We start from the raw sequence: 63940 nt of genomic DNA, 5'->3' as shown, positions 1-63940 counted from the left end.
GTTCATTTACAGCATGTCTGATTCAGTTCCTCTAAAGCTGGGTGTGATTAGCCGATAGATGATAATGGAACCAAAAACAGACTGAGCTATTAATCACTTTCCACTCAGCAAAAATCACCATGATTAAAATGCTGAATTTGTTGAAGGCTTTTAATTCCCATCCAAGGTCTCATCACTTTTTTTTATAGTTCCTTTCCTCATAAATGCTGAAAATGTGATTCTTAATCAGCAGAAACAGGAAGTTCATTCTAAAATCTGCAACTTTATAATTTCACTTCACACACATACTACTACATACATTTAAATATGATCATAATCTACATAGTATGGTAACTGGATATATTTATGAGTGCCTGTGTGTATGCAAAAACAGCATATGTCCTGTTCAAATTGTATTTTAAATGTTAAAAATATAAATTTGAATAGTTTAACTTAAATAAAAAACATAACATAAAGATTTTTTCATTGAATTGTAACAGAATTGAATTGTTAAAGTGTGCTATCAGTGTAGAGTATGTGAAGTGTGTCCATTTCCTCTGTAATTGCCACTGTTGTTCTAGGATGACCTTCCTGTACTCATATTCTGGGTTGTAGGGGTCTCGGCACAATTCATCCACTGTCCCTCCTTTAGAATAGATTACTATGGGCTTCAGAACGGACTCATACTAGTCATACTCTCTATGATCATAGCAGGTGCACAGACACTGTATGGTAAACACAGGCAGCCCTAATAGTCAGGAATGGAAAACCTGCAGTCACACATCAAAGCCTTTCTCCAGAATTTTTTCAAGGCTGATTGATTGAGTTAAGCTTATAATATAATAATTTGCAGTGTTTAAGGACAGAGGACTTTAGTTGGATAGAACGGTGGTAAGGACACGTGGACTTGTCAAATGTTATATTTCCAGCAAAAACAGAGAAAGAGGCTTGATGTTTTTTAGCTTTCAGGGTACAAATAATAACACATGGGCTGACAGAAATGCCAGCTTTTGTGCTCCCTGCAGGCACATAGCCAGACAGGAATACAGAGAGACAGAGAGACAGAGAGACAGAGCGAGGGAGTGTAAAAGACAGAGAGTGAGGAGAGATACAGGTTTGTGTGTATACACATAAGAATAAAGAGAGATGATGCAGAAGGAAATAGAAGGATAACAATGAGATATAGTCATTCACAATAGCAAGCCAACAGAGCTGTTTTGATAGCCTTTGGACCTAATGTCGTCTTCAGATGGAAACCAGAAAATCAGTCAGGAAGGGTGTTATCTGTCCAAACACACAGACACCATCTAGCAGTTTTAATTGTGGATATTTTAGTTTGTTAATTGCTTTTGATGCCTTCTTCTCGCTTGACTTAGGAGTCTAACTATGTGAAACCTGATATAAGACATAATTTGTACAATAATAATATCTCAAACTTTAACCATAGGGGAACTAGGGGAAGCAGATTGTCTTTAAAATTATTCCAATAGTTCCAACAACTCAGTCAGTTAGCTTCTCTGGGTGGCTGCACTGAACCGTTAGATAGGATGTCTCAACTTATTTTCATTACTCTCGTGCCAGCCCTCTTCAGAAGCTCTCCCACACAGAGGAAGAAAGGAGAAAATAGAGGAAATTCCCATATCAAGAAAGGGGACTTTTCTGAGGAAATGGAATTGAACAAGCTATATAGTTCCTACTGATTCAATGCCTGAGGTTTTTTTGGTTTGTATATTTGTGGAAACATACAGATGGACCCAACATCTGTGTGGCTGTTTGGTTTGATTCTAGGACCGGACCAAATGGATAACGTTGCACAAACGTGCTTCACAATAATGCTGGATGTCTCTGATGGAGAAAGACGTGAGACCAAAATGCATCTCACTCGTTTTAGGTTTGTGGATGTCTGATACCACACACATTGTTTCACAACTGCAGGTAGAAAATGGCAGCAGCCTCTGTTGAAGGCAGCAGGTAATGAGGACAGAGCAGGGTGTACAAAGGTGCCATTTACCCCCCACATATCAGAACCACAGCCAGCCACTAAATGTGTTTTTAATCTACTTAATCACATGGCCAGATGACAGTGACATTACCTTATCAGCCTTATGTGTGTCTGTGTGTGTGTGTGTGTGTGTGTGTTCAATGTTCAAGTGAGTGTGTATGCTTGTGCACCTTAATGGATTTTTCTCAGCTGATAAGCTATACCTGGAGTGCAAAACACTTTTAAAGCAGATTCTAATAGCAAGTAATAAGGCAAAGATAACCTTAAAACCACATTTACTAAAGCGAAGAGTGAGTCAACTTGTTATTGCAGTACACAAAGGAGAATGATGGCTATCCGACGATATTTTAAAAAGTGAAATATATCCATATTTAATTTGATGAATTTTGACAAAGTAATTTATAAATTGCAGTTCAAAGCGAGGCAGTGACTTTTTGCTCTGGGTGTGAATGGGTTTGAAGTTGAGATGAAAAGGTGAAGCACAGTTGTGGCAAACAGGTGTTGGCTGACCTTCCCCCAACATATAATCTATTCTTTTTAACGGTCTTTGATCAATTAAAATCCGTGCTAGAGATCCTGCTAAGGGTGTGGTGCACCACAATAACAGAACAAAGGCTTCTGTCTCTCTCCATCCATCTCCCTGAAGCCATCTTAAAAAAGGTTACTGGGTTGGGGTTGAAGTTCCAAAATATGAGACAGTAAGACAAATGTGTGCAGGAGAGAGAGGTAATTACAACGACAGAAGCACAACATAGTTGTCATAGTGGGCTGTCTGAAAAAGTGTTAAATCCTCCTCCTCAAAACCTGAAAATGAAGGAAAAGTATATGGGATTCAGCCAATGACTAACAGTCTGTAATTAGGAGCTGGATGCTCTAATTTGAGGGCCAACCTCCATGAGCCAGAAGTTGTTTTTATTCCTGAGCAGGTTTTGGATATTTTATTATTACTATGATGTCCATGCCAAATAGAGTCGATGTAACATGTTTTTCTTTTTAACATCAACTTTAAAGTGTAATTCAGTCAAAAAAGATAGTAGGTTACATAATGATTGCTGACGTCTGAATTCTGTGGCGAGAAGTTGTTAGTGAACTTACAATGTGCTGGTAGCTAGATTGTTAAAACTGCACAGAGCCAGGGAGTCTGTTTTTCCTGTTTCCACTCACTGCAGTTATGCTAAGTTAAGCTAAGCGACTGCTGGCTGCTGCCTCTATTTCTCATCTTTCCTTTGGAGAATGGTACCAGTCTTCTCATCCAATGCTTGGCAGGAAAGCTAACAGGTGGATTTCCCCACACGGCAAATTGCAGCATAAAACCTGTATCAACCTGCATTGTGTACTGGATGTATTAGTACCTGTGCACCAAAAGAGTCCCATGCAGACCACATGCATACAGATGACCTGGGAGACATTGCTTAGTTAAAATTCATCCTCTCAGATGTCATTGTTGAGCTTCACTCCCCAGGCTTGTAAGCAAGAAACAAACAGAAAAGAGAGCCATTACACACTACTGCTAAATTTGAAAGAAACTTTCACCTCTGCCAAGCTTTTGACATTGTGTTTCCACCAGCCTATAGACTCTGAATCATTTACCAACTTGACTTAATCCATGGAGCCTCACCCGATTGCCCCAGGCCATGTTTTTTTATGAATTATTTAAAAACAGAAGCATTGCACATGAAATTAATATTCAGACATCTTCTATCATCTGCTATCAGCTCTCCCTCTCATTCTCTCCCTCCTGTTATTTTGGTGATGATCTGTATTCCTGTGGCATTAGGTTGGTCAGGTCTTGTGCCCATTGATGGAACGTGCCAGGCATGCTGAGTGAACTCAGACTGGGCCGCTCTGTTTTGTTACTTTATTCCTACAGTGGTTTACTGGCAGGTGATTTCTCTCTCTCTTTCCTCTTTCCCTCGCCCAATCTGGCTTCAAATTCTGAAGGTAACATCTGCTTTTTTCATCACTCACTATATCAACAGAGTAGCTTTTAAAATGCTGCTCTTGCATTGGTCCAAAGCGATTTGGTTATTTGATATTTTCATAGCACACTCCAGACCATTAAACGTTTAAAGAAGGCAGAGCTCAGCAGTGAGCACAGTTCACTGACTCAATAAATTATGCATCAAAAAACATCTCTAGGCATTTCAGTTGTTATAATGCAGTGGAAGTTATGTGTCCTTTGAATTTCAAACGGAATAGCTCCCCCTGGTGCCAAGGAAAGTCGTAAAGCCAGGAAGTTAGGCATCGTCAAGCAATTTTTGTTTTCTTTTTTTCACTGGAAATGTGTCAGTCTGAATCAAGTATTGACTCCAGCTGGATAATTTCTTTTTTAATTATTCAAACCAACAGCTTGTTTTGGTCACATGCAATGATGCAGAACCATTTTACATTCCTCAGTGTGATATGCACTGCATCCACTCTCAATGTTTACCACAAGATACACTTGCTGATTTTTCCTTTAATGTCCAGTTCACATTTGAGATTAAAAATCCCAGCAGTTCCTGTGATATTTTGGCATTTTGAAGCATTATTTAACACCAAGAAAAGAAATCCAGGCAGTTTAAACATTTGTTATAATATTTAAACAATACTTGTTATCACTTATGGATTGTGTTAACCTCACACTATGTATTATGCTGTTCACTTAACACAAACCAACTACAAACATAATGTATTATTCAAGCTATGTGCTGCAAACGGACTAGCAGTTCTGTCCATGCCCTGTGCCCCTAAGGGCTATGTGGTCATCTTGAGGGTAAAAAGTGCTTGTCATCTCAAATATTCAAGGCAGCAAGTCCACAAAGGACAAAACAAGATCATATTTTCTGACACATACCTTTCTGCTATATATGTGTTTTGTTGGCCTGCAAAGTAGGATTTTTTTCAAGTCTGTTGATCATCTTTGCATTTATAGAGTTTTTTATCCACAGGTTTGTAAAGATTCAAGCTCCACTGTTTCAAACACTCTTACATGTCATTCTGAAGGATTTGATGGCAGAATAAATAAGGAGCTGTCTGTGCTTTGTTTAGTCAAGACTTCATGTGCTGTGATCTGTCGTGCTGCTATTGGCTGTTGTCTGCTGAAGTGATTAAGCAGATAGTCTATGTAAATGTGAATTTATTTGTTTGCTAATTTTGTACAATGCTGTTTTTGATGGTCTGGAACATGTATGTTTGTTTGATTTTACCATCTATACAGAACACTCTGTAAAATCTCAAGAACTATTTGAGAAGGCTAAAAAAACTAACGAAGAATATGTTTCTGTGCCCACACGTTCACAACTTATAAGTACTTGCGAGTATGCAAAAGAAAATACAAAATAATAGAAAGCAACTTTATTAATTTACTAAAAGACAAAACTTAAAGAACACAAACAGTGTGTTGGTGAATGTGTATGTAAGAAAAGTAGCTCTGGAAACCTCCCAGTAGTCCAGCACAAGGTGAATTAAAAAAATCCATCAGCTTTGAATTCTGCAAGCCTGTATTCTGATGTTTGTCAGGTCTGAGCTGGCAAGATTACTGTTGACAGTTGGACCGTGGGAATGGCATCTAGGAGGCTGCATCTGTGAAATGTTCCACTTGTGCAAGAAAAAAATTAACTATTTTTATCACGGCAAACAAAAAACCAGAGTGACAATAGAGCCAGAAAAGACAATTAACTCGAATGAGTCAATCTAAACTCTCAGTGGTCTCTCATCATCTAATAGTCGGTGGCCTTCTAAGGTGAAAAACTAACAAAAAAGATTTGCTGGATTTGGCTACATCATGCATTTTGTGTTCTGTTATACAATCTCAGTATACATAGCAAACCATAACAGGGATGAACAAAATACTAGGAATATCTTACTTTCTGTTTCAAAAATGCAATCCAAACTAATTTAAAACATGCTACCTGCAGGAAAAGACACATCTACACATTGAATTTTACTGTCCAGGAAACTAATATGTCATTAATCCACTGAGGAAATGCACCATTTCCCGTCCGAACTGCAGAACTAAGATCAAATGCACCAACAAACCCTCAGTGAAACATAAAACATGCTTGGATACAAAATTGTGAATTAAACAATAGTTTAATTTTTGTATAGGTATCATAGAAGGGGATGCTTCCTCAGAGAGGAGGCATTTTCCATTAAACAGTCAGAATTATATGAGAGATGAATGACTAAGCAAGTTGGCGAAATTAGACTTAAAACTCTGTATCTTTGTTGTCAAGTTGATACAATGCATTAATTCATGAAATCCACTGTTGGCTGAAGTTGCCACTGACTGCAGTAGCAGTTGCGCCTTGAATTGATTCTGTCTTGCTGTGTTAATCTGGGAGCAATTCTTGCACCTCTGTAAATAAAGCACCAACTCTGCAGGCAATTTATTATTGCTTTCTTCTTAAAAACCAAATCTGGAATTAGTTTAAAATCCTTGCTGAAAATAATGTTACACTTCCTCTTATTCACACCCCAATAAAAAAGAAAATCTTTAGGCAGGAGACATTTACTTATACCATTTATGGACAACTCTCACTAATTGCTGTAATATCGGGGAACAGACTGAGCCAAAAACCTGATTGTTTTACCACAATGATCATATAGTGTAAGCACTAGAGTGACAAGAATTACTCTGAGCAATTTGTCCCTCCCCTGTATGCTGCAATTTGTTTTTTAGCTTAGTGCGCCTAATTTATATAAAGGTCTCTATTTTCATAGGTAAAATGAAAAGACTTTTACCTACACCACTATGATTATTACTAGAAGATGTAAGAACATGTGCATGGATTTTGGCATAATCAGCATTATCTGAGACTTCGGTGTTCACTGCATTGCAGATTCATATATTTTAAAGGATTGCAGTATTAATCCCATAGCAGATGCATGACTAGCGTCAACTGCATCACAGAGCCCAGGAATCACACTGTATAATGATATTATAGTGGAATATGTCATAATCATGTTTTATCTACTTATTAAATTATTTCCAATACTCCTAAAACAATTGCCTAAAAGTTATATAATTTGGATGATGTGCTTGGTAAACACCTGTTTGCTATAGCGTTTTTTTAAATAAAAGATACATATGAATTAATTCTCATAATTTTTACTTCCATAAAGTTATGGTGGCCATAATCGCATGCAGATACACGCTGGACCAAAATAACCAAAATATCTTTCTGGTCATTGCATCACGCGCGAACACACGCGATGCTTGTTCTTTTTCCCGGATTGGCCAGAGATACCGGGAAACCTCCTCGTGACATGTCTGCCGCTATAAATTTTCTGAGCCTCGCGCTCTCGTCACACAGCGCTGGTTGATGAGGGAAAATGTATCGTTGCGGCCAACAGTCTATCTCCAAGATTGCTTTAAATTGCTTTCTATCCACTGTGCCAAGGGAATATTTTCATTTTACGAGACAATACAATAAAAGCTGGTCGTGTATTGGCTGATTATTGTAGAAATTATACATCTGCGCGAAAATGCCAAGAACTAAGAAGAGGAATACTAGGGGTAAGTCACAACGCGACCGCATCGCTTGGGCCTTGCTTATTTGAGTTCTCTTTACCGACGGTAGTTGTAGTTCTGAAACTGTTGCCATGCAATTGAGTTGAATCGGACGTGTTTTCGTTATGGACTACAAACGTTGGAGAAAGGCCTGAACTAAAGCTAATAGACGTGGTGAGACAACGCATCGCTGCTACTGACAAAACCTGCAGTCATACGTGGCCATACTTCTCTTCTATGTTTACTGGCACACTTTTGTAATTGTCATAAATGAATTTATATGTCACGCAAGTATTTAAAAATCATCCGATTTTACAAGACTAACTCGGCTAGCTAACGTTAGCTTAACGTCAACTCCCCACTAGCAAGCGCAGCATTAGCGATTATAAGTGAAGTGAGTTTAAAAATAAATAATTATTTGACAACTTCAAAGCTTCTTTCCACGATTATAGGCTCGATAGACCACAAAATAAGCTTTTTTTGTGGGTATACATAACAAAGACGTAACGTTTGCCCGAACAGTGAGCAAATACTAGAGCTAATGTGAGGCCGTCTTGTCTGCACATTGATCTAAATGAAACTTCAGTCTAAAGTTAGCTTGCTTTAAACTAGCATGTAGTTACGGCAGATAAAGTTAATCATTCTGTTTTATTGATTGTTACTGTTCAGCGACAGGAGGAAGACATTTTGGAGAGCGGGGTGGGAAACAGGCGGCGCCCGGTTCTCTGAAACAGCTGTCGGGTGGGGGTGGGGGTGTGGGGGGGGGGGAAGAGTCCACGTCAACGAGTTAACATAGAAATGTCCTCAGTTAGGTTAATGAAATGGCCTTTTAAATGACTGTTACTGTTTAATATACTGTTCATCATAAAACATCAAGTATATTACACCACCTAGCACTTCTTCAAGAAGTCAACTCAGGTCAAGACAGACGGGCTTTATTTTGTTAGATTCTGGTAAAGCTGCACAACAATTTGCCTACACTTTGTCAATTTTGTTTTTTTAAAGTTCATGATGAGCAAGACCTTTACATTTTTACTTTTGTAAAATGAATAGAGTCCAGGCTTCCACAGCATTTAGCTGTGAATTCTCACAACTCTCCCACACTCATCTGCTTTTCAGAAGGACATTAAAAATAATACACCTAGATCGCCAACCATGCTAGTGTGTTTGTATGTGCTGTGAAGTGCCTTTTGTCTGTAGGTTTGCAGTACAGTTAACACTATTGCACAACTATTTGGTGTGGAGAAGTGACCACCTCCTGTATTTCGATGACACTGCTTATTTACCTTAGTCCTGTGTTTTCAGGTTGTTCTAAAAGTGCTCTTGCCTATTTAGAACACTGGCTTCGTAGCGGACGCAGTAATTTTTGTGGATTTGCTAGATACTATCATGTCACGACAGTTAACTTGTGCTGACCCATGTCCCTCCAGCCTGAACATTTTATCATTTTTACACAGCAGTACATTAGATTAACCTTGACTTGACCAGGGTACATGTTATCATGTTGGTGTCAGTACCAGCAGGGTAAGACATGCTAAGCATATAAAACAGATAACACTATTTGCTACAGTACCTGTCTGAAAGTTGCACACACAAATACTTGCAGTGTATTAGGCTTAGACTTATTTTTCCTTGTTGTGTGGTGTGTGTGTGTTTTTTTTATTTATATTTTTTTTGTTGTTTTTTTTTTAAAAGGGGGGCAGCATGGAAATGTGCAGCCTTTCAGTGATGAGGATGCCTCCATTGAAACCCTCAGCCATTGCAGCAGCTTTAGCGACACCACCAGTGTAGCAGATGATGGTAGGTTTGTGTACTTTGGAATGCATTTCTTTACAATGAGTGATGCAGTTTAACTTTAGAGTACACATGTTGTAAGTGTGTGTATTTGTGTTAAATTATCATACAAGAGTGTACTAATTGCTTAGCTTATCTGTTGCTACTTATTGGCCATTTGAGTAAAACTGCTAAATTACTAGTCTAGTTTGTCATAGAATTAAATATTTCCTAAAGGTTAAAAGACCTTATTAAACAATTCTTTTTGTCCAGGTAGTTGTATCATAACTTTTAAACTCTAATTACCAAATGTGCCTACTTATCACATCTTCTTGTCTCTAGGTGGAGAGGCAAGTGAGGACACTGCCCAGGAGGATTTTCAGTATAAGCTGAAGGGATTCATAGACAGCACAGTGGATAAGAGGTGGAAACCTTCTAAAATCACATCATCTTATCTTGGTTTGCAGGTTATGACAAGTCTGCAGTTTTTCCTTTTTTACGTGTGGTACAGCAGGGGAAAAAACAAGACATTCTGCAAAGTATTGCATAAAAAGAGAGACAAAAAAATGTACTTTTAGGAATTGTATAAAGCCTTTGGCCACTAAGAATCTTAATATTGAATATATATGCATTATTTAAATTGCTGTCAATTACAGTAAGGTATAATTTGGAGGTTTGCAGCACAGTAAGTTAAAAATAGACTTGGTCGCCAAAAAGGCTAGTCCCATTGATTTGCTGAATGTGGTGATATTAAAGCACAACAGACCAGGGCTATGTGGGTAGTACATTTTAAGCCCAAGATTAGTTCAACGTTATAATGAACGAAATGTACTTTATAAGAATATAGGTCATTTAGCTAGAATGAGTGAAATAAAATGCATAGGCCAGTGGCTTTTTAATTTTCTTTTTTAAAATGACTTCATTGACAGAGTACTTTTCACTGAGGTTTATATTGAAGGAGCGATTGTGCACATTTTTATATATAATTTATTTTTTGCAGTGCTAAGACCAGACAGGGAGCACTCGATGGGCTTAAGGCAGCAATGGCCACACGGATCCTGTACGAGTTTATCTCAGAGAGAAGAATGACCATCACAGACAGCATTGAACGCTGCCTCAAGAAAGGTAGTTTCACTTGTTTCAGTTCTCCAGTATTGAAATTACTATTAAATGATTGTAATTACTATTAAATGAATACTAATAAATGAATGTATAATCAATGAAATACTACTATTGTCATTTACTATTTTATTTAAGTTTTTAATTATATGGTTTGTAAATGGTAATCACCTCACTTTTAAGCTGTTTCAAATGTGCTCATGGCAAACTTGCACTGGATTAAAGGGAAAAGTTAATGCCCACCCCTATTACTGTTAGGCAAAGGTGAGGAGCAGCGAGCAGCAGCTTCTTTAGCTTGCCTGTTGTGTATCCAGCTGGGCTCAGGCATCGAGAGTGAAGAGGTGTTAAAAACCTTGAAACCTATTTTCAAAAACATTCTGGCCGATGGATCAGCAAACATACAAGCCCGACAGGCTGTGAGTACCAGATATTGTTGGTGGCGGAGTAATGTATTTTATTTGATTGTTAGAATACACTATGGACAGTGTCAAAATACCAGCCAACTGAGCAAATGTTTCTGTTTCTCTGATAGGTGGCAACAAGTCTGGGCCTTTGTACTTTAGTTGCCGAAGATGACATTTTGGTAAGTTCTTGATCATATCTGGTCCCTTTTCTGTGGTTTGATCTGGTTAAATCGGACCTCGAGGACAGTGCAGTCGTGCATTTGCCAGTTGTGTATTTGCACTTGTTATCATTGCTGATATTGTGCCTCATCTTCTAACATTCACAATATGAACAGCTGAACTCTTAACTCTTTAAGTGATTAAGTTTAATTTGCCTCAACTAAACTCTTGAAATTGTTTGACTGGTGCTGCTTTTGAAAACTTCAGACCTTTTTTTTTTTTTATTTTTTTTTTTGGGCCCCAAACTCCAATCTTAATATGGATCCTGCTGCTTCCATCTCTAGGACGTGCATGCCACCATGGAATGCTTTGAGAACCTGTTCACCCGGTCGTACGCAAAAGCGGATGGTACCTGTTCTTCTATTAGTCCCCAGACAAGCCAGCTCCACACAAATGCCTTGCTGTCTTGGGCGCTGCTGCTGACCATCTGCACAGCCAACCAGCTCAAAGATGTCCTGCACAAGTAAGACTCACTCTTTAACACATTTTTATGACTAATGACTTTCTTTTAACTGCAACTAAGTGTAAAAAGAGAAATTGTAAAAATGCAGAAAAGTCCAATTCCTCTTGTTTTGTTGTATGCAGACATCTGCCCAAACTGCCAAGGTTGCTGGAGAGTGAGGATGTCAACATGAGAATTGCTGCAGGGGAGACCATTGCCCTGCTTTTTGAGCTGGCCAGAGACATGGACTCTGTAAGTTTACAACCATGCCATTAATTTCCCAGCACATGTAGTACTGTAACACCAGATGGACTAGATGTTTTTGCCTGTCTACTTGTTATGGTTTCTAACTTTTCAGCTTTTTTCCCCCTATGATCATGCTCTAAGAATTTCTTTTGTTTGTGCCCATACAGGACTTTGAGTTTGATGACTGGGATACACTGTGCAACAAACTTAATGCACTGGCCACAGACTGCAACAAGCACAGAGCCAAGACTGACAAGAGGAAGCAGCGGTCCGTGTTCAGGGATGTACTTAAGGCTGTGGAGGTTAGTGTTAAGTATCAGTTGTTTTGCTAGTCATGTTTTAGTTGCCTGTTTGTGTTTTTGCTTCCTATTCTTATGTTTCTGGCTAATTTTTTTTTTTTTTTTTACCTTATTGCAGGAGGGTGACTTCCAATCTGAAGCCATTCGGTTTGGGACAGAGCGCATGACCATAGATTCCTGGGTTAGAAAGAGGACATACGATGCCTTTAGAGAGTTTGTTGGTTCTGGGATGAACTACCATCTTCAGGTATAGTTTTAAGAAATGGTAGCGTATGGCATAAATATACAGTGTGCACTAAAACATATTAAAGAAACTAGTCCTGTTTGATGCAGGAAGGAAAGATTATGTTGAGCATTGTCTGTCAGTTGTTATAACTTCTTTTCTTTTTCTTTTTTTATTTCCTCCTGCCAGGCAAATGAATTCATCAGAGATGTGTTTGAACTGGGACCACCCATGTTAGTGGATTCAGCCACAATGAAGACCATGAAAATCTCTCGCTTTGAAAGGGTATGGGTAAAGTCAGATATATTTAATATTTTTCTTCCAAAAGAATGACTCCATTGTTTTTAAACTATGGTGTAGGTTGCATGAAATTTTCCCTTTTCTATTCCAGCATCTCCACAATTCGGCTGCATTCAAGGCTCGGACCAAGGCCAGAAACAAGTTCAGGGACAAGAGGGTAGATGTAGGAGAATTTTAAACTTCTCTTTTTTTTACTTTAATATCCTATTTATCAAGCTTTTGGTGAATTGTTCAGATTTAATCCATAGTGCTCCCTGAAATTTATATTTTAAATATCAAACACTCACTTTCTGTTGACTTCAAATGCGGCTGTGTCACAGGTGCAATGCCCTGTAGTGGAAAAACATCTTTTCTGTTATCGATGCCTTTTAAATCTTCAGGAGGCAAGTATTTGATAAGAAAACAGTGAGGTTTGAAGTATAACTTTAATATATTCACACAGTGGTGTTGTACATATAGTGTATTTATTTCTCCATACTAATCACTTTTTTTTTTTTTTTTTTTTTTTTTTTTTTTTTTTTTAAACCTTGTAATAAGTTGTATAATTACCAGCATTTGTTTTGCACCATGTAGTTCAAAATAGTAATGTGAAGACACATGTTGTAGCTGACCTAACCCTTTGATGGATGTGTTTAGTTAACTCTGTAAAATGTCTTAATATTATGTTGTATTTTTGTCCTGGTTATGTAAAGCGCAAAGATGATAGGATGGTGAAATAAAAACTGAAAAGTTACACACCAAAGAAAATCTTGCTTATTTTTTATGTTAGTCTGTGTGTATACTGAGCATAATTGATATTGGTCACTCAAAGCACAATTTTGCTAGAAATAAAAATGCCAGGTTTTGGAGATGTGACAGGAAGTCATCAGGTTGTCCCTTATATAAAGTTAGGGGGGACATTGTACAATAATTTCATGCAAAGAGGGTATTACAAATCATAACCTTGAAGCCTGGAACAAAGCTATTATAGCACAGGAAATGATTTACTTAATCATATCCTTACATACAGTATATTAAGTTGCTCTCTTTCTTTGAGAGTTGTTGAACTTTCAGATCAGATGTGTTAATCATCTTTTTATCACAGCACAACTGTATTTGTATTCAGAATGAGATTTTAATTTGTTATACAGTTGATGAAAATAGAATTAAAAGGCTTTATCACCTTGTAACCTGCAAGTGGTTATTATATTTGGAGCTATAAAAGGTTTATGCAATCATTGCAAGGAGCCTTGCCACAGCTCCCCTTGATGACTGGACTTCTGAATATTTTATAGCTGCTTTTAAATACAACCATTTGTATGAATGATTTGTATTTTACTTGTCTGTGTTCTGTCACCAAAGTTATCCTGTAGAAATTTAAATGTCCATGTGTCAGAGGGGATTCCCAGCAAAAGGGGCATGCTGTGAAAACTAAGCACTTTTATTTCGCTTGTTATTTTGGAGGACGCCGTTGTCAACAGCTTCAAAACAAAGTTGCGAGTGACCTGTCTACAGCTGCCTGACACCAGTGGTCTGCTTTCCAATCTGGCCTCTTCGTCAAAACATAGCTGGCCCCCACATTTCTCAAAACCACTACATTGCCAACAATTAATGAATGTAGTCCAGTGTGTCAGACTAGTCTTAACTAAGTGGCCTCAAGCTTAAATGAACACATCTAGAAAGTTCATTGCTTTTGCTTGTGGCTGTTCAAATCACATTTTGTGCAGCTCTCTCTGAAGCCCCAGAGGGCTTTAAACAAATGTTCTCACACATGGAGAATTACTCCAACACCTGGAAACACACTTTGAACAATCTGGGGAGTTTTTCTTTTAAGACGGATTGGTTGCCCACTTGGTGGCAGCAGAAACAACCTGTCCAAACACTGCTATGACTGTTAAGTAATGACTTATTGGTAAAGAGCTCAGCTGGTAAAGGCAGTCATCCACGGACCACAGGTTCAGTAGTTTGATCCCCGGGCCCGGCTATATGTCGAAGTGTATCTGGGATAGACATGGAACCCTTAACAAAAAAATTCCCCTCCCCAGCAGTGCAGTGCCGGTCCAAGCCCGGTAGAAATTGGGGAGTGTTGCTTCAGGAAGGGCATCCAGCGTAAAACTTGTGCCAAATCAACATGTGGACAATGATCCGCTGTGGCGACCCTGAATTCACGGGATAAGCCGAAAGGACAAAAAAATAAATACATAAATTTTCCTGGTAAGTTGGCAAGAATAATAGTCTAGTTTTCAGCCTCCTGCTTCAACAAAATGTGGCATTTTAGTTGGTAAATGTCTGTCTACTATTAGGTGCAGGGCAGGTGGTATGCAGTGGGTTTAGCAATGTTTTTTGTTAACACTTTTCTGTATCTGAAATTGATGTTTGATCAGTGGGAGAATGATGTGAAAATTGTGACTATGGAATCAAAGCACTCAAGTCAATTTGATTTATATAGCACTTCTTATAAACTAACAAATTCAAGGTGCTTCACATCAGCATAAAAGCAAATTGATTTATATTATCCATCCATTATCTGTCGCTGCTAATCCTATTTGGGTTGTGGTGGGGCTGGAGCCTATCCCAGCTCTCATCAGGCGAGAGGCGGGGTCCACCCTGAACAGGGTCACACAGAGAGACATACAGTACACAGACACACAACCATTCGCATTTACATTCACACCTACAGGCAATTTTTGAGTTTGATTTATATTATAAAATCCCAAAATGTCGAGGTAAAAGTTTGCTTTAATGGGCTTCCTCCACATTCAAATCCTCTTTTATTATTTCAAATCAAATAAAGCAAAAAAAACAAGAAAAAAATCTTTTTTTAGACACACTAGTGACTGACTGGATCAATTCTTTTTACACATCACTTTGTGTTTTTAATGGGTGTGTTCAAGGAAGACACACAAGATCATGACTATTGAGTTTTTTATCAGCTAAGAAATTCATATTGCATATTATAAAGAAGTTCATATTTTTCACTTTGGTGAAAATCAAATCACAGACAGAAAAAATAGGATAAGGCAAACAGTGTTGTTACTTGTACAAGTACACTCAGTGGTCATTCTGTTAGGTGCACCTGTACGATCTAATGCAATCCATTCATTTTAAATAGTGTAGCCAAAACATTAGAACCACCTCATCTTATTATGCACTCTAATGCAACTCCACTCACTACTTTGACCTCAAAAATATACAGAGAGTAGAATTATCACCTTTCTGACAGTTTCAACTTAAAACTGAGAAATTAGAACTTATGGCAGAGCTGCTGTATTGGATTGCATAAGATTGTACCGATGCACCTAATAAAGTAGCCAGTGAGTGTATAATAGTTGTAGCAGCTTTAAATCTATTTAATCAATATTGACTAGAATTTAAAACTTGGCACATTATTTGTTCCAGTACTTTCAAACCATAAGCTGCATGGGTTGTCTGTAAAGAATCATCATACTGTATCTTGGTGGGTGAAGTTGGGCTGCTAGTAAGTAAGAAAGAGAATGCAGAGGAACCATATGAATTATTCATGCCAGTCTGTTAAATACAAAGGAAAAAAAGGCTATGCAATTACGAGCGATAAATGAGGATCAAATGAGTAAGAGGTGCGATATGGTATCTTCAGTTTAATCAATAATTAGTTTCGTTTGTGTGTCATTATGCACTCCACACAATTTACGAGCCCAAATACTCTCTTTCATTGGCTTACTGGCTCGGCAATTACTTGTTTAGTGTCTTGCTGTGTGCAAGTGGAGAAAAGCTGTGGAATATGCATTGTGGTTAAGGAGATGGGAAATGCAGCAGAATAGAATATTGTGGTGTGTGGAGGAGCAAAACAGTGAGTCCTTATTTAAGGAAAAACAAATCCACTCGTGGTCTCGTCTTTTCTGTCGTAAACCGCCGCTGTTTGTTCCAACTCACTGTTTCACGTAACTGATCTTGGAAGGTCACTGATTTTAACTTGGGTGCATTCTTAGTTTTTTTATTTACTGTGTCATACATTGGCAGCAAGAAAGTGAAGCCCAACCACTGAGCATGTGCGGTAGTAACACCCACACCCACACACACAGACACACACACGCACCACAGATGGGCCTGCTTGCACACACCCCCTCCAGATGGATGCTTTTCAACAGCTAATCAGGTTAATGTATTTATTCCAATTGTGTTTTTTCTGGCATCTCTGCAGCTGTTACTGTGGCACCTACTTTAGATGAGCCTATTTCGTTTTGAATGCCTGACGCTGACATTAGTGTGCCACCCACATATACTTTCCTCTTTACTGCTGCCTCATCCTCCTCCTACTCTTCCCTCCATTATCTCCCTTTCCTGGCCTTAGTTGCACCCTGGAGCAAGACATATACAGTAGCTATCATTATGAAATATGTAGAGAGAGATTAGCAGCACTTTGTCACCTACTGAATGTTGTGTGTTCTCATCCTAAGATCCCAGGGGGCTTGTTGTTGTGACTGATAAAATGGCTGCTGCCTCCGATGACTGCAATTATGCAGCATACATTTATCAAGAGGATGATTTATCCCACTCTGTCACCTTCTGGGACATAATGTGCCATCAATGCGATAAGCTGCAAATTCCTCAAAGTGATTTGTGCTTTAAATTCATATAGTGTAAAACTTGTAGTTTGGATCGGGTTGTGTGACAGATTTTTTACTCTAAATAAAAACTAATTCGACATCCCTGTCTACCCAGCTTTTCTGGTTGGTTTCTAGATTGAACATCCTGCATAACATCAGCTGGAATAATCAGGTAGCTGTACAGGTGGAGAGATAGCACATGCATTCTAAGGACAATTGCCACAGCATGAACATGATAACTCAGGTGAAAACCACAGTTTATACTGACTGTCTGGATGTATTTCACAACCCCAAACAAAGTGTAAACAGAAATAAAAACAGAATGCAATGATTTGCAAATCTCATCAACTTAACTATTTTATTCCCAATAGAACATAAACAACATATCAGATGTTGAAACTGAGACATTGTCAGCATTGTCTTGCTGAAATATGCAAGAAAGAGACTGAAAGACATGTTGTCTGGATGGGGGCATACGTTGGTTTAAAACCAGATTTCCAGATGTGTAAGTTGCCCACACCATAGGCACTAATGCACCCCCATACCATCAGAGATGCAGGCTTTTGCACTATAGGCTGATAACAGGCTGGATGGTCCCTCTCCTCTTTAGTCCACAGGACACAGTATCCATAGTTTCCAAAAAGAATTTCAAATTTTGATTCAACTGCCCACAGAACAGTTTTCCATTTTGCCTCAGACTGTTTTAAATGAGATTTGACCCGAAGAACACAGCAGCGTTTCCAGATCGTGTTCACACATGGCTTCTTCTTTGTTCACAGACGGATTTCTGGAAGTGTTCCTGAGCCAATGCAGTGATTGTGAGTTGAGAATCATGCCTGTTTTTAATGCAGTGCCATCTAAAGGTCTGATGATCACTTGCATACAGTTTTGTCCTTCCGCCTTGGCCCTTGCGCACAGAGATTCCTTCTGATTCTCCGAATCTTTTATTGATATTATACACTGTAGATCGTGGGATCAGTCTTCAGTCTTTGCAATTTTACATTGAGGAACATTTTTCAGAAATTGTTCAACAATTTTAGATTTGTCACAGATTGGTGAACCTCTGCCCACCTTTACATTCGATAGGCTCTGCCTCTGTGAAATGTTCCTTTTATACCCACTCATGTTACTGACCTGTTCCCAAAAACCTAATTATTTGTCAAATGCTCCTCCATTTGTTTTTGATTTGCAGCACTTACTTTTCTAGCCTTTTGTTGACCCTCTTCAATCTTTTTTGAGATGTGTTGCTGCCATCAAATTCAAAATGAGCTAATATTTTTCATGAAATGTTAAAATGTGTATTTCAAAATCTGATATGTTATTGAAGTTCTATTGTGAACAAAATATGGGTTGATGAGATTTCCAAATTACTGCATTCTGTTTTTATTTAGTTTAACGCATCCTCCCAACTTTTTTTGAATTGCCGTTGTATTTCTCCCGGTTTCTGTATCGATATTAAGTATTGAGCTGCAGCATCACCATAGAGACAGAGAATAGATGGGTTTTCTTTGTTCAGCATATTGCACCTATCACAATGTCACCATCAGAATAAATTGTTTGCTCTGAACTTATTTACAAATTCACACACAAGTTAAGTGAGAAGAGTGTGAATAGAAAGTGAGAAATGTTAATGGGTCTACTTATGAAGTGAGACGTGGAGAATATTGGCAGACTCCCAGAGGCAGCATATTAACTGTTTTTCCAAGTGGAGCACTCTGAGCCATAAATCACTGGTCATACTGTTGGAGTGTATTGGGCCTAGTTCTTACTATCAGTGTATATTTTGTAAAGTCCCACACATGGCACACACTAATTCAAACAAACGGGACTATGGCAGGAGCCCTTGTAAAAGGTACTGTATATTAGTTCTGCAAATTTGCCAGATTAAATAGCTAATATCACAGTGTGTGTCTTTGCAGTTCATATTTTGTTATACAGACAAAACAATATGTGAGGCAATCAGAAATCCTATCATAGTGAAACTAAATAGTTCACTTAATTTCAGCCACATCTGTATGTGACCCAACAGCATCCTTAAAATGTACTGTACAAGGTTTTCATTTGATATGAGGTATGTGAAACAGAGAGCTCCCAAGTGCAGGAGATGATGTTGGGCCACAGGTCAAAAGGTCACAATGCTGTAGAACTACTAAACACTGGATGCTACTGGATGTCACTGTATTTTAATGTTTCCATCTTCTCTGTAGTACTATCCTATACTAATATTATATTAATAATAGTAAATTACTGTTTAGAATGATAATTATTAATTTCAGTTAAAAATTTAATCAGTTTACCTGATGCTGAAGATTCTATATTCTATTATAGTCCCAAATCACAAGCACCTAGCACCTGACCACCATCTAGCCCCACCCCTGGTTATGGTAGAGGCAGTGATAAGTAGTATGTGCACACCAACACAGTATGTATCAACACAGGAGTTGAAAGGATCCGTGAGCATACACTGCTCTCAAACAAGACCGAGATGATATTACCACAACAATCACACACACATTAATTATCTGGTGTATCAACCAACTCAATACTATTTCCAAGATTCCCCAGAAGTGTCGTTTCCCACATTTTCATAAGTTGTTAAAAAGTTTATTATCATAAGGCTGTGTAGTCTCTAAGCTTCACTATTACTTCTTGACAAATTGTTTCACACTGGATTCCATATCTTCCCACAGCAGAAAATGGTCAAATGCACTGTTACTGCATTACTACACCATAAACAGAAAATTCAGACTTACCACTTGCTGTTCAGTACAGTGGGATTTTACTTCAGGTTATTGATATTCTTTTAGTGCTGCTGCAGTAAAATATTTTTTAGCTGAAGTTGGTCAAGTTAATTTATTGCACCTTTCTAGAGCATAAGAGAAATAAAAACACAAGTTATGAATCATCTCAACAGTGGTAAAGTGCAGTTAGGTCTTGCATTAATTTTTGCTTACATTGCTGTTGACCTTACTGAGCTGTACACGTTGTCAGAGTAATAATGAGGTCAACATGGGTGTAATTGTACACTTCACCAGGTGGTGGCAGTCCTTCACTATTAGGCTGTCTGTTGCATCAACATTTAAATCCATTGTGATCACCTCTGCTCTTGCAACTGAGCATTACTGAGGATACTAAGTGTGGATTTTGACTTGAAAACACGAAACATTTTGTGAAGTGAATGAGTTCATTTTTCACTTAAACCCACTTGATAAAAATGTACAAGTCTTGATAAATAACCCCCAAAATTTCACACTAACCCTTTGTGTGAACTGAGTCATTCAGTCATTGTTTCTGTTTATACTCTGAACCATTTGGAATAGACAAACCTGACTCCAGGTCACAGGTCACAAAACAAAAGAAAACAATAATCATTGAAACATCTAATTGCTGAATTCTTCACATCTCATTCATCCCTCAGCGAAACAGAGCAGACTTTATTTCATAGTGTGCAAAGCTGACACCATATGGAACGTGATCATAGGCTTGAAATAGAGTCAAGTGGTACACATTTGTCGTGCTGGGCGCAGATGCATTGTTGCCCACACACTGTGTGACTCATAGCTACTGTACACTCACACACAAACAAACTCATTTAAAGCCATGTATGCACAAGTGCACATGTGCAGATGAACAGTGTCACACTTCCCTCCTTCTCCTCCTCCGTCCCAGCAATCTACGTCCTCCTCCTCCTCTCTCTCTCTCTCTCTCTTTCGCTCTCTCTCTCATAATATGGGCCAGTGAGAAGCACAGACCCCTGTCTGGGCTGACAACTGTTCACCGGATGATGCCACAGAGTGGAGGCAAGAGGCCATAGTTAAGGGGATGACAGTCTGTGTGCAGCCACATCAGTCCCACATATACATGCAGCAGATGTGCACAGTCAACAACTTTTTGACAGAATAGATTTATAGGTGGTAAATAAATCTCTTATAAATCTGTAGCTCTGTTGGTGAGGCAGTCATCCACGGACCACAGGGTCAGTGGTTCGATCCCCAGTCTCGGCTTTATGTGAAAGTGTCTCTGGGCAAGACACTGAACCAAAGTGTCTCTTGGCAAGACACTGAGCCCCCAATAGCCCTTTCCCATCCCCAGTTGTGCAGTGCCAGTCCAAGCCTGGTAGGAGGGTGGCATCAGGAAGGGCCATCCACTTTAAAAACTGCCAAATCAACATGCAAACAATGATCCGCTGTTGGACCCTGAACTCACGGGACAAGCAGAGAGGACAAAAAATAAATAAAATAAAATGTATCCTAGTCTTTTTGATCTCCCACCAAGTCTCCCAGTAGTTAATACAAACTTAAAATTCTGAAGCTAAATTCGATGGGGGGCCTTGGGAGGCCGAGGCTTTATCTCCTCAGCTGGAACCACATCCAGCACCTTGTTGACAAGGGGGAGAGATACAGGGTTTCCCTCCTTGTCAAGTCCTATTATCAGCTGCTTAGAACCAAACTAGAGCTTATAGATTTTTTAAATAAGTCAGAAACTGATGAACATTTTGTCCTTTAAACCCTGACATATATCTTTATTAGGGGACAGTACAGCACATTAGAGAAGTAAAGTAATGGTTTGACATTTGTGGAAACCGGCTAATTTCCTTTCTTGCCAAGCTTTTGATGAAAAGATCAATGCTACTCTTGTATTTGCATGCTAAATCTGAAGCTACAGCAGCCACGACCTTTAAAGCCCCACAACAACGTGTTGTTTTTAACTTTGGTGTTTGTATGAATTAAACCGAAAAGATTCAATGTGCTAATTAGTGAAATCCGATTGGTGTTGTTTTCTTTAGGTGTCTTAAAGGTACAGTATTTTTCCGATCACATAATTGCAAATGTAAATAATTTGAATCCGAATCTCCATCACTCCTAATTTCTTTAGATTTTGTATGTTTGTATTATATAAGGTGCATTTACTCCTAGGTGTGTTGACACAATCTGTAACTCAGGATGAAGGTTATATTTAGGTGAGGTAGAGACCAAACATTGTGTTATTGTAAAGTGGATATTACCTGTGCATAGTGTCTCAGGTGGAGCTCCCTCTACAGCTGCAAACTTAAGTTTGAAGCAGTCTGAATGGTCTATGCATATTATTTTTTCATGACCCAGTGTTGTGGCCTGCAGTGCTAGTCTCACAGTGTATCCACTTTGAACATGGCCACTGTGTGCATGCCGTATCTTATTCACACAACAAAGCAGGTTTTCTCCAAAACTGGAGATAATTGATCACACAGACAGAGAAATGTCTGTTCTGGCTGGATGAAATAATCTATCGGACACTGATCTTCGCCCCTTCAGAAAACCTATAAGTTTCCATCAGCCATATACTGAACTCATATTGCCAGAGGGACCTTTATCTGCACATCAGCTGTTGTAAAATCAATTTCTGCCTCACCCAACAAATTTTCTGTTCAATTGTAATTATCCAGGCACAGATTGTGTGTATTAGACCAGCATGTGTCTCCTGTGTTTGTAGGATATCGTAATAATGAATTCATTAAGTCATCTATTAATCTCAAACTCATGGGATGAAGTAGCTCAGCTCAGTTTTCAATGTACACAGTAGATTAGAACAGGCGTGGCAGTCTGTGACATGCCAGCTCCCACACAAGACATGAATACAGAGGAGACTAGACACATTTTAAAGATGTTACAAGCCAAACACACTCACTCTGGAGCAAGACAGCACAAACAAATACTTTTCCCCTCACCCAGATGCAAAGACGACCCCCCAACCACACACTCATGTATCACACTACAGTTTCGCTTTGCCAGGGAGGTTGTTGCCAAGGCTCAGGATGAGCAAGTTGATTGGCTGACCCTGCTCATCACCGCAGGAACTCACCAGTTGGATTGGCTGGGTCCATAAAGGGAGCTTTTCAAGATGGTTTTCCCATCTTGTCCTGCACCAACCACTGGATCCTTCATTACTCTCCATTATTGCCACACACTGCTCAGCCAATTTAATTAGCTCAGCTTCACAGTAGTGTTTTTTCTTTTATTGCTTTTAAGGTAGTGTGAGGTGAATAAAGGGGGTACATTATTTTTCTAGTGAATATCTATCTGTATTCTAATATGAATGATGATTCTAGTAAGAAATGGTTAGAGCAGTATATTTATTCCCACTAGTATTTGATAAGGAGCACGTGCACGAGGAGTGTTATATTCTACTGTACTGTATACGCAGTGATAATGTATGAGCCAATGCAGCACAAGAACATAATTATGGAAACAAATCTGAATAAAAATCCTCTGTAAAGCAACCAGCAGGAGCAGCACACACAGGCACTTTTTTTGTCCGGGGTTTATATCTGTTGATAAGCAACAATGACAAAATATGTCCTCGGCCTCAGGGTGCGTGTGTCTGTGTGCATGATTGTAAACATGTGTGTGCATGACAGTGTGTTTGTATGCTTAGTGCCTCTGGCTGTATGTGGCTGTGCACATGTGGGAGCTCTACAATGTATGTGCTGAATTATACAAGGTCACTCAGTACAAGGCTGATTGCTTGGACTGCACCCCCCCCACACCAGCAACAAAAAAAAAAAAAGAGCAAATTTCTTTCTTTGCAAAGAGCTAAACAACTGATAACACCCTCATGTCCGTAAGGCCGCGTCTACACAGAAATTGTATCTTTAAAGAAATTGGTGTGGGTCAGTGCATTACATACTAATGCATTGTTCTTGTTTGTCCATTTATTACTGAATAAATCCAATTAATTATAGTTATACAGATGATTAGAAAAAACAAAGACCAAATTTGCTTGTGGCAGAAATATTATTCTTATATTAGATTTATTTTATAACCCACTTCTATAACCCACAAAAATATAATATAAAAAATATAAAAATAAACACAGTTTAAAGCGATAAATGTACTATCTGGGTGTTCTAGTGCCAAATCGTTTTAAGTTTTAACTATATTTCTTATTTGTGAATATACAGCAAATTGAAATGATATGGTTTAAACGTAAAAGACTGGATGTCTTTTCAACTCCAGATCACCAAACCTGTGCTTACTGGTTTATTTCAGCGTGATGCATGTGGCACTTAATGGAACATCATTCTCCTCCTCCTTAACAGGCAACCTTATCTTTATCACTTTCTTCAGTAAAGCGTGATCCGGAGAGCACGAGCTAAGAAGAAACCAATTATTGTCAGTTAGCTGTACACCGTATACCTGTCACGCTTTTTACTAGGCATCCAGAGTTCAAATGTACTCCAGCATCACTTTTTACAAGGGCCGCTGAATGTGTTGATGTTATTTATAGGCAGCTGTTTTCCCTCGCAGCAGTGCTGTCACCCCTCACGTGTTTACAGCACCCCCTTGTTCACCTCTCTGGTGACAGGAAGTTGGGTTTAATAATAGGAAACTTGCCACTTTTCACTCAAGTGCTTGTATTGTCAGTGTCTGTAGATCTACTTTTTTTTGTCATTGTCAGCATGGGTGGAAAGAGATCTCAGAGAAGCTTTCTCATGAAGCAGCCATACTGTCTTAATTGTGTTATTGAGAAGATGAATTACGCTGACAATGTGTCACATCTGTCTGATGGTTAAATTTGAGAAGCACATGCAGTGTTCTTTCTATTTACAACCTTGGAGACTCAAGCAATTAGTAAATCTTGCACCTGCACCTCGTGGTGGAACAGGCATAAAAATCATTATGCAAACCGGCGTTTATGGGCATTTCTACACACTTATTGCAGAATTGTGGAACTGGAAATGAGCCTTGTGCACGTGAACTCATTTTCACGATCATTAGGGTTTATAAAGCAGAACAAGGCAATTGTATCTTTATAAATCTGATGAAAAGAATGAATATGCATATCTGTTTCTGTGCATGCTTACAGTTTTAGTCATGAATCTACAGTGTTGTGGCTCTGACTCCTTGACTTATGTATCAATAGCCACTTCATGCCGACTTTCTCAGCACTATGTCAACGCCTTTAAGCTGCTAACACAAATGCTGCACTAAGGATAACTGTGACAGTCCGAATGTGCTATTTTATAAGGTAATTGGAATCTCTTACTAAACTGAAACCACACTCCAACTGTGAGAGTGAAGGTGTTTTTCTTCACAAAGGATGGTTGAATTAGTAGAGCAGCTCAAGACAGTGATGTTTTTCAGCTGTGATGCAAACACACCCGGAGAAGCTTCCTATCAGATGTAGTTAGGTGGTGTTCACATACATTACTGTTTTGTAATTTTATAATGAAGGCTCTGTGAATGATATTAGCATACTGTCATCTAGTCATTCATCCGCTATACCACTTATCCTGTTTAGGGTCCTGAGGTGGGGTGCACCCTAAACAAGTCACCAGTCTATCCCAGTGCCAACACAGACACATGTGTATGTGTTTGGACTGTGGGAGGAAAGCACAGGGAGAACATGCAAATTATGCACGGAAAGGCCATCGCTGGCGAGGAGACTCGAACAGGGGATCTTCTAGCTTTGAGGCTTCAGCGCTAACCACTCCACCACTGTGCTGCCTGAACATCGTTATATATAAACTGTTGGAGTTTGTTATATTTTCTATTATATTTTCTATTATATTCTATATTATATTCTTTGTGTTATTATCATTATGTGAAGAGTGGTAGGTCACAGGACTCACATGGTCAACTTGGTGTGAAGTATGTATTCTATGCTACATTCCTTCTTAAGTTAGTTTACCCTTGGGACAGAGTAGGAGGTGCATGCTGTTCTGTCAGTCTTCTAGTTTAGGACCCGTAGAGCAGGACATACATCATGTGTCCACATTCCTTCTTGGGTGAGAATATCTGGTTGTTCAGTAACCAGATGGTTTGACTTAAAGAGAAGTAATGTACACATGAAATGTCCAATCACGTAAAGGTATACCCTTCTCTGTTCTGTCCTGTTTACAATAAAAAGAGCTTGCAAGGGGATACTCTTTGGAGTGGCTGTGTTCGGGTGAGTGCAACTGTCACTGAGACCCGCCGGCTCCCCTTGCAGCAAGTAAAAGACAAAGTCGACTTCTGTGTTTATTTCACTGTTTTAGAACTGTACTTTCTGGTGTAATCAGCGCTGTTGTGGTTATTAGAACCCAACATAAACAATATGAGATTAATTGTAATTGAGATCTGACCTAGTTCAAAAACAGTAAAACCTGTTCTCTCCTACAGAGCACTCATAACCGATTTACATGGACATACAGACTTACAACTTGAGGTATATCACTATGCCAACAGATGGACCAGATGACCTCCCATCACTCCTTACAGCTCCACAGTCATCAGTGTAGACTTAGGTAATGAATATCGTGTCCATGCTCCGTGGAAACAAGCCCCTAGAAACAGTGAACGGAAGGACACCAAGAATGATTCATGTTCCCATTATGTTTTGTCTGAACTACCCCAAAAAGCTGAGCTACTCCAAAAATTTCCAAGTAGCCTGTGGCAACTGCTGCAGTATATACCCTGTGGGCTACATTCATCCCAGGCTGGGAATTACTGTTGTAAACAGCTGATGCTGTCATTTTTCTTGGGAGAACAAGCTCCCCAACCCCTGCCCCCAAACCAACACTTTTGAAATGAGTGGCACACATGACTGTATAGTTAAATTCTTCAGCTCTGTTCATTTTCCTCTGGTAATGGTGTTTAATTGCCTTAAGTATATCCGCTGACTCACCCCTGTTCATGAATGTTCTATTAAAGGGTCAGTGTAGAGGATTTATTCCTAAATGACAACTGTACACATATGTCACTTCCACTTTGGCTCACTTTCTTTGGTACTTGTCTCATAGATGCTCACTGTCTCTGTGAAACTGCTCATGTTCCGTGTGAAATAATGTGCAGGATGTCTAGGCTTAAGTGGTCATAGGGTGTGTGTCACTGGTTTCCTGAGCACTGGTTTTTTGTTTTCAGTGAGAAAATTGCACCAGCTCTTGTCACAAAGCCTCTGTTTCTGCACATATGACTCTTGTCTATGTATGTTTCTCCATCTCTGAATTACAACATGTCTTTGTCCAGACAGTCAGATTGATAAAAGTGTAAGAATTGTATCTTTAGTGAGCATTTGCAAGCCTATGGTAAACAACATGATATTTCTGATATTATTACGCAACAACTCTAATGTCACCTGGCTTGCTAGGCTTTGCTTTCAGTCACAGTCCTCAGAGTAAAGAACATTTGCTCTTAACCAAAGACAAAGAAGTGGGAGTTGTGGTGACTATAACCAAAATCCAAAGCACAAAAGAGGGTTCCTCCTCATTACACTGCTGTTCAGGGCTGTAAATAAGATGGTACGATACAAAAGAAAAGGAAGATGAAGAAGACTGCTGGAATGATTTCAGATCTATTACACTGCTTGAGTTACAGCTCTGCATGGAGGCAAAACCCTACACACAATGTCACTGTATTGATTCATCAGGACCAGAGCCCAGACCCTGTCAAAAGGAAAGGTTAAGTAGTTTTTTACTAAAAGCTACTTGAGTAGGAAATGGGGCAGAATAGCAAAAGCCAGGGTTTTTGTTCAAAATACATAAAAGAGTACTTTATTTAAAAAAATGTCAGTTCCAATTTTCAGGCAATGTAATAAGGAACAGGTAACTGAACTCACAGTTTTGAATGAAAACATAAAATGAATTAGTGTCTGAAGCACAGCATAGAATTAAAAGGTTATTGATATTTTTGCTTTGAAGGAGAATCTGGTATGACCAGTAGCATATGGTACGCTTGTTTTGCATCATTGCTATAAACTTAAGAATGAAATTGTTTTGCAGCCGACGCTAAAGAGTGATTTATGACTTTGCTTGCTGTTTTCTTATTTTACAGTCACTTTTCTTTTTAGCATTTACATACGACCTGTCAGCTGTCGCCCCAAAGTGCACAACAAGTGTTACAAAGACCTGCTTTCAAACTTTCAAAAGTAATTTAATGTGAAGCTGAGTGGGAGTCTAATGCAACACAGGAGAAGCAGCTTGAAAATGTATATGCTTACATTATTTGAAACTTTAGAGACAGATGAAAAAATAATAATGAAAGATGTGCAAAAATGTAACTAGAGATTTACTAAAATAAAGCACCTTGACAGCTGAGGAAGAAGATGCAACCACCTCCAGTCTCCCAGAAATAACCGGAATATATGTGTTACTAGATGGATGTCGGGGCACATTGGGTGCTATGCAATGCAATATTATATGCCAATTTTGCGACTTTATAAAATAAGGGAAAATAAATCTAATGCATTCATGCCAGATTTTGCTAACTGGAGGCCAATAAACACAGTGTTTTATTTTGATGCTCAGCAAATAATACATACCAGGGTAAGCACTGTGTCAGTCTTAAAGATGCCAAGTAAAATACTATTTTTTAAGAATACTCTTTGATGGTGGGAAAATAGCTGAAATAACCGATTCCAGATGATTGCATAAACCAACCCAAACAGACACAGGAACAAAAACAAAATATATTTTTATACATTAAAAAAAAAGCCCCAGCAACTGGCATTGTCATAAGTAATAACCAGAGTAATCTTCTTCCTGTTTCAATCTGCTACAGTTTGGGCGTAATTACCAAAAAAGGATGCATTTCACTTGCAAATAAAGCCAGAAAGAAAAATGAAATATGCTAAAAGACAGTAGCTCATCGCTGCTGAGCCAATACTCATTCACAGGTAATTAGATAATGATACTGAGGAAATCATGTGTAGTGCACCAGTAAGCAGTGGCATGTGTGTCACATGACTATCACACTAACTACATCTATAAATCATATGATGATGGTCAAAGGTCTGTACTAATGAAACTGAGCACTGGCTTTTGTCGACTGCAGAAGGACTTTTAAGTATTTTACAGTATGCCTCAAATAACGAGGCTGTCTGAAGATATCATTAGACTGTTGAGTTACAGAAATATATGGATCAGCCAGTGGTGGATAGGGGTCAACATGGGGAAAATGTAATGCCGGGTGTCACACAGTGCATCACAACATCTAAAACCAGCAGGCGGATTTTAATGTTGCGGCTGATCGATGTGCTGTATGTCTCTAAATTCTATGTTTTGAATAGTTGTGCAAAAATGCAAAAGAGTTACCATGGTGACGAGGCCTGCGTAACTGTAACTGTCTTAAGAGTAAAGCTCCCAATTAGTCACAAAAACTATTGATAAAATACCTGAAATACAAATTCATTTTAAAATTAGGTGAAGTCATGTTTCTCTTATTGTTAATGAAGCAATCTGTGGAATTTTCTTTTCAAGCAAGGGTTTAGAATTTGAAAAGCTACAAAGTACAAAGACGTCACCATTAATGGCCATAAAATTAACCACAAGAACATCTACTATAGCTATAAACATACACCAATCACGCACAAAGTTACGATCATTTTGACTAATGTTCTGGCCCCCTCACCTATTTTAAATAGCGTGACCAAAATATTAGAACCACCTCTTCTTATAATGCACTTCAGTACGACTCCACTAACCACTTTGACCTCAACAATAAATAGAGTCTAGAATTATCACCTTTCTGACAGTTTCAAGCTGAACACTGAGAAATTATAACTTCCTAAAAGTAGAATTCATGGCTGATCCACTGTATTGGATTGAATTAAAATTGCACAGGTGGTCATAATGTTATGCCTGATCGGTGTATATCCCGATTTGGACTGGTCAAAAACACGCTTCAACAGACATCAGTGTGATGGGTAAAAAAGTGAAATTTGGTGTGTTCCCAGCATTCACTTTACAATGTGTTTAAAAAAAGAGAAACACACTGATCTGTACTCATCTCTCATGATGTGAAATATTGCTTTTAAATTGTCTGAAATAGACTAGTGTATGGTTCATACAGAGAGAAATAGAGGTTGAAACTAAGTTGCAAAACTCAATTGCACATCAAATTGATTAACATTTCCCCAACTAATAAACAAACCGAACTGCAGATCTTGCGTCTTACGCATAAATCATCAAGGATAATCACATTATGAAAATCAGGCTGATGAGGCCAAAGCACCCAGGAGAATGTGCTTCAGTCAGACAAATTTGCCCCCCGACAAAATAAAAACTCAGCTGATGTGCTATATCAGGTGCTGGGAAATGTCGGTCGCAGAATATAATGAACTGAATCATAACTCTCTGCTGTCACATCGCCTCATTCACTCAGTCATGAGATGTTAACCACATCCAATGAGAGCGAGCACTCCTCTCAGCCAATGAGTCGCTATGACAACAGCACTTGACAAGGGAAATCGGGTTTGATGTCTTGGAAAAACAACTCTTGGCATCAGAAGGGGCTGCTTACTGACTGAGCCCCTCGTGGAGATGACTGCGAAGAAGCCTGTCCACTCCACTGGATGATGGAGCTTGTAAATGTAATTCAGATCATCTGTTTCGATTTTGTTGAAGACAGAGAGCTTATGAATAACTAGTTTTATTGCATCTTCGCAGACAATGAGCATCAGTGTCAATGGGATGTCAGTGGGATGAGTTTCCCTTCATCTATTAACCTCTGGATGGGTGGCCATGAACCTGAGACCCCCACAACTCATTACCGATGCTTTCTAATTACTCTTTTGGTTCTCTTTGATCCTGTATCTTGTTATTCACCATTGTGGCTCCTTTGCCCTTTGGAAATAGCAAAATCATTTATTCTCATGCTGTGATTTACAGTTATTGCGTGCCAAGGCCAGGGTAGGTAATTTGGAGATGAAAATGAGCAGGGACAGGAGGAGAGATCAAGTGTGTAACTCATTTCCACCTTCACATCCTCCTCCTCTTTCTCCTCCCACATATAAAAGTAATAACTCAAGCCTTTGTGTCCTCAAATAACTATGTGGCCTTTGTTAGGGCACCACGTCTCCAGCCATTTTGGTCTCAAGGTTGTCCTCAGCTCTGAAAGTGAACCATGGTGAAACTGATCCGCATGCAACTCAGTCAAAGACAGATGGCTTTTGGATAACAGTTGAGCTCTCACCATGCCAAACTGAGAAATTTCCACATCAAAAAAGAAAAAAAAAAAACAGTTCAGGTGAAATTAGTCTTCACACTGTGGCTAAAGGTACGTAATGCTGCTTTGAAAGACCAAGACTAATAAAGAAATCATATTGAGAGCAACCTGGAGCTCAAATATAACTGAACCGGGTAATGTGTACAAACTGTGCAGAATGACCAAAAAAGCCATGTAGGTGGTGGATTTGTGTGCATGTCTTTGCATATTTGGCTCCATAAATTCTAAATGTAACTAGTGACACATGCCTCTTTTCTGTCAGAGGCTCAATCCTCTCAGGACATCAGCCTCAGGACCTCTAAGTAAGGCCTTAGACCTGGTGCAAAGGGGGTAGTAAACATGGATGATTTGCTCCCAAACACCTTGAAACCACCCGACCTCATCCCTGAGGCTGGACACAAGAGTGTGTATAGGCAGGGAGGAAAAGAAAAGGTGAGCAAAGGAGGACAAGGAGACTTGTAGGCTGCACTGGGAAAATTTAAACATTTATCCATGAGTGTGTTTCTAAGGAAAAGAGATGCATTCATTTATTTTTTGGGAATAAAAAGGGGCAAAAGTGGGGTAAATAAAGACGTCTACTAAACTGATAGCTCAGCTGGTGTAAGTTAAGCATGTGTGTGCAAGTGTGTGTGTGTGTGTTATGTATGGTTTGATTACACAGCCAGTGAATAGAGAAAAACACCTGATCCTCTGTAACTGCATTAAATCGTGACTGGACGTAGCATAGACACACACAAAGCTTCACGGGTCTCCCCCAAAACAACAGCTGACATTTACTGAGTGACTCTGGATTGATTATAGCAACGGACAGCATGGCCTCAGACGACCTACATCAGTGGTTACTAGTCTTTTCTTTTTCTTTCTGATGTACCCTGTCAGCTGTAAAGAGGTATTCGATTACCGCTTACCTCTCACCTTTGGATACTATAATTAATTTAGTTGGATGTTTAGCTCTGTTTGGCCGGTGTTAGTACTTTCAACCTTTTCATAATGAACACATTACAGTAACTATTACAAATGTAGTGTTCAGGTGTTATAGCAGACTGTGAAGCTGAATGAACCCGCATTGCTCTGAGAATAATCAAAATAAGAGAAAACAGCCTTTCTAGATCCAGGATAGTCGTCTTATTTAAAACACTGACTAAATGTGGTGTGTGTGCGCGTGTGTGTGAATTCATGTGTGTATTGGAGATGAGCCACCTGCCAATACTGCCATCAATATCTGTTCATCTAATAAATGCACAATCTTGCAAAATAAAATTGAGTATCATTCACAGTTGCCAGCAGGACCATATTGAGATCTATTGATTGCCTGTGTTTCCACTTGCCTGCAGCAGCGGCAGCCAAGGGCCCATTGGTTTTGAGATGAGATTGTGATCAGTGTGGCTGCCAAACAAGTGCAGCGACACTGGGTGCAACTCAGCAGAGTTTTCAGTAGTACACTTGCTGGCACTTAACCTTGAAGCTGTGTTCAACCCCATAATGAATAATGCCCTTGGGAGGGAAATGGGAGAGGGAGTGTGGCGGGCAGGACAGGAAGAGGTGTAGTGGCAGGAGAGGCAAGGTGAGAGGGAAAGACAGCAAGAAAGACACTGCTGGAAGGGGAAGAGACTGTGGGAAGGTTGTATAGTAGGAGAGTGTGTGCGTGTGTGTGTGTGTGTGTGTGTGTGTGAAGGAGGAGGGGGGAGATGGGAGGAGTTGAGCAGGAAAGGATGCCAGAAAGGTCACTAGGCAAAAATGATGAAGTCATCTGTATTAGATTTTCTGTGTCTGCAGCCTGGATGAAAGCTGACTGTATGGCAGAGCGCTGAGCTGCATATACCTGCAGCCAGAGCTCCTCAGGCGTGAGCAGCTCATCACTGTTATGGTTTCATGGAGAAAGTTAATCAATATCAAGGGTTATATCAATTTACATCGCTCTTCCTACATCTTGGTTAGAATGTTTTAGTCAGATAATGTTAAGAAACTAAATTGTGACATTCTGATAAGGATCTGTGAAAATCTGATAAAACAGCAGGAGGTAATGTTTATGGTACAGTTACAGCAATCTGAAACATATATCTTGCAAACCACTTAAATTTGTGATTCCTAAGATTTATATAAAAGGAAAACTATATCATACTGTTTGTGGTTGGCATTTTTTCTGGAAAATCCATTTACTGTGCTGACAGTCAGTAATTATTTCTCCATATAGTTGTTTTTACAAGTAGCTGGAGCCTGGCTGCCTACCTAACACAGAGGAATAACAGGATGATGATGATGCATGCATGCAAGTTATCTTGCTTTACGCTGTGTCAAAGCTATGGTAATGCAAATTGAACAAGCTACTTCAACCAGTGACATATGTCAACCAGTGGCTTGTACTGTGGAACAGCCAGAGGAAACGTAAAATTTCTTGCACTGCAGGTACCACTGACTGCCATTGGTTGTCAAAAACGCATCAACATAACAAGGCACAATCATTGTTGCAGAGACTTTACAAGTGTTTGCTGTAATATTACAGGGCACTTGCTGTTACCATGGCAACAAGTTTAATAAACCATCTGAATTGGACTTTTTAAAGAGTAAAGTTTTTTTTTTAACCCAACAAATGCCCATGATTTCTGTGTGGCTGTCTTTTTGCACGTCTGTCTCATATTTTTCCCCCAAAGCTGCTGTGTATAGATCCAATAATTGTTCCCCCAAAGTTTGGAGCCATTCTCCGGGGCACTGCGTCCCTCTCTCTACCCACCTCTGCGACTGCTAAACCAGTGATGCAACAAATAAGCAATCCACTCCCTGTGGCCCAGGACGGCTCTAACTCTGTAGCCTCTGCAGTATGGGCCGTTCCTGGCGCTCACAGAAACGTCCTCATTGATAAAAAATATAAAATACTGACTCTGACATTAAACAGCATTTGGATATTAAAACAGTTGAAATACTTCTTCTCTATTCTGCATATAGGATAATACAGATATATTCAGAGATCTTTAGTCAGAAGCTGTTTGATGGTTTGCAGTATTCAAAGGAAAGGTTTATAACAATAGTGAAGAATTGAGCCTTTATTTGTTTAGTGGTTTAGTTTTCTTATTGACTTTCCAAATGTAGACAAATGACCTAAAATAATGTGTTGCAGTGCTGCTGCAATCACTGTTAGTGAAAAGAAAAACGCCACGATGCCAAACAAACTATTTCACTCTGGCTCTCAACAAACCTGCTGAGGCTAATGCCTTGTTAAAAGAGAAAGAAAACAAGGATTTCCAGTCCAAAGGTTAAAAACCACATTGCTCTTAAGCTCTACCTTCCTATATACTGGAGCTGACAACTACCAGGAAACAGGTGTGCAGCAAGAGATGTGTTGAGAACAGTTGGTCAGGTGACAAATACAAACTTCTGGATCTACAGAAAAGAGTTTGTAATAAACAAAAAGAAAAGGAAAAGAAAGGAGAGGTTGAATCAGGTAAACGCATGGGTGCTTCTTATTACCTTATATTTCATGTCTCTTCCTCTGTAGGTTGTCCCACTCGTTAAAGTGAAGCAACACTTGGATCAGGCTCTGCTGCGAACAGTCTCCCCATTTTTCTTTCACCTCACTCCTAGACTGTGTGACTGACAAACTCAAGGATGAGTTTCCTGTTTAGGTGCGACATGATATTCACACCATCAGCCATTACCAACAGTGTTTTATTTGGTGGTTCGTGTTTGTAAAAGTGTATAAACTAGACTAATATGTAACGTGTCATTATTCCCTCTGCTTCGAGCCCTGTGCTAAGCTGTAGCATATGTGACATACAGATGTCAGAGTATTATCTATTTTCTAACTCTGAGAAAAAATGTTAATTTATGTATTTGGCCCAGGAGATTTGGCCTCCGTTCTCATCTGCCAATGTCAGTATCGGTGACGAGTAAAGTGCAGTGTAAGGGCAGTTTTGTTCTAATTATAAAATGGATGTTGATGACAATGCTGTTGTAGGAGCTGATACAGCATATAACATCTCTATACATATTTCAAAAGACACAGGACAATCAGCTTCTGCTTAATCACCCATTTTAACAGTTGCCCTTAGCTGTGGTCAGAAAGCACTATAAAAGGTGTGAGCAAGAACTGCAAGTGCACTGCATCCATCAGTGAGCTCGTTTCTCAAAATCAATTCAGTCATTCCTCAAGTCTTAATAATTGGGATTCAGCAGATACAGAGCTGCCGCCACTACAGTTTCGACTCTTCACATCTCTAAGAGCTCTTTGCATGATTGGTTGTGATTTCTCAAGCAGAACCCTGAGCGGCTGACAAGCCGATGCGACATCATTGGAAATGTCAAGGCGGGTCGATCAGCACGCTGTCAAATGAAAACTACCAATTATCTTATAAGCAACCATGCAGAGCACAGGTTTGTATGCAGAATAGCCAGCGTGCATTTTTTAGATACCAAATGTTTGGTATTTTTACCATTCATAGCCATCACAGAAGCTGTATGGGTTCTTGTTAAATGATGCATCCCTGCTGTCAATGGAGGGAGCGAAGGGTTCATTTGTCTCACTCCCATATCTAAACATAAGTGTTTGGCTACTCAGACAGAAAGGGAGAAAAATATTTGGCTGTGTCATGCTGTTTCTCCCAAATGAAAGCACAGTGGGAAAAAATATGACAGAGTGCATTATTCATAGCATCGCACCACTAATAAATTCAGTACTTTGTGTGTGCAGAAGCAGAGTGTAACTGGAAAAAAAAAAAGGTTAAATGTGAAAAAGCAAAAATGTGGAAATTCACTGCACCAGGAGGCCAATCTGTCATGCTGTTGTAAACCTCTATTACAAGGAATACCCAAGTATTTCTGCACATATAAATCACTTCACTAATATGACCGTAGCATGGTGGTTGACCGCAGGCCCCAGGTGCCAACTATTATAAAAAAAGCAGCAGAAAACACTTACACAGAAACAACACCATCCCGTATCCTTCGGTTGGGTTGTATTGACCCGAAAGGCAAAAAGCAATTTCAGCTGCGAGTACAAGCGTTATTACTGATCTTGATGGAAATGAATCGTGGGGTGGGGAGCTCAACGGGGTGAAGCCTCACATTCCTGCTCTTGGGGTCACGCGTTTCCTAAGGTTTTGTGCTGCCTGTGGCATAGGTCGACACGCACACGAAATCCCAGAAAGACTCGCAGTCACAGTTGGTAGCCACTGATGCATTTGTATCCACTGAGAAAGGTCATTTGGTCAGCAAATCACGCAAAGTCGAAATTCATCATTGACTGATAATAAGACTTTCTGGCAATGTCTTGCCTCCTCACCATATTATACAGGAATATAATTTAGCCTCGGAATTAATTAACTAGCACTGTGGGAGTATAGGAAATATGTCTTACAGGCCTTTAAAAAATGCCACTGGTGATGGTTATGAGAGATATGTTACAATTTCTGCCTATGAAAAATACGTCATTAATAAACACAGTCTGTCTGAGCAAAAGGACAATAAACACTGAGCCTGCAGTGGTATGGACTGTTCTAAAAATTAATTGGCATTTCAGTCAAAATTAATTAATCACTTTTCAAAATGGTACTTTATTCAAACTATAGAGGCTGATCGTCAGCGGGAGGCCTCAGAACATCCTTGCGTCCATTCACAAATTAATTACTGTCTTGCCATAGCTGCACCATCAGTGTGAGTGAAAGCTTTTTTAATTAGCCCAGTGAGAGCTCAAGTTATCCAGTCAGTTAATTCTCAGTAATGCAACACCAGCCAATAAAGGTGCAAGAGCATTTGTGCAAACACACACTGGTCTATACCCATTATACTTCCTGCAGACACACACGTAGGGTATGTTGTACACATAGGGGATATTGCACCGGCACAGCTGCAAGGGACAAGGTCAGGCACAAAAAAAAGGGGAGTAATGACACAAGCAGGAACAAAAGAGGAGGAAAACTTTGATCAATTAAACCATTTTCTGCATTGTTAATGCAGAGCGCAAAGAGGCTGAAAGCACAGCCATGTCTTTTCAGTGCCTGTTGCATGTTTCCAGATCCCCTTCTGTGCTCTGAAACAATCAATAGAAAGCTTTTTTGTCGTGGACAGCCAGGAATACTAAAGACCCCGGGTAATAAAAGCCAGTCCCTGATGTCGCAACTTCAATCTCTCAGCCGCTGGTAAACATCATTGATGAGTAAATAAAGAAAACATGCAGGGGCCCTGGCAGCCACTTCTCTCTGTAGGTCAGGACTCAACTTGCATTCATCCTCTCCTGTTTATTAAAAAAAACAAACAATAAAAAGATGCCTGTGTTACCCTAGTCGACATTAAATGGATGCCACAGGCAACAAATGTGCACCTTATCATGACAAGCTGAGGGCAGTATGATAAAACCACAACAATATTAAAAACATAAACTCTGGATTTGTGTCACACGAGGTAGAGTACAGCGCCATTTTTCTTCCAGGCAAGCGTTTCGTCATTCACATTAAAATGAAATACAGACCACTGCACATTCGGTAGCACAGAGACATTTGTTTTTCATTGGTTACTTTGTCTTTGGGAGGCAAAGACACATCCACCATGTGTTATTGCGCTCGTATCTGGTGAATATGTGACTTTCCAGTGCTGCTTGAAGAAAAGCCTCCTTCAGACTCTACTGGGGTTATATATGATACGCATACCGTAAAGTTACACTATATAGTACAAACCTGAATTATTTATTGCAGCTTTATCCAGCTTTAACATCAACTGAGTTACACATAGCATAAGAAGTATAGTATCTCAGCATGCATTGGCCTTCCCTCACTGATAACTTCTGTTTTCTGCAAGTGCGAAAGGTGACATGTGAAGGTCAGCCCTGCATGAATTCTCAGTGCACAGATGAATATGTATCATCGGGAAGCCATTTCCAGTGGCTGTTTCCGTCACTTTATTGAATATGCATCAGGTCATGATTTCTAACGCTCTTGCAGTCCACGCAGAAGTAATTAAAGCGAAATATAATCAACGGCGGGGTGTTAAAACAGCTCAACCTGAAACAGTAGCACGGCAACAGGAAGGGAAGCAGCAGTTATTAAAAAAGAGGAGAGGAAGGCTATGAGTGCAGATTAATGGTCAAGAAAGAAGGTCATTTAAGAGCCCTGTTAAGGAAATAATAAAAAAATAAACTGTTCGCGTAACAGTTTGGACTTGACGGTGTCCTTGAAAGCATTGTTAAAGCACTGCCAAGAGGGTTGTTTTCTCTGCGTTCTGAATAAGAAATCATTCAGACAAACTTGGTTTGAGCAGCACATTTTGTAGATTAAAATGCAACAAACCTTCAGCTGATGAGACACGCTTCATTCATGATAATCAATGGGGCTAATAATTTTCTCATTTTCTAGATGTGTGTTATTTTTATATGAAAGATTTAGTGTTTTTCACAGATTCTTTTGAAATCTGGGAAAGAGATATTACTACAGGCAGCTAATAGTTAATTAGGGCTTAAATTGTCACATTACAGCTCATTATATTTAATATTTTTCTTTACGGTGTATAGTTATTAACTGTCTCAACAATTCAGACGGCTGCAAATGCAGCATTAGTCTAAAGTGATAGTTGAGGGGAAAAACAAAAGTTTCACGTTTCTTGGGGGAAATATGCACTAGGCTAAGTCAATAATCTTTAACATTAGCGTACAAGCGTGAAAGTGGTCATCTACAGAAATTCTCACACTAGGTTTTAAAATATGTCTATACATTTTTTTTTTTTTTGGTTTCTATTTTTTCACTGGGGCTGTGTGATAAATATGTCACATTGACACAGCGGCAGTAGCGTAACAGAAAAGCTGGCTGATGCTACATTGTGTGCAAAAATAACAGACTCATTTGAGCAGTCGGCTGCTTGTGAGGACAAGGAAAGCACAGAAATGGCTGTGAATATAGCAATCTTCACATGAATTAGCTGCAGTGTGAATTTAGTTTCTGTTAATATAGAATGCTTTGTTTGGGTAAAGTGTTTTCCTCTGAATATACACATAGTGTGAATAAATAGCAGGGAAAAAAAGGTATATAATGAAAGCAGGTGTTTAAGTCATACTAGGTGTCAGGTCACCATTTTTTTCTTTCTGCACAAACAAATATTAAGCGGAACAGTCCAACGCAACTGGACACCAGCCTTGGGTTTTGTTAAATAATTGCTTAATCGTTGATTGATTAACTTGTTGTGACTGTTTCTTTTTTCTAGTGTCTTATTAAGGCAGTTTGACAAGAAATGTATTTGTTGCCCATTCGTCCCCTGCGAGTGAGCCCGTCTCTTTTTCATCCATATTGAACAGATGGATGAGACTTTAAGCAACAGGTTCTTCTTCGCCCCAGTAAAACATGACCTGACAGCCAAACTACCTACACTGTCTACTTTTCCCGCTCTTTGTTTCCTGCTCTGTCTGTCTGTTTGTCTTGCCTGTGTTCCCTTACCGTCTGATCCCTTCTCCTGCTGCTCCACCTCTTTAAACCCCCTTCTCTTCTCCCTTTTTTCCCTCTCTCTCTAAGCAGACACACTCCAGCCAAAACAGATGAGTCTGGGATGCTCCCACACTGAACACAGCGATGGAGAACAGCTGTCCTCAATGGGATTGTGTGTGTATTTTCTCCTGTCTTTCATTCTCTCAATTTCCTTTCCTCTTTTTATGCCTACACACACACATAACGCCCTCATGGTCTCTACAGTGTCTCCTTGCCTCTTTTAGTCTATTTTCCCTGTGTTCAGGGACATTCAGTCATCTGCCTCTAAATTAGGCTATTCTATGCTGTTGCCCAATTGCCCAGTAGCACAAGGCTCTGACTGCAGAAGTGAAACTGGGCAAGGGTGTCAGCCAGCCTTTAAATCCTACAGTAAATGCAGGCACTACCATCTGTGTGGACAAATACTATGCGTCCTGTGCATGTGTGTGCCTATATGTGAGAGGTCCACAGTGAAGGAGCGTGACGCCCGGCCCCCCCGCCCGCCATGGGGACACCTACCCAGGTCCATACCCTACATCTATCTTAACCATTATTAATCCTCTCAGTTTTATAAACTCATTGCTCTCCTTTTTGTGGCTGAAGTAAAACCTGAGCTGTCTTTTCTTTTTGCCACCATTTATCAGCTCATCTTTCATTCCCATTCCTCAAATGTTTCCTTCTCTCTCTGTCTGTCTTTATTTCTCTCAGAGCTGGCTGACTAACATCATGAGCCAGCTGTGAGGCTGCAATCAAACAAGCTCCTGCTAGACCCCCTGGGGTTCTGCTTATATTAACTAACACACACACACACGGAGAAGCATACATGCACAGCAATAATAAACCCTTAGCTAAAAATTGTGCATAATTTTGCTTTTGATTTGGCTTTTCTTTTCACAAAAGGAATCCCTTATTAGTTAAGACAGATATTCCACATAAATGTTTTTTAGGATTTTCTCTGCCTATGGGAAAAGGTCATCGTATAAATTCTAAATGTTTCTGAAGCTGAATGGATATGAAGTAAATGTGCAAAAGGCTGTGGTTACACACGAGCGCACCTGTACATGAGAAGCAACTACCTATGAATGCAGAAGTGAACACACGTGAGAGCAAAACACCTCTTGTAAATCTCCATCAGCCATCCCTCAATCCCCCCCTCAACACCTGAGCTACACTTAAAGCAACCTGACTGCTTGTTACAGGTAGTAAACAGTTACATCTCCATTCTGTGCCTGAGTATGTTGTTATGTCATGGTTGAGAAGAACCCCCCAGTGCAGCTCCATAACCCACTTAGCAGCAGTCAGACAGACTGAATATTGGAGGAGCAGGCTTAGGTGAGTCATGCATCAGTACTGCATTAGCCAGAGGAAGCATTTCAAGGCAAGATGGGAGACAGCAGTGTTAGTACAGCTTGCTTTATGTCTGTCTTCAAATTGTATTTAATCAAGGATTTTATAAGGACAGTCCTGAACAGCCCAGTCCAGGGAGTCTACCACAACCCAGAGTCATATGCTCCATAGACCATATGAATGAGAGTAATATCAGCAACTCTTCTTCTAATTTTTTGGACTTCTCTAAAGAAACTGCTGTAATCTTAAAAACAGCAGTAGTAATGTTTAAATGACAGTAATTGACTTGATTGCAAAATTAAATGAGAAGTTGCTAAACAAATAAATCACACACACAAAGTGTGTGTTCAGACCTGTTCTTCAGAACACATCCATGTATTTAACTATAGCGTTTTTGTGAAATTCCATCCAAATCCAACTCCTGAGTGAAACAAAAACATATTTTCAATGTGCAGCAGAAGCCTGTTTTGGCTGACTTTGGAAATTGTGTGGCCTCCCAGATGTGAGATCCCAATAGGAAACTCATCTGTTTCACTAGCCTAGCTCAATCTAGGCCTGTCCCATCTCAACCCAACTGTGACAACAAAGCTAATTACCGAACCTCCGATCCCACAGTGCTGACAGTCTTGTTAGCCTCCGATTTGCACTTTTAATTGAATCAAGCGTATCAGCATCATCTGGCTCATGCTAAATATATTTGGCTGCTTGCAAGAGCCAGTATCCAGAGCAGTAGCATTTGATTAAGGGTCTATTCAAAATTAGGACTCTATACTAATGATACACTTGGAAAAGGCCTCATTCACCCCTCATATTAAATAACCAGATGTCAGGGTCTTTGAGTTTCCACCACATCTGTTCACATTCTGTTTACAGCGCATGCTGTGTGCATTTACTGCTCTTATTTTCTTATCCAGGAAAAACTGTATACAATAAAACTGGGGACCCACACAATACTCAGAAAAATACAAAATACACTTAATTGCTTTGTCCTGCAATAGTCTTGACCTTCATTTAACAAGAATATGTAGAATTACTAAAGCTACAAGGTCTGCTTCACCCCACCTCCCTTCTGCATCAGCTTCTAAATCCTTGCCCAGAGTAACTCCAAACCTTGTAACATGAAATATCTCTTCAGATCTGTGCCTTGAATGTAATCCATACACTTTAGCTCATATTCTTATATGGGTGATGAATGTTGAGACGATCAAACTTTTGCCTTTGTGTTGAAACTGTTTAAATCTCCTGCTCAGACCAGACATGGTAAATAAATTGGTTTGGGAATAACACACACACACACACACACACACACACACACACACACACACACACACACACACACACACACACACACACACACACACACACACACACACACACTTATTGAGTTAGATGAGAAGATTAAGACCAATCCTCTGTTCATTAAAAACTGTATCTGTCCAGAGGTGCAGGCTTCCAGTTTTTCAGTCTAGCTAAGTCATTTTCTCATCTTGCACAAAAAAGTTAGGAGGAATTACACATTTCCTAAAAGGGGGGCTATAATTTAAACTCTACAATGTTCTCCTTAGGCCCATACTTCAAGTAAGATAGAAGACCAAAATAGCTGAAATTTCTCCCCCCCAAACATCCCAGTAAGACATTTATCATATTTATTCTGAATACTATATCTGAAAAAAAAAAAAAAAAAAAAAGTATGATGTTAAAATGACCATATGGTTTTTATAGACAGTGCGATTTTGAGAGAGCAGGCTGAAAGCAGGGATGTTTTGGCAGCCTCTTGCAAATGATTGTCTGCATAGTAGGGAGCACGGTTAAACGGCTACTAAACGCATCCTCAGCCCTTGTAATTTGAGATAATGGCTTTGACATTTCAATGTCGGACCTACTGCGATCCTCAGCGAGCAGGCATCTGGAAAAGCAGGGGAAAGAAATGGTAACAGTTTTGCTGCTGAATCTGTCTGTCATAGAATCGCACCTTCTGTTCCCTGAGAAGCAAAGAAAAGAGGGGAATCAGCATTTATGTATATATCTTGTTCTGGTACATTCAGTTTCAAACCACCGCCTATACTGGAGTGAGAGAGAATGCCTAGGTTATTAAAGTGTCAGCACATCAAGCTTTTGTTACCTTTAAAGTAATAGAAATCATATAATTATTAATAAAGTTCTGCAGAGTAGAGATGTCATTTAGATAATAATGGATAAACTAGTTCTTAAACACAAAGCAATTGGCTTAAAACACGTTTAAACGCAGTTAAAACTTTCAGAGAAATGGAATAAAATAGCCAGCCCCCACTGTGCTTTCAGAAGAATTTGAACAAACACTAAAAAAGGAACAGCTCATGTATTTGCTTTTCCAGTCGCTGTGCTAAGAAGTAACTCAGGCTATAAAAGCACTTTTCTTCCCCCAAATAAACTGCAGGCAAGCATCAGGCACATCACTTTGCCTGTATTAGAAGGTAATGCCCCGTGACAGGCTGTAATTACCCATAGACGAGACACTTAGCTGTAGAGGAACAAGAATAGAGAAAGGCAGCACAGAACTGGTGTGTGCGGTTGTATCTACGTATATATCTGTGATGGTGCGTGTGTGTGTGTGTTTGTGTGTCAGAGAGTGTGTGCGACAGGCGCTGACTCAGCACATCCACACATGCCTCAGATGCGGATGGTTCTTTTATTATCTAATCCAGTTTAGGAGGTGAATCTGGCCCGTAATCTAATATTCCCATAAATGATTCCAACCACATACACGAATTCCTGACCTTAGCTAAAACCACAGCTGACAGGCTGCACCAATGGAAACAAACACCTACACAAAAGCAGAATTTGTACTCGTCTCTTTTTAAGTAATAGCCAATATGAATACTTGTATTATTCCAACTGCATGCCGATAGTTAGATATTCTATCTAAGCACCGATAGAACTCTGTGGCTTTAGGGCCGCGAAAGGTTGTGCAGGTTACTGCCACTCTTCTCCTCTGCTCCCCTTGTTGAGCATTATGGATAAAAGCTGATATGAAACGTTGCTTCTAATGTCAGCTTTCATCTTTCTAAGGTCCCAAGAAACCTTCTCTCTGCCTAATGGCACCATGTTCTCCAAGGCCAGTAAAATACCCGGCAGCACCTTGGACACATGTCCAATCACTGGCAATAACTTTGGTGAAAGCTCAGTGAGCAAATCCCTCTGAGATACTGTGTCATGTATTGTTTCATTTTTCCCTTAACACGCTCTCTCATTTTTCTCCAGCTCACAATCCTAATATTTGCCAACCAGTACTACTGTTTCCACTGAGCAGAGTCAGTATTTACACAGTGCCTGTAAAGCCAGCCATGAGAAAGGAGCCAATTGTTCTTTTGCGAATGCACACACAGCGAGGCGCAGACCAGTGTGGGTCTCGAAGCAAATCCATCAAAATTAAAACACATCGCACAGCTCTTCTCCAATGAACCAAACTTTATTCACAACCCGGCTCTCACAAAGTTTTATTTTCTCATTCCTATTCCCAACTACCCATGTAACTCTTATACACTACATCACAGTCACTCACATCACAATAGTTTATTACCCAAGTTTAATGCAGCGATTTTAAGAAAGACTCAATTGAGGCACATGGGAAAATGCATATGAAAAAATACCATTTGACCTCTTTGGACACATCACAGTGAAACACATTTTAAGGCAGCAACCCACTCTGTATAGTTTAAGGATTTGTCCGGTAGAGGTCACACCCGCAGAAACAAAGGAAGAAATGCAGAATGGTCAATACGAGTTCATAAGCTCAGTGCACCAATAAAAAGCTTCTTGTTGATTCATCACTATTTCACAGCATGGCACAGACAACAGCTGGAAGACTTGTATGCAGTGTTTGCGACGAGCAAACAACTTCTTCCAGATGAATTGATTCATGTAAATAAACAAGACAAGGAACAATACCGGGCCATTGTCTAGTGATGATATGCTGTCTCACAGCTACCGCATCTTTCTTTGTTCAGTGCTGAATTACACGCATACTTAAACAGTTTGAAAGTGATAAGGAAAGGATGTGAAAGTGCCAGGTTGGCCTTGGCTTGACTTTCCTGTAACTAATGTAAAAGCTCGCTAGGACTTTTTGTCCATCTCGCAGAAAGTAATTAGGAAGAAACTGAGCCACACCACGCTCATAGTTTAAACTAAATCCTCTGAAAATAAATAAATATCACGGTAAGGATAAATAAGCAAATCAAATAAGAGCCAGAACCCTTCTTTAAGGCACTTTTAAGGCACAGTATTAATAACAAAATGGCTTATGGTAACAAAAATACATTTCCCCAACATAGTTGAACACACTAAATCTAGTATTTCTCACCATTACAAAATGTAGAGCTGGAAGTGTACTCAATTTGTTTTTTTCTGCCTCATTAATAAGTAAATATGATGCGAAAAGAAATTAGCACATTGAACGTCGCTCTGACTGAAATTTTTTAACAGTTCTACAAATGGGGTAAAAATCTCTTTTAGTATTTACATCTTTGTGACAATTCTTTAATGAATTTGTTCTTATTATTTTTCCTATATACTGCATAAACATCTAGACTCCAACTGTTAAACCAGTTCCAGAGCCCACCTTGCATGTTACCTATGAATGCACCAATTTAATGCCCTGCCCAGTGTCCAGTACAGCTGGTGGGAACCAGGCTAGTTTACACCTCCTGAAACAGCGCAGACAAACGCTACATAACCAGAACAGGTTCAGACCACAGCACCAGTTGGACAGGTGCACCATGGGATATGTAGCCTTGGGAAAGTGCGTCTTCCAGTGCTTGGCTACGTCACTTCCAGTGGGTAGGTGAAGTGTGTAGTCGCTCCAGCGTTTAGATACGCCATAGATGGCTGTGACACTCCTTCCCTTTTCTGACCAATGGTTGTCACTGCTTGGGTTGCAGTTGAATTCCACCCATTCCGAAGTAAAGTCCCCTAAGAAGGGAATATCTCCAGCCTCTAGGTCCACTCTTATGGTAGACAGTTCAGCCCCCTGCACAGCTACATAAATGCCCTCTACCCTGCGCACCTCCTTCACCCAGGGGAGGGAGCTCTCTGTATCTAGGACAAGGATGAGACGGGAGCAGTGATCGGCGTTCTTCTCCTTCCACAACTCTAGCAACTGGGCCAGGTGAAGACTCTCACCTCCTACAATAGAGAAGGTCAGATGGTGAGATGGAGAGGAGAGAGAGCGTTTTGAGAAAGGTGAGGAAGTGTTGATATGAAATGATGGAAAAGGTAGGAGCACAATGAGAGAATAATCCACCAGTGTTCAAGAACTCGTTCCTAGCTTTGTAATTCTCACTGGCACTACATATGGCATGGTGGATATACACTGGTGTTTATACTAATACTCATTCAGTGATGTTCAAGGACATTATAAGAAGACATCCAGCCAGTGATGGACGCAGTGGTTTTGTAGGGATCAAACCAAGTTTCACTTGCAGCACTGTGTTTCTGTCTAACAGCTATCATTACAATGGCATACACTGCACAAAGATGAAGTTTTCCATTTACTGTAATAAAGTATTAGGAGTGGAGAAAGATGACTTATTCTGCTGCTGGCCACCGTGTATTTGGGTAAGGAATCATCCTCCCTTCACATGTCTGAAGCACTACGACACGTGCATTTAGAGACACTGGTCTTACATTACAGACACAATTAGCAAGCATTTCTCCACAAACTACCTATTTCATTTAATACTGGATATTACTGCTGCACAAAGTTGTTACAAGATTAGAAAAAATATATGTGCCAAAACAACCTTCAACAATGTGAGCAATCATCCTCTGAACACTGAAAGTGTCTTTCAGGATGGTAACAGAAATTATTACCTATTCAAGAGGGAATTTATTATTCCTCTCTGAACAGAATTGCTGGACCTGACATGGTGTGATGATTGTGTCACAGAAGACTCTCCACAACTCTCAGAATCGTCTCTACTGGAACTGAACTTTTGTGTCTAGTCCTCACAGTAATTTTAACACTTTTGGTTACATTGTCTGTGGTCTGGAAAAACCAGCCTCTTGCTAACCAAGGAGCAGACTGTACTGTAAATAAGACTGTAATGAAGTTGTCACTGAGAATATAATGTCTACCTAATGCTGCCCAATGCAAAAGCTCTGCTGTAAATACTGAGCAAATCTGTGCTTGATTCCTCTTGTATTCAGTGTTTATAAGTGATAACGACTAGCCAACTTTGAAGAGCACAGCGGATATATAATTTACTGTGCATTTATGAAACGCGTGTTTGTGATGATGATGATGATCTCCTTTCGGCTTATCCCGTGAGTTCGGGGTCGCCACAGCGGATCATTGTCCGCATGTTGATTTGGCACAGGTTTTACGCCGGATGCCCTTCCTGACGCAACCCTCCCCAATTTCTACCGGGCTTGGACCGGCACTGCATCGCTGGGGAGGGGGAATGGGCTGTTAGGGGTTCAGGGTCTTGCCCAGGGACACTTCGACATATAGCCAGGCGTGTTTGTGATGATAAATATGACAAAATATATTTTACATTTTTGGGTTTTCTAGTTTATGTAGAAGTAACTTAAGATAATTCTGGTATTCTGAAATGCATATAAATCACAGAATCAACAAAGCTCTGTGTGTTTTTCAGAGATCTGCACTAAATATCACTATTGTTGTATAACAATACCAGTGGAGCTCCACCTTTTTTGTTGTTGTACATTCACAGCCCTGTGACAGAACACCAACCCCAGCCCTCATTGTCCTAATGTGTGCATTTGAACTGTGTGCAATTTAACTGTGATTAATTACCACAGTTTATGATAGAACAGAAGATACAGTATATTATAGTTCCATACAGCTGAATATTAAGGTCAGTGTAGGTCACTTGGAATGACAGAAGCTGGACGTTCAGCCATTTTTGGGTTAAAGATAACTTATCTTAGTACTAGCTAACAATGTCACCTTCATTACCATCTATCAATTTTAAGAATTTACGCCTTTATTTCACATATCCATTTACACATGTTTATTATTTTGGTGTAATTATTTAAACGGCTATTACTGTCACCTAACGGAAATCCATCTGGAGCAAAAGCACGAATATGTGTATGTGTGTCTCTCACCTGCCAGAGCCCAGGCACCGGTGCCTTTGTATGTGGGCCCACTGTAGAAAATTAGATAGGTGTCATGACGTGGCCCGTCTGCAGTACGACGCTCTAGAAAGTCACGCAGCTTTGTCTGCATGGCCTCCAGCGTAACACCACTGGTTGAATAGTCACAGCCAAAGCTCTGGATCATGTGGTGGGAGAAGAGACGCTGCACACTGTTCAGCATACCCGTAGAGCGCAGATTCAACTGCTGTTCCTGCTCAGGTGGTAGGAGAGTGGGCTGGCCATCAGCGCTAGAAATAGATGAGAGATGAGAGGGTGTGAAGAAACTATTTATCTACTTTAAGGAAGACTCAAGTTAGAAGCCTTGTCAAGTGGGGGTGGAGGTGAGAGGAATGGGGTGCAAGCAAATGAGAGATGAATGAGTGAGAGGTTGATGGGTTGACACATTGGGATGGAGTAGCAAAATGCATCTCTATGGAAAGAGGAGGCAAGGAAATGGGGAAGGGGAGATAGAAGGAGTTGGAGAGGTGGAGCACTTCTGCCGTTAATGATATTAGCCTCAGGGAGATGAAGAGTGTCACGAATAAAAGCAAAGTAAGAAAACAACAAAGGAAAAAAAGTGGGAATTGAAAAAGGTGAAAAGTGCTGAGAGTTGGAACTGAGGTTAAAGCCAGCACACACACACACACCAACAGCCAGCCAGCAGGTATTCAGTGTAACCATACACATTTCTTTTTGTCCTTGGAAGTGATGTTATTCATGGCCAAGCTGATGACAAACTTATACTTCATCTCTAAAGACATCGTGTGCCCCGTTCCACCATTATCACCTTCGACCTCATGCTGACAAGGACAGGTCAAAGGTTATCTAATGTGGACGAGATAGCATTGATTTTCTTTGGCCAGTGGAAAGATGCTGTACAGTAAGTGGCTGTTATTTGCTGACAGCCATAGATGAAGTTCTCCTCAGGCATGTGATGTGATCACAGTTATTGATGTTGACACATGTTGTTCAAAGCTAGCTTTAGATTTTATATTCTTCTCTGTCCTTTTGGGCAGACAGACAAACCATTTTCTTCACATTTTGAAGTAAAGAAAACAAACATTTTAGCATGATATTAAAGCCCGCTGTAAAGATCCACAACACATGGCCAGAAAATGCCATTCTCTTCCTGGCTAGGGAAGCTCACCATTCACCTAAACCCATCTAATCTTTTCAGATCTCATGGCACCCTGGGGAGAGAAGGCTTGTAGTTTGCGATTCAGACCGCATCTTCCCCTGTTACATTGTCTCTTTCATCCTTATAAAAAAATTCTGTCCTTTTCTCTACAGCTCAAAGCTCCAGCGCTCCTTCTCTTTCACAATCCTCCCCCCTTCCTTTGCTCTGTCGGTCCCTTTTCGCTTTTACCACCACCCTCCCTCATGGTTTATAACCTCAGTCCTCTCCTTGTGTTTTCTTTCCCTCGTCTCAGCTTGCCTGTCTTACCCTGCGTGTCTCCCCTCCTCACCCCTATCTCTCTAATCTCCCTGTGGGGCTCTTGTCATTGTGAAAACAGGATCTGCAGCCATCAAACAGCCGATTATACACTGCTGCATTCTCATCATGCTCTCAGTCCTCCCTATGGACCTTGCACATGCAGCCTCGCATACAGATGTCCACAGCTCCAACAGGACATGGACCTGCATCCGTAATACCTGGAGAACACCATTAACCCTGGCATTCCAGTTAACACAAAACCAGCTAAAAGGTTTAATATACATAAAGTGATCATATACTGTATATGCCAGCACAAAACCTTTGAATGTTGCATTTTTACGCTCCAGAGGGACTATCAAAAATGTAAACAATGATTTATAATTGTAGCTAGCTTCTGCTGTCTAGGAGGACATGTGTGGGCATCATCAAAACTAAGTACTCTATCCCAATATTGCTTCAACAACCAACAGAGCACTGGGAGAGGCATCATCAAGCTTTGCTGGCTAAATGCTTGGGTGAGGGGGAACACTGGGATGATCCCTTAAGGGCCCAAACATTAGTAGCATGTTTATTCATAGTTATTGGTCTATTTATCCAGTTGGTTTTGTGTTAACTGAGAAGGGATTCAGAATGAGTGATCATATTTGGAGCATGGAGCGAATGCAGTTCTGTATCCATTTGTGTGTGTTGTAATACGGTATTTATATATCTTTTGGAAAAAAATTGTTCTTAACTGTCATATTATTAGCTGTAACTTTAGTAAGTGGTACATTAAGTGGATAGTTAAAGTTATTACCTTAATAACAATTTAATCAAATGAGAGCAGTATTAGAGACCGTAACGAATTGGTACAAATGAAATGCAATGGATTTGATTACTCACTGATCAGGTAGAGCTGATGTTCACTAGAAAAACTAATTAAATACATTCTCCTTTTCAAGACTGCAAGCTCAGACTTGCACCATGCTTGTTGTGGTCCTCCTGAGAGATGCTGCCGTTAACATGCAAACTATCAATATCATGAGTCAAACTATCAATATCATGAGTAACAATTTTGTGATGAGTGAAAGATGAGTTAAAGTCATTCAGGTGATATTTTTTGGGGTGGGTCAGGTGAGCACCTTGCATGACAGCCACCCCCATCAGTGTGTTAGTGTGTGTGTGAATGGGAATCAACATTGTAAAGTGCTTTAGATAAAAGCACTACATAAGTGGCCATTTACCATTTACCATTTAAACAAAACAGTTCGAGTTCTCTCTTAAGTACCTGCAGTATGTGTTAGGTATGACCAGGGCATAGCCAATACAGGTTCCCCCCAGGCAGCTGCCCAACTCGTGAAACAAGCCATGGGCCAGCGATTCCAACGGCAGCACCACTAGCAGAGCACTGAGAAAGAGGCCGTTGGAGGGCTGCAAAAAGCAAGAGAATCAAAGTCACATTCATTCATGACTTACATCCTGTGCTGAGGCAATCAGACTTAGTTAATTGGTGTTGACATTTTGGACAGTGAAACATTGCGGGACTGACACAGTGTTATTATACAGGACAAAACATGACACAACTTAACTAAATGGAGACACAAAGCGCTGTATGACAGCACAATAAACATGCATCCTTAGTATCCATTATAAGAGTCTTATGGAGGGGCAGCACATAAAGGCCACCATCAACACTGCCTTCTTTCACGTATGCACTCTGACATGGTTAGGTTTGGTTGTCTGTTTACAGCAAATGTAGAGACATTAACCAATTTGTTTCTGTCATTAAGTTAAAAATTATGGTAATGTTTTGTTTTGAGGTCTGCTACATGCTAGTACTATATATACTATATAGTCTTTGAATGCTGCACTTAGGATTGTAACAGAATTCTAAAAATTCAACCACATTATACAGTTGGGTGCAAAAGTGTGGATCCCATTTCCCATTTTCATAATTTTACTAAACCTTTCATTCACTTTGTTCACTCCCTCCATAGTATTATGTTTACAATCTGCATTGTTTTCTAAAATGTAAATCTACTTGCTCTGTTCTGTCCACATGGCATCTATTGTACGTCTGTCCATTGTGGCAGAGGGATCCCTAGCTCTTGCTGCTTTTGAGAATTCTTTTTTTTTCTTTCTAACATTGTAGGGTTTTTGGTGGGAGCTTTTCCTCATTCACTTAAGGACAGAGGATGTGGTTGCTGTATAGGCTGTAAACCCTACTGAGGCAAATGTGTAATTCAGGAATTGGGTTATATACAATAAATACAAATTGATTTGATTTGAAGAAAATAATTATTGCAGTGTATGAACCAGGACTTTCTGGGTAACCTTCTATGTGTAAAATGAAATTATTGTATGTGTATATTCTATCAAGTTTCTCTATTCTGAATTTTAATGCTTGAATGTCAACAACTGAAAAACAAAATTCAATTTTTTTACTTAAAACAAAATAGGCACAGACAAATAATTTCTTGAGTCCCTGTGATGGAATGCCAGGCAATTTAACATCCTCAAAAAGCCAATTTGATTTCATAGCATAGCACTGTGTCTGAATGCAAATCAATACCTGCACGGTTAAGTGGAACCACACTTGAGTTTGTAGACTATAATGAACTGTCTAGGGTGTGCCCGAGGAGAAAAATGTGCTATAGTCATTCAGTGAACTTTTATGATGTTGCATACCACTCCAATTTATAAACTATATTCTCCAGTGCCTTATAAAAAGATAAAGCAGAATACAGTATAAAGGAGTTTTTACAATATTATGCAATCCAGTAAGTGTTTCCTACAGACTGACAATTCAATTTCAGTATACTGTAGGACCCTCAGACGTGGGAGTAAAGAGATTGTTCATGAGCAACTCTGCACTTAACAAAACTGCATTCACAAAATTACTTCTAATGACAAAAGTCACAATAGTGCACATAACATAAAATAGTACACATTGTATTTAGATGAGTCAACAACTTTCAAGGAAGGCAGTGAGTCTGCAACATCACAAAGTAAGAACCACATATTTGCACAGCTGAAATAATACCTCTTTTAAAATTTCTATTTTTACAAAGGCTGTACTTACTGCTGAGACTACAATGTATTATACAAATGTTATTGTCTGTATGTCTGTGTACATGAGGCACATATATTTAGGTGGTTGGTCATACAATACTGCATGTCCATATGACAATGAATAAATAAATAAAAATGTGTAAAATAACAGCTAAATGGTAACTTACTCATATGCATATGCTTTCTTAGACAAATTTGTAGATGATATAAATGTGCAGATCTCAGATTAGGACTTAGACACATGAGACTCTTACAAGGTAAACGTCTAATAAGGCTAAATAAGTTATTGCTGCTCTTTATGCAAGTAGAAAGGGATATTAAAGTGCTAATTAAATTGGTTCCACATGAGCGCAAAAGTGCCTCAGCCTAGGGAGCAACTACTAACTACACACTGCCACTAGCATCTCTCTACAGAGCTTATAACATGGGTGTATGATGTGTTTATAAAGGCCATATCATACCTAAAACTCGTGCTTGTGGTGGCAACAGGGGAACAAGTACATCCAAGCGTATTTCCTAATCATAATGATATTTCTTAAAGTTGAAATAAGTCTTTTGTGTCTGTCTTACCTGCCAAGACACAGCTGCCAGTATAACTGTTGACAGCAGACTAAAGAATGCCAGTCGTTCTGAAATGAGGCAGAAGTGTCGGATGCCTCTGGAGGCCATGACTTGGTCCAGACTGCGGCTACTGGATCGCTGGGCACGCCAGGCCTTCTGACACTCACTTAACTTGGTGTGAAAGCCCCAAATTGTGATGATCAGAATTATGTGGCAAATGAACCAGAAAACGCCAAACACGCAGAAGCCTGGGATCACCAGATACCACAGCTCCAAGTGGCCCAGCTATTTAAGACAAGGAAAGTGTAATTACAGTAAACAAAGCATTAAATATTTAAGCTACACAAACTCCTGTACGATTTAATTAAAAGTATTTTTGTTAGGGTTAAAAACAACTTTTAAGAAAATACTGAGTGAATAGCTTTCAGTTCTTCACCGAGTCACAATAAATACATAATTACCGTAACTGGAATGTACATTTCTTTGACATGATTTATGCCAAATGACAAATTTACCTTTAAGGCAGCCAGTACAAAGAAGGCCAACTCGGTCACACTAAGAGGCAACAGGGACAGTCTCCTCCACACCTTCCCGAAGGACAGCACTGGCAACCAGCGCTCACTGGGGCCCAGCCCACTGAAGTATACATCCAACACAGGCTCACAGAGCAGCCTGCCCAAGTAGCAGCCTAAAGCATAGGGATTAGCTCTGATGCCTATGGCCTGGAAAAACACAAGAGACGTAACCAAGGCAAAACTGACCAAGTTGGGCATAGCCAGGAGAGATTTCATCCGCAAGTCTACAATGAGAGCCCCCAGGCCCACTACTAAGCCTATTATGGCCGCTGACTTGTGAATAAGCATGGAAGTGCTGGCAATGCCAAATCCCAGGAGCTCCAGCAGCTCAGTGGACGTTAGTAAGGTGGGTTTGTATCGGATGGAGCTGCATATTCGCTCAGTTATAGCCCACACTGTTTTCATAATTACACTGGCTAGTAGGAGATAGTTGGCAACTAGTTCTTTGACATTTGAATCCAGGGTGGAGCTGTTGAGGAAGCACAGAAGACCGAGGAGAAAGCCAAACCACAAATGGAACAAACTGAGGCTAGCTTTCTCCATAGCAAAGTAGTAATGGAGGATGCTGGCTATTCCCAGGACAAAGAGGCCCAGAATGAAGATGACCAGTATCATTGGTTCACTTGTCACCTCCCAGCGTACGTACATGCCAACGCATACTGCCACAAGGAGGTTGACAGAGGACAGATAACCCAGACAACGCACTGATGTAAACACATCCACTTCCTTGGGTCCACTGACCATCAGCTCCTCTTCTTCTTTGTCCCGAGCCATGGCTGACTTGTAAACAACTTCTCCAACAGCAGCCTCCGACAGTCAGTTGCCTTCAGTCACTTTCTCTACACTTTCACGGAAGGGGTGGAAACGGAAGATTGTGCCACTTGATGGCATTGTGCAAAATCAACCCCTGTTGACAAATTAAAAAACTGAATTATTCCAACATACTCAAATAAGTTAGCTAGTTAACATTAGAGCCTAATTCTTACTAGAAAATGCTAACTATTCTTTATTTGCAACAATTTAGAAAGTTTGCAGAGCGTCGTATTCCAAGTCTCAGCATTGACTTTCGCAGAGGATCTACTTACGTTTTAATATGGTTTGCCAGTCTTGGTATCAAAATAAACTGGCTTTGTCGCATATAAATATAAATCAAATAAAATAGGTAACACAGAGATAAGCAGCAAAATACGATAACTGTATCTACTAACAACGGCCTCGCACAAAATTAACAGAATAAAACAGTGACTTTGGCCTGGCTGTTTGTCGATGTGGCACTGTACCGTAGTTTGCTAACTTAGCCTGCCTGCTTACTTTTCTTTCATGGTTAGCTCACTTGCTAATTAACATGTCCAACGTAGGCTTTTTACTGCCAAACGGATAACTAGCAATGGTTTCACAAATATCATAGTCAGCACATTAAACAATTTAAATTCTAGTCAATGTATTTATCGTCATAAAGTTGCTTACATGATACATGTTTATATGACAGCAGCAGTTCCGCTTCCGAGTACTACGAAACTACGGCATCTCGCAAGTATCAGTACGGTCAGAATATCATAACTGCGAAAACCACAAATGTCTTGGCTCGTTAACACAGCAATCGCTATGAGTATGAACTGCATTTCAATCTGAACTCCAGTGCATAACAATTGTTAAAATGGTGACAAATGTAGCCTTTATGTTATTATGTAATAATATAAAACATAGAATGCACAGCATCAGTAATTGTATTGCATAGTTTGCAGATTTATATTCTATACACTATATATTATAGTATAAAGTTATATTATATACTAATATTACATTGATATAATAGGCTTCTTGTTTATTAAAACCACAAAATATGTCACTCCTGACTGCAGGACAAGAGCTCCTCAGCTAGTAAACTAGGGCCCTTGAACTCACCCCATAATGGAGCAGCAATTGTTAAATGTGATTAATTATACCTGCACTTTTTTGACATATATGAAAATGTATGTAAAAATGTCTGCATAATGTGTATGGTTGACCCTTGGGACCAACTGTAAAATGTAATAATTTCTCATAAAAAAAATCCAAACAAACAATCTACCAGGAAACTACAATATTCATAAAATAACATTTGTGCAAAAAAAATAAATAAAAATAAAGTAATAAATATTAAAATGCCTGAAAATACTTTAAAACACAGATACAAATAATTGTCACTGCATCACAAGGAACACCTAAATAAATCTGTATCTCCATTGATAAAATTCTTCTGTAAATGAATTCTGCACTCTTCATGCCGGTGGAAAACCTTTTATTTGCTTCAGTCCAGCAACTTGCAACGAAACGCTTCTGCATTATTGGCTATGTAGACTAAGATAAAACCTTCAGCCTATAGGATAATAGGTCTATTTACTGATTTACTAAAGAGAACCCTGTTAAAAGGTTTACTTAGAATTTTCTACTGATCCAGTGTGATAAATATAATGATTGGGGGAAAATTTGAAGCAGACATACAGAACACCCTGAGGGTAAAGCAAACCCATTGAAGTTTGTGTGTGTGAGCATGCTTTGATCGGGTGTTGACATAAAGTCTAACTGGGAACACACAGTGCTTTGGCCTGCTTGGCTGCTTATGCATGTCGACCTTTTTTTAAATGTTTATCGCTGAGAGTAAGATGTAAACACTGAAACCAACTACAATTTATTTGTCCTGAGCAAGAATTTAATTGACCAGAAGAATGAACTGAAATCTATTTTAATTGAGGCCTCTCACTGAATAGTGCCAAGTATAATTTGCTGACCAATAGAAAATTGTGGTCAATTGTTGTCTAGCTTAGGTACTCAGATGGAGCGTTGTACAAGCAAGAGAGCCATTTCTTTGAGCAAAATCAGATTGATGTATTCTATCTTTACCAGTTAAAAATGTTTCTTCCACAAATGTGGGTGAAGAATGCTGCACATGAAAGTGTGTTAATCAGGTATTGCAATGGTGACTTGTACTTTTCAAACCCAAATAACATTATTGTATGTTTATTTGCATCTTTTTGCAGCAAATGAAACCTACAACTTAAAACAGTTTTTAGTTCTTATCATTGTGAATAGAAACTGGTAAATTTGAGATTAATCTGTTCCTGCTAATACAGTATGCAGTAGGTAACTTAAATTTGTACTATATAGTTTGTTGTGCGACAAAGCCAGTTTCCAATTATACTGTCTGTATGCCATCATTACTTTTAAAGAAAATAAGAGGAGCTGATCCAAATCCAATTACTTTCACAACTATTCAGTATAACCATTGCATGTGTCTATTGATAACATGGAAATGTAGTATATTTGGTCAAACATGCACTGGCAGTTGCAATTTAATTCCCAAAAGAAGAGATCTATACTTGTTCGTGTGTGTCTAATGAGATTTTGTCAACTGTAGAGCAGGTGGATAACGTTACTCGAGTGAAACCTTCTTTATGAAGTTAAGGCAGATACTTTCATCAGAAGTTTTCAGTTGATGATGACTGAGAGATCATTAAAGCTCCTGTTAATTCCTTCCAACATCCATTTATTTCTGGATGAAGAAAATGATAAGTAGCCTAATCCAGTGAAGGAGTCACCACATTTATTAAAGCCTTAATGTTGCATTGATGCATAATTGAAGAAACTATTGATCAAGTAATTTAACAAAACCTTATGCTCAGGTCATGAATAATGAGTATTTTCTAATACACAGGTCAACACTACAGCACAGAGCCTGATCAGACCTCATGAATGAAGCACGGAAAGTGGTTCAAAACAAAGATGTACATTTAGAGAAAGACAGAGGACGTTCCATTTTAAATGGAGAGGGTTAGATTAGGATAGCAGCAAGAGAGGTGGAGAGGGATCTAAAATGCTAAAGAAGACAGGTTCATCTGAATTATGCAGCAGCTACCTTCATTCTAATGTCAGACACACCTCCGCACCACCTGTATGTGCCTGTAAGCTTCTGGTAAATTCACACACACACACACACACACACACACACACACACACACACACATGAATATAGTTTTACATTGGTATTCTAAAATCAAATGAGTATTCAGAAGCTGTTTTCCATCCTCATGTTAGTGAGGTAACAAAACTTGAGGTTAGGTTTGAGAAAAGATCTTGGACAAATGAGAAAATGGGAAGTAAATTCTTGGTTCTGGCGTGAAGGTCAGATGCATTACATATATCCACTATCCTGACATCAACACCCTTAGTGTTTGCTTCATTACATAGAGAGCATACTGCTTCCTGTATTGGCACTGAACATTGGCATTAGAGGTAAATCGTGTCCCACAGAATTATCATCCAAGTACAAAGAGTCCTGGATGGAAATATGAGCTGTGATTTGCAAAGGCTAAAAAGAGTGAAGGACGAAATAAAAAGTCTAGCTCCACTCTCTGCCTCACTGGGGATTTTATCTATCAGACTGTGTAAGCATCATTGTGCAAATGTCTGAGATGTAACCGTCTAATTGCAGACCACCATTCTGAGTTTGGATCAGAAGAACAGGAAGAGAATTAGTTCTACATAACAGCCATCTTTTTCGTATAGGTCATTCAGTACAAGTTGCACTGGTTCGTTGGCCTCATGTCATTTGCCAGTCAGGTGATGGAGTGCATCAACATTCTTCTTCATATGCTGTAACGGTGCAAGACACACGTGGGGGCCCTCGGCTGCCAGGAGAGGTCTGTTCAATCAGAGTTTCATCTTCAGAGAAATCAATGTGATGGAGTGTTGCACCCAAAGTGGATGTTAGGAAAGGCAGACAGCATCACAAGTCTAAATCAAAAGCCACTGGTGCTTAGTATATCTATCAAGGCTGAAATGAATTTCAGAAAAAAAAGCCTGCAACTTGAGTTAGAGGGAAAGAAATGGTTAGAGAGGTTGATGAGGGAGAAATAGAAATAGTTGAAGAATATAAGCAGATAGAGCCACAAGACAAAAGAAAAAGATGTCCTTTTCAGATTCAAAGGTAATCTTGATGTCAAAGACATATTCTCATTGAGACAAAAAGAGAATAAGAATGAGCAGACAAAGGATAAATTGGAGAATTCAGAGACTATTAATTTTGGTCCTCACTTCCTTTCCCTAGCAGAAATATTTATTTGAGTCGATAACATTTTTACCTATGAAAGCAAAAGGCACACTCAGTATTGCACAGAAAGGCTCCTTAATGCTGAAAGGAAGTAGAATCCACCATGTAAAGTCACTTCCTGCTCAAAAGGCAAACCATCTTCCACAAGGACAATGCCTCATCCGCCAAGGCGCTGTGTCATTTCGCGGGTATCAATTCAAACAGCTATTAAACTGGTTTATCCCCCGTCAGCATCACGGAGAGGATACTAGACCTATAGATGAAGAAGACCCACAGAGAAGATGTCCTTTACGCCAGAGTTACAGCAGAGAAGGGGGAAACAGTTTGAAATAAACAGGATTTCAAACAAAACTATATTTCATATACTACAGAGATTTCAAAGTTTGTTGTAAACTACTGACATTTCTCTTCTTGATATTAGTTTTCACCTAAGAAGTACTGATTTATTAGCCAATGTTTTTCCTCCAACGTGAACTTTGAACATAACTGCTGGTTGAGGGCAATCATACATTACCTATCTAATTTAGTTCTTTGCCTGGGATCATCGAGTGAAGCGGCAATGACTTTTTAATAACCCAACCTGTTCAGTTCCACTGAGCTGTGACCATGAAAAGCCCGATTCATTAATTGTGCCAGCGGGGAGAAAATTATAATTCAAATAATGAATCTGTTTGTGCCATTATGGGAAATGCTGTACACTCCCTTAAAGTCGACCGTGCACCTCTGCTGCATGGATTTTCATTCTGTGATCAATGGTGCTGATGATAATGGCATTGTTCATTAAACACACACGGCTTCACAAATGAGGGATTTGACTTCTACCTATATTGCAGAGCTTTAATGTGCTTGTCTTGTAATTGGCGTGGTCTAGTCAGTTAGTCAGTTGCACTTGCCTCCCTTTGGCAGATGGATCTGGGACAAAGCTTTGGTCACTTGATTTCCTCCACTCTGTTCTGCAGTACAGCCACAACAGCACAAAGTGAGCTTGCAGAGGAATATATGCCAGAGAATGGGGCAGCGTTCAGGAGTCTAGCTGTGCTTTTTCAGGTTTAACAAATCAGCATCTGTTGGCCAGTCTGCCAGCCAAAAACCCACTGACTCCAACCTAGATAACAGAGAGAGATAGAAAGAGGGGGCTGAGAGCTGGGAAAGAGAGAGAAATCCTCCTAATGCTGGAATGTTAGTGCCTGAAATGTAGACAACAGCATTAAAAGAGTAGTATCAGTTCTATGACTCTGTGTGTTTAGTAAAAAAAAATATTTTGTTGTTTGCAACCATACATACATTGCAACCATACATAACGGCTCTGGGGATAGTCACTTAGTCCAGGTTGGAATAAATCCATAAATATTTAATCGACATTTAAGACCCCTACACTGTAAAATAACTTGTTTCAACTTAAAAATAAGAGTCGAAGGACAAAATTTGAAAAAAATTGCAATTTATTCTTCTAACAACATTTGATTAAAATTACTTGTTGTGTGTCTGAGTATGGTTCATTTGGATTTGTTAGTTTAGTGAACTACTCAGTTACTTGTTTGAACTTAATCTATGTCAGCTTCATTTCAGTGGTCTGTTGAGTAAACCTCAGTCTCATTGTATTAATTCTTCTCATTGAACATTCTTCGTAGTTGTAAAAACATTCACAATTATCATTTTGCCATAGTCTATTTGAACACTAAACTGAGAAAGCATATCAGTTCTGCAGCTAACATGATCTACAGTCAGTACAAAACCATCACATTAGGCTGCTCCTATAGTGACTGATACATTCCAATAAAGTGTACAAGGGTAGGAACTAAATTCAATACTAAGTTTAATCATGGTTTAAATGAACAATCATGACTTAATTAAACATGTATTATAGACAGACAGCAAGTTTCCACCTTAAATTTTTAAAGTTATTTTGAGGAGGTTTTTCTCTTCAACAATCCATTATGCAAAGTCTACAAACATGCATTTTTTTTAACTTAATTTACATGATTTTGGTGAGCTTGCAGAAATTTCTTTATTCAAACCATGATTTTACAGTAAGTTAAAAGACTTCAAGTCAGAATAACTCTTGTTTCTAAGTTTTGACAATAAAAATAAAAAATAAATTGTAAGTTGAATTAGCTTGAACATGTAAAACATTTAAGTTATTTCAAAATAGCATAAAGTATTACACATCTAATTTTCTTTAGTAGTCAACATAAATCACAGCACACAAGGCATTGCAGTTATACCCATAGCTCTCCACCAGTCCCCCCCAACACTGTTACGCAAACCTTCACAGGAAATGCTGTACGCTCGATCATCTGAAGTGTGATAACTGAGCAATGACTGACTCATTTTCAGAGGAAGAAAATTGATGAAGTGTCAGCACACAGGCAGGATTCGTCTGGGTGTGAAGAGGGTGCAGTGTACAGATTACTATATGTGTCTGGCAGAAACTAAGGATTGTTGGTTTCATTAATGTGTGAGCAAATAAAATGGTATGAAAATGTTGCAGTAAATGTGTCATCCGCAATTCATGGTGACATTAGGGTGAAGACACTTTCTGTGCACTAGATGACACTAGTGTAGCTTCACCGACGATACTTGCTGTGCACATCATCATCTCCAACTCTCGGTGTCACTCAGCAAATGACACAGACGTGTCATAACGCTTTATATACATACACATATGTCCTTATGCAACATCAAGGTGGGTGAGGTAAGCACTTTCGTGCATCATTAGAGGACAGATTACAGCAAAGACATAAAGACAAAAACATACCTGATTGATCAGGGAATGGCTTATTAAATACATCATCCTTTAAAAAGAATTATTGGGTAAATGTCATGACGGTGACTTAATAATGTATTGTATACTGTCCAAAAATGGTATAAATGAAAGCTTGTAGAAATTCTTTGGCTAAAGGCAAATCAGAGCCTTCCCTGGGTGGGTGTTGGTGTGTGCGCCGTCGGAGCGGGGGGGGGGGGGGGGGGGGGGGTGTCCCCCCTAAAGTTCACTACTGGCCCCTCGCTGGCAACCTCTGAGAAAATTGTCTAGAACCACCACTATGTTGTGGTGTAGGACAAAAAAGTCAACTGCCCTTTTTCAAATTAAATACATTTGTCATAATGTCTACTGTGAAAAAGCCCAGTTGCTGTTTGTATCGTTTCCTGGCATTGAGTGATTTCAGCTGACAAAATACAATACGCATTTTGTAGCCTGTGTGCAAAATCATATTGATGTAATAACAACACAGTCATCTTTGTCTGATATCAGTGAACCCAGTATTTGACCCAATACAGAATCTGTTCAAACTGTTCTGCTGTCACACGATGTTCTCCTAGCTGCATGCATATGAATTCAGGCTAAACCACAGGGTACAGCAATATTTGTAAAAAAACATCCTTTTGATAAATCATAAGTTAGAAATCTGATTCAATAAGCTGTGTGTAATAGGTGCAAACACACACAGACACACACACACACACACACACACACACACACAGAATCTATTTTTTTAACCAGTCAACACATACATCAGTAATGAGCCCAGTGATACACTATGAGATACTACCACCGACATGCAGCTACATCATTCAGTTAGCTTATTCCATTTTTGAAAAATGAAGACATTAATGTCATTGTTTGGCCGTTAATGTTAAAGTACGTAGGAGCAATAGAGGTCGGCAAAAATCCATAGAGATAAAAGAAACATGCTTGCGCCTCTGTAATAGAGGAAATCTTCATGATAGGAGAGTTATGTTATTCTAGCACAGTCTGTACCATCCCACACAGTTCTGACAAGACGTGTAATTGTAAAAATAAGTCAAAGCACCTTAGTGGATGGACTAAAGATTTGTTAGACAGAGAAAGCTGTGTGTCTTATTATTATTTTAAATAATATGAAGAACTGTGTTGAAAACTGTTACTGAAAGATCGAATTTTATATATATTACATATTCATTTTAATATTTTATTAAATCAGAAGATATATTAATCTAGTAAAACCTCATGTCAGACATATATTTTATATCAAAGATGGAACCACTCTTGACAAAAGTTTTACCTAAATAGGCTTTAGGATAGCCTACCTTGGCTTTACACTGGCAGTGTAAAATGTCCCTGGAGAACCAACTATACTCACATACTCACATGGGTACAACACACTGACAAGAATGTAATAACTCAAAATATTAAGCTAGCATTTGAAAAAAAACAACAACACGGCTCTTCACTCAAGCTAGGTTAGATTAATATGTCTCCCTTCAGCATTCCAGGGATCTTCAAGTGGTATAGAAAATGTGCTTTTTAAAGGGGCTCTGAATTCCAGATTGGTCCTTTGCTTGAACTTTCCAGCTGACATGCCAGTGAGCAGTTACTTTAAAAAAAAAAAGACTGATGTAAGTTGACTTACACCAAGAGAGTTCAGTCCCATTTACTGCGTCTAAATATTCCAACAGATGCATATAGTGCATAATTTTCCACTTTTTGTTGAAACGCATCATAAACATCAAGACTAAAATGCTCACTACTCTATGTAGGCTGCCCTTACATCATGAAGATTCAGAGGGAATGCTAAATAAGGTAATTAGTCTTGGCAACAGGCTACTGAGTGTAATCATTTCATAAGAGGAGTCACATTTTAAAGCAGCCAAATTACTGAATATCTGCAGTTGGGTTGTAAACAAATGCAAACCATTTTTCATGCTCTCTCACTCCCCCACCACTTTTGCAATTTTTTTTGAATTAGTTCTCTGTATTAAAAAAACACTTTGCCATCAGTGCTGCTGTCATCATTTTGGCTGTAACCAATTCATTAGCTGTATCCATTGGTGTATCCATTGGCTGGTATTATTAAATTCATAATTTGGAGACACCAGTACTACACGGGAGCCTTGTTAGTCCTACTTTTTTTAATGTTCCAGAGTCATCATAAAGGGCTCACATGTGCTGTCAGAGACATTTGCAATGACACACAAATTGTCCTGAGTCATTCCCTTTCTGAAGCATTGAGTGGTAATAGCAGAAAGATGCCGATCATCACAGAGAGACAAGGGGAGAGAGAGAGACACAGAGAGAGAAACAGAGAGAGAAAGACACAGACAGGGAGAGAGACACACAGAGAGAAACAGAGAGAGAAAGACACAGACAGGGAGAGAGAGACACAGAGAGAAACAGGGAGAGAGAAAGAGAGAGAGTGACAGAAAGACAGAGCGAGAGACAGAGAGACAGAGAGCGACAGAGAGAGAGACAGAGACCCACATGCCGAGCTGTCGCCACAGCAACCTTCTATCCCGAAAACCTTCT

The 63940-nt window shown here is 39.5% G+C and overlaps 2 protein-coding genes across 3 annotated transcripts; one reads left to right on the top strand and one right to left on the bottom strand.

The window, feature by feature from the left end:
• Nucleotides 1-7255: 7255 nt before the first annotated feature.
• Nucleotides 7256-13019, top strand: ifrd1 (interferon-related developmental regulator 1). The gene is made up of 12 exons (XM_067490005.1): nucleotides 7256-7481; nucleotides 9171-9275; nucleotides 9591-9672; nucleotides 10249-10373; nucleotides 10626-10783; nucleotides 10900-10950; nucleotides 11275-11453; nucleotides 11576-11684; nucleotides 11846-11980; nucleotides 12096-12224; nucleotides 12390-12485; nucleotides 12592-13019. Exons 1-12 carry the CDS (start codon nucleotides 7451-7453, stop codon nucleotides 12676-12678), a joined length of 1287 nt encoding a protein of 428 aa, XP_067346106.1. The 5' UTR covers nucleotides 7256-7450; the 3' UTR covers nucleotides 12679-13019.
• A 31218-nt stretch (nucleotides 13020-44237) lies between these two features.
• Nucleotides 44238-55099, bottom strand: tmem168a (transmembrane protein 168a). Of its 2 annotated transcripts, none has more exons than XM_067490003.1 (6): nucleotides 55035-55099; nucleotides 53508-54474; nucleotides 53002-53277; nucleotides 50648-50790; nucleotides 47916-48193; nucleotides 44238-45968 (listed from the first exon to the last, which is right to left on the bottom strand). In XM_067490003.1, exons 2-6 carry the CDS (start codon nucleotides 54339-54341, stop codon nucleotides 45418-45420), a joined length of 2082 nt encoding a protein of 693 aa, XP_067346104.1. In that variant the 5' UTR covers nucleotides 54342-54474; nucleotides 55035-55099; the 3' UTR covers nucleotides 44238-45417. The 2 variants fall into 2 exon arrangements, with proteins under 2 accessions (XP_067346104.1, XP_067346105.1); XM_067490004.1 differs by lacking the exon at nucleotides 55035-55099 and adding an exon at nucleotides 54653-55013.
• Nucleotides 55100-63940: the final 8841 nt, after the last annotated feature.

The sequence above is a fragment of the Channa argus genome, chromosome 21, assembly GCF_033026475.1.
Source record: "Channa argus isolate prfri chromosome 21, Channa argus male v1.0, whole genome shotgun sequence".
NCBI classification, from domain to species: domain Eukaryota; kingdom Metazoa; phylum Chordata; class Actinopteri; order Anabantiformes; family Channidae; genus Channa; species Channa argus.
Note: the sequence above shows the minus strand (reverse complement) of the source record. Positions and strands in the feature narration are given on the sequence as shown.

Coding starts and splice junctions, on each gene's coding strand:
- ifrd1 (XM_067490005.1), top strand. CDS start 7,451: ATGCCAAGAACTAAGAAGAGGAATACTAGGG. Junction 10,374..10,625: donor TGAACGCTGCCTCAAGAAAG/GTAGTTTCACTT, acceptor TATTACTGTTAG/GCAAAGGTGAGGAGCAGCGA. Junction 12,486..12,591: donor AAATCTCTCGCTTTGAAAGG/GTATGGGTAAAG, acceptor TTTCTATTCCAG/CATCTCCACAATTCGGCTGC.
- tmem168a (XM_067490003.1), bottom strand. CDS start 54,341: ATGGCTCGGGACAAAGAAGAAGAGGAGCTGATGGTCAGTGGACCCAAG. Junction 53,278..53,507: donor TTGTACTGGCTGCCTTAAAG/GTAAATTTGTCA, acceptor TGTCTTAAATAG/CTGGGCCACTTGGAGCTGTG. Junction 48,194..50,647: donor ATACCTAACACATACTGCAG/GTACTTAAGAGA, acceptor ATCTATTTCTAG/CGCTGATGGCCAGCCCACTC.